Genomic DNA, 72,089 nt, shown 5'->3' with positions numbered 1-72,089 from the left:
GAAAAAGCAAAGGCCCTAGTACTGATCCCTGTGGAACTCCACTAACAACCTCACTCCAGTTAGAAGTGACTCCTCTAATCGACACCCTCTGTTTCCTATACATCAACCAGTTCATAATCCATCTACTTACATTACCCTGAATGCCTACAGCTTCCAATTTAAGGATCAGTCTTTGGTGCGGAACCTTAGCAAAAGCTTATCATGATCTGCCTCGTCTAAACCCATGTTGACTATCTCCAAGAATATGGTTTTCATTAAGATGCTCCTCTATTTTCTGTCTAATCATTTATTCCAACATTTTACAGGTGATGCAGGTGAGACTGATTGGTCTGTAATTTCCTGGCTCAGTTTTGTCCCCTTTCTTGTGGATTGGTATGACATTTTCTGTCTTCCAGTCAGTTGGCACATCCCCTGTTCTAAGTGTCATTTGGAATATTTGGGTTAGCGGCCTATAAATAATTTCCCTCATTTCTTTAAGTACTGCTGGAAATATCCCATCTGGCCAAGGTGTATGTTTTTAATGCTGCTAGTCCCTTTAGTACCTCCTCCTCATTTAACCTGATCTCTCTCAGGGTTTAACTGGACTGATTGTTAACCTGTGGCATGTTATCTGTCTTTTCTTTTGTGAAAACCTCTGTGAAATACTCATTTAGAACATTTGCCACATCTTGTTTGTTTTCCAAGATACTTCCAGTTTCCAGATACTTTACCCATTTCACTTCCTCCTTTATTGACCTCTTGCTGTAATAGTATTGAAAAAAGCTCTTTGCATTAGTTTGTATCTCTTTGTATTTTGTTTTGTCTCTATCTCTTTTGTATGTGCTATGCAACATTTTCTTTCTCTTGATATTTTTTTGCATACTTCTATTAAACCATTTTGGCCAATGTTCTTAGTTCATCAATTTGCTAAGTTTTGGAACAAATTTAGTATATTCTTAAAATATAACCATCCATTTTCAACTGAATCTGTTTCCAGTGTGCTCCAGTCTAACTCTTCTAAGTGCTGCCTCATACCTTCAAGGTTTGCTTTTCTAAAATTGTAGACCATTGTTTACTTGGTCCTTGTTTTTTGAAAGAATGCCTCAAAGCTAACCATATTGTGATCACAGTTTGCCATTGGTTCTCTAACTAGTGTCCCTCTGACTCTATCTTGGTCATTTGAAAATATCAAATCAATGCATGCGTTTTATCTCGTTGGTTCCCAGTTGGCAGGGTAGCAGAACAAAACAGATTAACATTTGATCTTCCCCCATGTATAGTGTACCAGAGAACGTTTCCACTTACCTGACGTCTTTCATTTTTTGATCGCTTTATAAATAAATATCATTAACATACCTGGGTCTATTGTGGTTTTCTGGGGTCCTGGTCCGAGCCTGTGCACGGGGTGCAGTCGCTACACAGAGGTTGATTACTTGGTTGATCAGGTGCTCCAGCTAAACTGGCCACCCTTAGCTGTGACATTATTTGTGTTGATGTGTCTGTAAGTGTATTTGCAGTAAATACTTTGCAGTGACACAGGGATACATATAGGTATGCTAAATGCTAAGATTTATTCATATGCTACGGCGATTTACAGGATAAAGAAAGAGGTACAATTCAATATTATCATTTCCATAGATTTGACTATTATGGAATGAATATTATAAACAAAACAAAACAAAACTAAAGTCCTTCACATTGTAAGACGTAACAACTTTTACCCAAAAACAGTCCTAATGATACAAGAAAAAAATATTTAATTGTGTCTTAACTGCACATATTCTACCAGCCCATGCAAATCAAATATATATAAATAGTATTTACAAGTTGCCACAGAGAGAGACCGGAGAGTACAGGTGAGAGGTATCCATCTTGTTGTTTAGTAGTTTCAGAAGTCTTAGCATTGCTCATTTTGTTTTAAGTTTGCCTTAAATTGACATTAGCATTGTCTGTAGTTTGCTTAAATTGAAGTCAATTCAGTTCAGCTGCTGAGTTGGTGAAAGTAAACAGGTTGTAGAAGGGAGCTTTTGTCTAGGACTAGCAGGAATTCTGTTGCGGGAGGAGCCAGGTGGGGCCAGTTAGGTGTGAATTGGGGGTAGGTAGACAAAAGTTACTTAAAGCAGCTGTTGAGAGAGAGCAGTGCTGTTTCTCGCTGACAAAAGTTAGGCAGTTGACTAGCAGCAGGAACCAAGAGAAGTATAAAGAAAAAAAAAAAAAGTAACATTTAGAAGCATGTGGCCACTACAGTGTCAGGTTTGCAGAATGATTGCCTTCCTGGATGAACTCATCCAAGAAGTCTTCATTTGTGAACGTTGTCGGCAGGTTGAAATCCTAGAGATCAAGGTTTGTGATCTTGAGGCTCAGCTTGTCGATCTGCGCTGTATTAGGGATATAGAAGAATTGGTCAATCAGCCCATGAGAGAGATGGTGTGTACGCCAAAACCTAGGAGAGTTGAGACCTTAGAGCAGGACAGTGTAGAGAACTGCTGGGTTACAGTAGGTCGTAACCGCAGAAAAGGGCATGCACAACCCCTAGAGACACCCCAAGAGCTTGAATTGCCCAACAGGTTCCAACTGCTGGACAACGAGTTGGACAGTGACAGCTCAGAGGGTGATGGCGGGGCAGTTGAGCACCAGAGCACCATGGTACCCACTCCCCCACAGAACAGGGAGGTAGTTATAGTAGGAGACTCAATTCTTAGAGGTGTAGATCACACAGTGTGTTCTAGTGACAAGGAGACCCGCATGGTATCTTACCTGCCTGGTGCTCAGGTTGCAGATCTCCCTAAACTAGTTGACGGGCTACTGGCCAAAGCTGGGTGGAATCCACTGGTCATGGTCCACATTGGAACCAATGACATAGGAAAAGGTAGGACAGAGGTTCTGCAAGACAAATTTAAAGAGTTAGGAACAAAACTAAAGAGCAGAACCTCCACGGTAGTTTTCTCTGAAATACTTCCGGTACCACGTGCCAGGCCAGGGAGACAGGCAGAGATTAGAAAGTTTAACATGTGGTTGAAAGCTTGGTGTAGGGAAGAGGGGTTTAGGTTTATGGAGCATTGGTCTTTCTTCTGGGATAGATGGGACCTGTACAAACCGGACGGTCTACATCTAAACAGAAGGGGGGCTAATGCATTGGGAGAGCCTATGTGCAGTGAAATTGAGAATCATTTAAACTAGGAACCAGGGGGGCAGGGATTATATGTGAAAAATGACATTGAGGCAGAAGAACTTGTATTAGATCCCAGTAACCGAACAGAATCGTTGTGGGTGAAACTTTTGAACAAGAGATCTGGAGGATTAGCTGTAGGAGTGTGTTACAGACCACCAAACTCAGATATTCAGAAAGATGCTGCATTGTACAGTGTAATCAGGACTGCATGTAGCAAGGATGTGGCTGTTATAATGGGGGATTTCATTTTCCCAAACTTAGACTGGAAAGCCCAGTGGGGACTACAGAAGCAGAAATAGAAATGGTTGAGATGGTAAATGACTGCTTTCTAACTCGGTTTGTCAGGGAACCAACCAGAGAGAGCGCATGTATTGATCTTTTCAAATGACCAAGATAGAGTCAGGGGGACAGTAGTTAGAGAACCAATGGCAAATTGTGATCACAATATGGTTAGCTTTGAGGCATTCTTTCAAAAAACAAGCTCCAAGTCTAAAACAATGGTCTACAATTTTAGAAAAGCAAACATGAAGGTATTAGACGGCACTTAGAAGAGGTAGACTGGAGCACACTGGATACAGATTCAGTTGAAAATGGATGGGTATATTTTAAGAATATACTACATGAGGCTCAGGAGCAATTTGTTCCAAAACTTGAGGAACAAAAATCACTGGCCAAAATGGTGTAATAGAGGTATGCAAAAAAATATAAAGAGGAAGAAAATGTTGTATAGCACATACAAAAGGGATGGTGACGAAACAAAATACATAGAATATGTTGAGCTGCAAAGAGATCTTAAGAAAGGGATCAGGAAAGCAAAGAGGGAAATAGAAAGAAACATAGCTCTTGGAGCTAAAACCAATGCAGAGAGCTTTTTTCAATATTACAACAGCAAGCGGTCAATAAAGGAGGAGGTGAAACAGATAAAGGGCAAAAATTGAAGTATCTTGGAAAATGAACAAGATGTGGCAAATGTTCTAAATGAGTATTTCACAGAGGTTTTTACAAAAGGAAAGACAGATAACATGCCACAGGTTAACAACCAGTCCAGTCAAACCCTAAGAGAGATCAGGATAAATGAGGAGGAGGTACTAAAGGGACTAGCAGAATTAAAAACAAACAAATCACCTGGGCCAGATGGGATATTTCCAACAGTACTTAAAGAAATGAGGGAAATTATTTATAGGCCGCTAACTCGATTATTCCAAATGACACTTAGAACAGGGGATGTGCCAACTGACTGGAAGACAGCAAATGTCATACCAATCTACAAGAAAGGGGACAAAACTGAGCCAGGAAATTACAGACCAATCAGTCTCACCTGCATCACCTGTAAAATGTTGGAAAAAATGATTAGACAGAAAATAGAGGAGCATCTCAATGAAAACCATGTTCTTGGAGATAGTCAACATGGGTTTAGACGAGGCAGATCATGTCTTACTAATTTATTACAAAATGTTGAACATGCAACTGCAGCTGTAGATCACGTGAAAGCATATGATATGATATACTTAGATTTCCAAAAAGCTTTTGATAAGGTTCCACACTAAAGACTGATCCTCAGATTGGAAGCTGTAGGCATTCAGGGTAATATAAGTAGATGGATTATGAACTGGTTGATGTATAGGAAACAGAGGATGTCGATTAGAGGAGTCACTTCTAACTGGAGTGAGGTTGTTAGTGGAGTTCCACAGGGATCTGTACTAGGGCCTTTGCTTTTTCTAATCTATATTAATGATCTGGACTCTGGGATAGTTAGCAAACTTGTCAAATTTGCAGATGATACTAAAATAGGTGGCTCAGCAGATACAATCTTGGCAGCACAGGCTATTCAGAGGGACTTAGATAATATTCAGTTGTGGGCCGACACCTGGCAGATGAAATTCAATGTGGACAAGTGCAAGGTAATACATGCAGGTAACAAAAATGTCCACTATAATTACACTATGGGAGGTACAGATCTAGATGAAGTAACGCATGAGAAAGACCTAGGAGTCTATGTGGACTCCTCACTTTCTCCATCCAAGCAAAGTGGGGAAGCAATAAAAAAGGCAAACAGAATGCTAGGGTATATTGTCAAAAGTGTAGAATTTAAAACAAGGGAAGTAATGTTAAGACTGTACAATGCGCTAGTTAGACCTCATCTGGATACTGTGGACAGTTCTGGGCACCACACTTCAAGAAGGATATCGCTGCTTTAGGGGCAGTTCAGAGGAGAGCAACCAGACTTATTCCAGGTCTGAAGGGAAAGTCCTACTCGGAGAGACTGAGGGAACTGAACCTTTTCACCCTGGAACAGAGGAGACTACGTGGGGACTTGATCCAAGTCTTCAAAATCATGAAAGGCATCGACCACATCAAACCAGAGGAGCTTTTCCAGATCAGCAGGGACACACGCACCCGGGTACACAAATGGAAATTTGGCTTGAAGGCATTCAAAACGGAAAACAGGAGACACTTCTTTACACAGAGAGTATAATCAGAATCTGGAATAAACTACCCAGCGATGTGGTTGAAGCTGAAAGTTTGGGAACATTTAAAAATAGTCTGGATAGGATCCTTGGATCACTTAGATATTAATGAACACCAAACGAGCACGATGGGTCGAATGGCCCCCTCTCATTTGTAAACGTTCTTATGTTCTTATGTTCTTAAATGGTCTGTTTCGCCACAGGTGTTGTATATTTGAAAACCTTGTATTTTTAATAAAAACCAGATGAAAAAAAATCTTTCCGCCATAGAATAAATAAGTTAGGAAACGTAAATGAACAAAGTAACACAGAAAGAACACATATAGTATACAGCAGCAGTACCCAGTTGTTATATAAAAGAACCATCATAAATCCACATAAGCAGCAGACTAATTAAGCTTAATGTTTGCAAGTTAAATAAAAATTAAACGACTGAACTCAAAAACTTAATACATGGTTTTTAAATAAGTGTAGCGAGGTCATTCTTTCGTCTTTCATTCATCGTCACTTTCTGGGACTTTTGCGTTCCTTGGAGGATGGGGCGCTGGTGCTGCTGTCCACACATTTGGTCTTCTGGCAGCCGCACTTCTCGATGTAGACGTAGGAGTAGGTGAAGGTGCTTTTATCTGGGCAGATCATCTGCACCTGCTTCTTGCTGGTCGCCATCTCTTGACAGCAGGAGCAGGAGTGCTGCACGGTGTTGGCTTCAGCAGAGTACCTGTGCATGGGAGACGGAGAGAGAGGGGTGAGTGTGCTGGGGAGGGAGCAGTGCCAGTGTATACTGAGGTCAAGGCCAGTGCAGTCCAGTCCTCTGGTGCTAAGATGTGAGGAGGAGTACAACATCATTAAGAAAGAAATAATGAAGAAAAAATAATTAATACTCTAACCAAATTAGAATCAAATTTGCAGATGATACTAAAATAGGTGGCTGAGCAGATACAATCTCAGCAGCACAGGCTATTCAGAGGGACTTAATATTCAGTTGTGGGCCGACACCTGGCAGATGAAATTCAATGTTGACAAGTGCAAGGTAATACATGCAGGTAACAAAAATGTCCACTATAATTACACTATGGGAGGAATAGAACTAGATGAAGTAACACATGAGAAAGACCTAGGAGTCTATGTGGACTCCTCACTTTCTCCATCCAAACAATGTGGGGAAGCAATAAAAAAGGCAAACAGAATGCTAGGGTATATTGTCAAAAGTGTAGAATTTAAAACAAGGGCAGTGATGTTCAGACTGTACAATGCACTAGTTAGAGCTCATCTGGATACTGTGGACAGTTCTGGGCTCCACACTTCAAGAAAGATATCGCTGCTCTAGAGGCAGTTCAGAGGAGAGCAACCAGACTTTTTCCAGGTCTGAAGGGAAGTCTTCAAAATCATGAAGGGCATCGACCACATCAAACCAGAGGAGCTTTTCCAGATCAGCAGGGACACACGCACCCAGGGACACAAATGGAAATTGGGCTTCAAGGCATTCAAGACAGAAAACAGGAGACACTTCTTCACACAGAGAGGCGTCACAATCTGGAACAAACTACTCAGTGATGTGGTTGAACCTGAAAATTTGGGAACATTCAAAAACAGACTGGATAGGATCCTTGGATCACTTATTTATTAATGGACACCAAACGAGCACGATGGGGCGAATGGCCTCCTCTTGATTGGACACTTTCTTATGTTCTTATGTTCTTATAACCAGTGTGCCATTATTGTGCTTCTGAATGCACAGGCTCACTAAGGTTAATGGGGGGGGGGGGGGCAAACATTAAAAAAAGAAATGGACCTGCAACTGAGTAAAGGACACAGAAGAAGCACAGCAATGCTGCACCAGCGCTTCTCAGACTCACATGGAGTAGGTGCCACAGGAGCCCCCGCACAACGTGATCTCCACTGGCACGCTGGAGTGGCAGCCGCTGCTCACGAGCTGGGTGATGTTCCTCTTAATTCTGCAGTCCTTTGGTATCACAACACCTGAACAGAACACAACAAAGATCACTCGACCTGTCACAGGCAACGGGCAGGTCCTGCTGGACAGTGCCTGGAACACAGCTCAACAAACAAGCATCTAAAACACCAAGCATATACTACAGGATTCATAGTCATATAGTTTCTTCTGCATGGCTTTGAGTCACTCACTCAAACTGATGTCTACAGGAAGCCCATATCCCCTCTCCTCCGAGCAGCCTAAGATTCAGCCGCATAGCAGCGAAGCATCCAGAGGCGCAACAATGATGGGTGATTAATATAAGTCAATAATATAAGTTATCATTCACCAGGATCAGAGCTTGTAACGTCCACGGGCAAAACAACTACCTAATTGTTTCCCTAAACAGTAATTTATGATTTCTGTAGTGGTATCAACAGAGAGAAATACTTTTTTTTAGTTTTAAAAGACTCAGCATACTTACAGACAGAGCAGCACCCATCTGGGGCAATTGTCTCAGTCCCCTGCAATAATCAATAGACATAATTTCTCTGCACATTTGTGAGGGGATTGGCATTAAAAATGAATACTTGGTTTTGATAACAGAGGTGTTATGAGTGGTGTTGGTCTACCGATTTCTTGTACAAATGAGCAAGGTAAATACGGGATGTATTACTGAATAGCTCCACTTGAGGGTGTCAGTGTTTTATTAACCCAACTGCAGTACACTCGTCTGGTTTGTCGTAATAATCCACTCATATACTCCTCAGAAATACCCCCACAACACTATTTAAGTCTCAGTTTCTCAGTCCATCATTCATTGTACATCTTATTCTAAATCCAAACTACTATATGCCATTGGGCACTGCTGCATGTCATGATTTTACATTTGCTTTAATTTTGTATACATTTTATGAAGGACAGATTGTACCAAGATCACATGAATTAAATTTGATCAGATTGTAGCTTTTGTTTTTATTAGGAAATGTGAATCTTATTTCTATATTGCTGTGAACCCCTAGTATGGTGTAGAGTTGCACTCTCCTCTGCATACAGGCCTGCACCCCTCAGCCACTTACAGGGACGCAGTCCATGGGGTTGAAAGGTGGGCAGGTGATCTTGGCCTCCACAGGTATGAACTGGTCCTCGATCTGCACACACTCGTAGTGCACACACTTGTCACCGGGGGGTGTCCAGATCTTCCCAGGCTGACGGAGGGAAAGGGGGGTTCATTAGTGCCTGGAGATGAAGGCTAAAGACACAACTTCACTGTGTAGCTGCCGTGCATGAACCCTTTTCAAATGAAGCCGGTTAAAGCAGTGAGTGCCATGGGGACACCTCAGATGCCCAGTGGAACGTGGCCAATAGCCCAGTATTGTGCTGTCTGCCACATTGATGGGTGTTTCCAGTAGTAAGCTACCCCCTGTGGGGAGTGCTGCAGGCTCACCTCAATGATTTGTACTGTGTTGTTGAGCAGACTGATGACACAACTCTCCTGTACACACTGTCCACAGCACTGTCCTGGGGCGTCCTGGTACACATAGCCTTGTGGAGAACATGCAGATCAGGAAAAGTTGCTTCAGACACAGGCAGACAATTAATGGGTGAGTAGCTGTTAATGTTAAAATAAATAAAAATACATATTTTGTGTTATTATTTTTAGTAATATTTTATGTTCGGTTGTAACAATAAAAGATCGTTGTGTGTTGTATGTGACTCTCTCTGAGAAACCGTAACAATGTGTGGCTTTAACTCTTGATGAGATGTTAGTGTGAGAAAAAGGCTGCAGGCTCTAGTTTGTTTTATAATACACTTTCACTTTAACATCCCCATATGAAACTTCAGGGCAGTGAATTTACTCGGTAGTTGCTTTGCCAGTTTCTCTGTGCTTTACAGTGACTTCTCTTTGCTTTTCTACTCTTTGGTGCATTAATTTTCTTTGTTTATTCCGCAATATTTTTTTAAGGAGAAATTAACCAGAGATAGGGGAAGAGAGTTTACTTACTGCCGGGCAGTTTTTGTCGCACTTCGTTGGTGTACAGTCAATGGTGTTCATCTTGGTTTTCGGGTCCACGTTAGAGCTGCACTGGCAGTGGTCACATGAGTTTTCAGGGACTTCGACTCCAGGCTGTATTGGATTATTGGACACAGTCTTAGACTAATGGAGGGTACGGGAGATTTGACTTGTTTTCATTTCACCCTTGCATATCTGGTTGAAACATTTTGGCAGGGAAAATTAGATCTCATAAAAAATGCAGGATAGACAAAACATAGCAAAACAGCAAAGAAAGAGAAGAAACCTCCCACTTAATGAACATCTGCAGGCTTGGTGGTTTAATAACCATCAGTTGTTTCCATTCAGGTTTTACACACCCTTCCTTGCTCCTATCTTGCACAGGCACTGCCCAATAACAACGAGAGTCCTCACCTGATATTCAGTGTTATTGAAGACGCACACACCCTTCAGCACTGAAAAGGAAGAGCACACTTTTAAACCACTGGTATAAAACCCATTTTTTTGTATTAAACTGGTAAGTGTTGTATAAACTGCATTACTCACAGGCAAGAACAGTGAATGCCTAGGTCAATAGCACATGTTTACAGGACTCAGTGTATTCAGTGACACAGTGCTGAGTGCTCGACTCAACAAGCGGTGACACCCAGCAGTGTCAACTCACCACATGTGTACGCAGGGCAGCAGCCCCCCTCGGGGATCTTCATCTCAGGCTGGAATCCTGGGTCACAGGTCAGCGGAGTATTTGGACAGAGGCTTACATCACACTCTGTGAGGCAGAAGAAGCATCGAGGGACACGTTAACAACGCACTGCGTCAGGAGTCACATGCCTTCACTGCACGCCCTCTACAGTACTGGCTGTCTCTGGTAACTGCATTCCTCTCTGATGGAGACAAGCAGGAACAGAACTAGCCCTGAGGACACCCACTGGGGGCCTGTCAGGAACCAGCCGCTGTGTGGAAGAACCTCTCAAGGTGCCACATTATCATCACTGTTACCTTGTTTTATGCTCACAATATCAGCTGATGATCATCCTATATACAAGCTATATACACACAGCATTACATTAAATTATTCTCTCCAGTGTTAGAAGCTCTTAAGAGAGCTGGTCTGCTACCGGCATGGCGCCCTGGCCCTGGGGGTGTGCTCCTCACCCCTCTGGTCACTCACCACATTTGCTCGTGTTGCAACAGTTGACGGTCACCATCTTCTGGCCCGGCTCGTTGCAGGTGATGGGGGGCTGGACTGGACTGGGCAGGGGGCGGCACTGAACGCTCTTTGTGTCTGAGTCACACGTGCATTCATTGCAGTTACTCTGCCACGTCTCACCAAGCTAAAGGCAAACACAATGAGTGAATAACCCATGAGTTTCACAAACTAAACAGAGTGAAAGTACTGTGAGTTTTTGCCCAGCCAGATTTATAGACTAGTTATAGACATGTCTGGGGCGAGATGGAGGCATACAAGTTGTTATTACCTGTTTGGGCATTCCGTCAGGCCCAGTGCAGTCTAGAAAGAAAAGAAACCAGTTCATTATACCAGTGAAAACTGTAAATACTGTACTGCAGTTTGAGCGCCCAGTGGCAGTCTGAGCCCAGATGCAGGATTATCTCTTACACATGTTGCGATACTGCATGCAGTGACCACAGCTCTTACCACAGGAGCGCACACAGGTATCTGAGAAGGAGTTGAAAAGGGTCATTCCCGTGGCACAGAACGTCACTATTGGTCGCTTGCTGTGTCTCACTTTGAATTATGTATTTGTCATTGTACCTGTTTAAAGTTATTAAAAATGATGCAGAGTCAGTGGAGCTTCTGTTCACTCTCAATCAAAAGGAAATAGTTTTTATACGGTAGTAGATCCAATGTAATAATAATACACAGCATTTCATGTTTTAAAATAATGTCCACAAGTTTACTGTCTGTCGGTATATTGTGACGAGTGTGAATGTGCAGAGCTCCTGTCTTTCAGCCCCAGATCAGATATAATGACCAGCCATGGTGGACAATAAAGAGAGTTGAGAACCAACATTTAAAATGTGTGTTTTAACTGTGCCATAGTGTTTCTCCCTGGCACTGCAGGTTGATGTGTGTTTTAACTGTCCTAGTGTTTCTCCCTGGCATTGCAGGTTGATGTGTGTTTTTACTGTGCCCTCGTGTTTTTCCCTTACCTGGCATTGCAGGTTGGCTCAACCGTAGGTCCACATGGCAGGTAAACCTTGTTTTCTGGACAGTTATAGACTGCATGAAGGCAGAGAGTGAGAGAGGGTTAGGGTCTGAGAGACCGTGGACAGGCCATGTCAAATCCACACACACACAACAACAGCCGCTTTCGTCAGATGTCTGTGTGTCAGTGTGCAGCACCTCTCTGTGGTCCCTCCATAGTCGTGTCACAGACGGGGCCTTACCGCACTCTCCGTGGGTGGCGTTTCTCCAGTCAATGCAGATTCCTGCCGATGTGCAGATGGAGGCATACACTTCCAAGCTGGAGCAGCCATTCTTGGTGCCGGGCATGTGGCAGACGTCAGACTTGCAGGCCTGGTAGAACGGCTGTGGGGGGATGACTTTGTGGCACTCTTCAAAGATACTAAAACAAGACAGGCATTTAAATTAGCACTGAGCAGCACAACAAGGTTGAACAAGGCTGAATGTCACCAAAACTTGCAAAGAAAATAAATAAATTAAAATGTACTGATTGCATAAGTATTCAGCCCCCTAAGTCAATTCTTGGTGGGAGCACTTTTGGAAGCCATTGAGTGCTGTGAGTCCTTTTGGATAGGCTTCTACTAGCTTTGAACATTTTCATGATTACAATCTCAGACGGCAACAAAATGTGGAAACTTTGCAGGCGAGTGAATGCTTCTTCAAGGCATTGTCTATAGCAGGGGTGGGGAACGTCCGGCCTCAGGATCCATTTGAAAAAAATAATTTCTGTGACATACACTTAACACTAGAAGCTTATGTAATAAACATCTCTACTGCATTTTAACTGCATAAACACAAAAATAAATAAGTTATAAACATTTACCTAGAATAGCCAAAATTGGGTTATTTTCACCGGCCATTAAAATACATAATAACTCAAATATAACCCATAATCCTGCCTGCCCTTTACAATAGAGTCAGTCTGGCAATCAAGGGGTGATCTCTACCTGTCTACAGTCTTTCATCTGCTTGAAAAACACATGCATTGTACAGCATTAAAGGTGTTTTCTTACAACTGCAGTCAGATTGAGCCGATACAGTGATTACCCCGCAAATAAACATGGATTGGAAACGGAGATAGAGCTCCGTTTTGAACATGCCGTGTGTAAGAACATGACTGATTCAGGGGCATCAGTGATACTGGGAATGACAGATCATCTGTGGGTTTGTGCCAGTGGTGTGAAAACAATGCAAGTGAAACGCCAGGTCCAAATGGCACCGAGTGCTTTTACTCTACTGATCAATATGCGATTGCCACTGCACAGTACAGAGTACAATAGTGCAGGCACATCACATGCAAAATAATGATTCATGGACATTATCAGTGGAGGAGCATTTATTGCGATGCTATATTTTCGTGGAGTAAAAGTGTTCACCTGGAGAGGGCTGTCAAAATGCAGTGTGAGGTACGAGCTCATCCAGGGAAAGTGCAGAAACGTGTCCTGTGTGGACTGTACGAGCTGTCAGGTATGCCGGCTAAATATATAGTAAATAGTTTATTGAAATACACTGATTTTATTCACTGTAGCTTTGTATGTTGAAAACAAAGTTTACACAGTGCTGAAAATGTTTACTTTAGTGTACAATTATGTTTTGATGAATGCAAGTATAAAATATTGCTTTTGAGCATTATTCCAATACTTACATTTACACTTTGTTTAATTATCTTATTGTATGCCATTTTTGAGCTTTTTGCTTATTGTAGGCTATATAGTTATGTATGTTTTGACTGCAGTGTGTGCGTTTAGAAAAAAATGGATTTGTTCTTGCATTAGAATGTAAGTTTCATCTGTATTAATGTTTTGATGTAGGTGTATTAATTAAGGTTGTGGCCTGTGAATACATTTGTGAACATTCGGATGGCCCTTGAGGTTCGCCACCCCTGGTCTATAGTATCACATGTTGTGGAACACAAGCACAGTTCTGCACAAATTATATAATGTATCTCCAGCTTTCGCTTATAGATATTATTGAAAGTGGACCTGCTTACTTGCTGTTGATGATCTCACAGATGGGTGGGTTGCAGGGTGTAGATGCGGTAGTTGGTGGTGGTGGCGGTGTAGTCACAGGGGGTGGTGCAGGGGTCGGCGTCTCACAGTAGGGTTTATTCTTGTCAGTAATCTTCCAGTGGTTGGCCATGTTGGAGCACGAAGGGTCGATGTTTCCGCTGGGCAGCTGGCAGTCATTAATCCATGTGTTGTCACAGGTTCCTTTATGGAAGGGGGAGAGGAAAGGAGGACATTGTGTCATTAGACTGTCAGGCCAGTCAACGGCTGATTGAAACTGATGACACAGTACTTGTTAACAAAGCTTCCAGCATTGGGTAAGAAAGGGGATTTTAGGTAAAACTTCATGTACAGATCTATAGGATGCTCATACCACACTGCCCTTCTGTGTTCTGGTGGAAGAGGGAATAGGGCAGACTGATGGTGAACATCAAGCCATTGAACCAGACTTCAGCATTGATCTCCAGTATTTCCAAAACCACGTTTATGCCAGTGCTTGTGATAACGAGGTCCGCATTCTTATAGGCTGGGGTGATCTGCTTGTTGTTGATGTATATCTGAGGAAGGAGAAATATATAGAAATGACTATTATTATTAAACATAGAGGAAAACGGTATTCTGTTTATGCCTATTTAATGAAAGGTACAATAATATATGTATCATAAAAAATAATGAGTAAACATTACCAGGTCTGTAGTGCCTGATGTTGTTTGCTTCTGGGTCAGAAGAATTTGATAGGACTTGTAATATACAGTCAGGGACCTGGGACAGGAAAGCCCGTCCCTGGCATTGCAGAAGTAGTTATCAATTATAATATGGAAGTTGTCATGCACGGCCTTGATCTCCTTGACCAGCACGTACAGTGGGGGAAAAAAGTATTTGATCCCCTGCTGATTTTGTATGTTTGCCCACTGACAAAGAAATGATCAGTCTATAATTTTAATGGTAGGTGTATTTTAACAGTGAGAGACAGAATAACAACAAAAAATCCAGAAAAATGCATTTCAAAAAAGTTATACATTGATTTGCATGTTAATGAGGGAAATAAGTATTTGACCCCTTCGACTTAGTACTTGGTGGCAAAACCCTTGTTGGCAATCACAGAGGTCAGACGTTTCTTGTAGTTGGCCACCAGGTTTACACACATCTCAGGAGGGATTTTGTCCCACTCCTCTTTGCAGATCCTCTCCAAGTCATTAAGGTTTCGAGGCTGACGTTTGGCAACTCGAACCTTCAGCTCCCTCCACAGATTTTCTATGGGATTAAGGTCTGGAGACTGGCTAGGCCACTCCAGGACCTTAATGTGCTTCTTCTTGAGCCACTCCTTTGTTGCCTTGGCTGTGTGTTTTGGGTCATTGTCATGCTGGAATACCCATCCACGACCCATCTTCAATGCCCTGGCTGAGGGAAGGAGGTTCTCACCCAAGATTTGACGATACATGGCCCCGTCCATCGTCCCTTTGATGCGGTGCAGTTGTCCTGTCCCCGTAGCAGAAAAACACCCCCAAAGCATAATGTTTCCACCTCCATGTTTGATGGTGGGGATGGTGTTCTTGGGGTCATTCCTCCTCCTCTAAACACGGCGAGTTGAGTTGATGCCAAAGAGCTTGATTTTGGTCTCATCTGACCACAACACTTTCACCCAGTTCTCCTCTGAATCATTCAGATGTTGGCAAACTTCAGACAGGCCTGTACATGTGCTTTCTTGAGCAGGGGGGCCTTGCGGTCGCTGCAGGATTTCAGTCCTTCACGGCATAGTGTGTTACCAATTGTTTTCTTGGTGACTATGGTCCCAGCTGCCTTGAGATCATTAACAAGATCCTCCCGTGTAGTTCTGGGCTGATTCCTCATCGTTCTCATGATCATTGAAACTCCACGAGGTGAGATCTTGCATGGAGCCCCAGACCGAGGGAGACTGACAGTTATTTTGTGTTTCTTCCATTTGCGAATAATCGCACCAACTGTTGTCACCTTCTCACCAAGCTGCTTGGCGATGGTCTTGTAGCCCATTCCAGCCTTGTGTAGGTCTACAATCTTGTCCCTGACATCCTTGGACAGCTCTTTGGTCTTGGCCATGGTGGAGAGTTTGGAATCTGATTGATTGATTGCTTCTGTGGACAGGTGTCTTTTATACAGGTAACGAGCTGAGATTAGGAGCGCTGTCATGCTCCTAATCTCAGCTCGTTACCTGTATAAAAGACACCTGGGAGCCAGAAATCTTGCTGATTGATAGAGGATCAAATACTTATTTCCCTCATTAACATGCAAATCAATTTATAACTTTTTTGAAATGCATTTTTCTGGATTTTTTTGCTGTTGTTCTGTCTCTCACTGTTAAAATACACCTACCATTAAAATTATAGACTGATCATTTCTTTGTCAGTGGGCAAACGTACAAAATCAGCAGGGGATCATATACTTTTTTCCCTCACTGTAGGTGCAGTTCCCTTGGAAGTTGTAGTATTCTCCGTCAAAGGTGACGTAATGAGGATCTCCCCATCCAGAGCACACACCTGGGAGGGCACAATGAGGTCCCGTAAAAGGACTGGTCTTTGGCATTGAAACTGACCAGTTCTGTATGTATGGATTTATGTGTGTGTGTGTGTGTATATATATATATATATATATATATATATATATATATATACACACACACACACACATAAATCCATACATATTTTATTAACTCGAAATATGAAATACATGTTTTACTTTTTACTTTATACAACGTGAAGTGCTTTGAAATGGATCTGCCTGTCTATTACAGCTGCGTACATCAATGCAGAAACGCGCTGTTCAACAGGGCTGTGTGTTCATTAGTACCGGCAGTGTCTCACTCCGTGTGCCCGGACAGCTGGCTGAAGCGAGGGGCTCCTCAGTCCTGTATCGATGCTGAAGCCACACCAGCCAGCCTGTCTGTCCTGCACCAACACAAAACTTTCCCATCAGAGGACAGAGACGAGCTAATACCTGCGATTCTTCACTTTATCAAAATGGGCGCATAAAGCCTACATAAAATAATAATACAAAAAACATTTAGCAATAAACTGTGTGTATAAATCGGTATGCACATATCTTAGCAGATGTGTACAATATAACCACAATATAAACATACATAACCAGTTATAAAAATAGCATAACATGAAAGCGCTTTGAAATGGCTCCGTCTTACAGCTGAGTATCAATGCAGAAAACGCGCGCTACAAAATTAGCATTATGATCAGACAGTGACTGATCAAGGCATTGATCCAGAGACGAGATCATTCGATATTCAGGAATATTCAATCTTAGGAGACAGACAGTGTGTAATTTGTAACTGAATATGCATATTGCTGATGAAGTGCATGACGAAAAGATGCGCTCCCGCCATGAAGTGGTATAGGTGAGTGGTATTGGAACATTTCTATGAGTACGAGTACATGAGCACAGTATCGGCCCGATACCCGATACTGGTATCTGTATCGGTGCATCCCTAATTATTATTATTTTTTTATTAAACTTGAATAAAAATGTACAAAACGTTTATATTCGGCATTAGCTGAAGGTGCAAATTCAGGAATCGATAATATAGTTCTGGAAAAGTAGTTTTAGCAGGGCCTTTTTTCAGGAGAAAGAAAGAGCTGAGCAGATACTTGCAGTGGAGCAGAAATCTTTCTAATTTGATAAACTGGTCATGTGTCTATCATCTTGTTAGCTTTAAATTAGAATGCTTTTTAATCCTTTGCTTTATTTTAAATACATCTTACCTAATGTACATTTTGTAGGTGGAAAGTAGTGGCACAGACTGACACCCCTTTAGGCCCCGTTACTGTACCTTCTGTGGGTTTTGCCAGAAGATACACGTTGGTAAGGCACTCCTTTATAAGCACAGATATCAATAATCTGTTGATTTTTACATGTTGTGTTTCTTTCTTTGTGTTTCTTTGTTATTTTTCCCAAAGCAGACTTACATTTGCATTCGTAATGGTAGCAGCATCCAGATTCATCGTAGACCTTGTCTGGGGTTCGGCCGCTCTCACACACGAGTGGCTTCACAGGCGCACAGAGCACGGGCTCCACGGTGATGTTGGAGCCTCCGTGGCACGTTGCAGTCGTGCACATATCAATCTTCCAGGTTTCACCACGCTAACATAACGATAATGAAACTAATGGAAAATAACCTTCATTGTATTATGTGAGTATGTATGAAAACAGAGAGAAAAATATTTTAAAACATGTTAACCCAGGCCCTATTTTTGTATTAACCGCCTGTCTAATATCGTGTGTGTGCTAGTAAACTAATTCAGGTGTACCTGTCTGGGTGGTGTGAGGGAGTCACAGTTTCCAGGTGCGGTGGTTGGGGTGCTGGGGATGGTTGTCTCAGGAGTGGAGGACTGTGTCGATGTCTTTGTGGGGGTCGGCTTCGGCGTGGTGGTCTTCACTCCTGTTGTTGTGCTCACTGGAGGGGAAGTGGTAGTCCTGGTTGAAGGTGGAACAGTGATAGAGCAAGGTCCTGAGGTTTTCTCAACTTCACACGACTGATTGCAGAAAGCAGTGAAGCACCAGCCATCGCCATCATTGGTGTTGTACACTTCTGAACCTGATTGTACAGACAGGACATAAACAGTCAGTAGGGAACACAGGTTTAGCTTCTCAAATTCCAGAGACCTTGATTGACGTTCCTGTTTGTTTCCTACACTTGAAAAGATGCTAAAGAAACTGAAGTGTGTCAACCAGCACCTGTAGCCATTCAGCTCCACCATCAGAACACAAACCCTTACCTTCAACAAATTCCTAAACAAACAGCCAGACTCCCCCTGCCAGCCGACAGGGCTGCTGGTAGACATTTCAAAGAAAATCAGATCTATTTAAGGAATGGTGTAATGAGATACACATATCTGAATGTCAAATAAAAATATGCACAGAATCTCCGCTGAATCTGACCATTTAGCCAATGAATGATCAGACTTTCCACAGATTGTGGTTGCGTTCTTGTAGCGCAGATTTCCGCAGTTCTGCACAGATCTGCGCAGTTCCACGAATGGAATCACTGGAATTCTGCAGATCTGCGGAAATCTGTACAACAAGAATACGAGTACTGTGCAGAATGATTTAATAGTCTTTTTGTCGCACTCCACATAAACAGGGCGTGAAGCTTAACAGCGTAATAGTTTGATTACATTGTAATGAGTAGAGTTATGCTGAAAACAGACTGCACTTGCAATCATTTTTTTCATTTTCTTTACATTATGAGAAATTGAAATTTTCACAATCATTTTTACTTTTACATCAATATGTATATGTTGTGTGTTTTAAAAGTTTTGCCACAGAAGTAAAAAACAACATTTGCACAATAAAATAAAGCTTTTCCACTGCAAACTATGTCCAATGCCTAAAAGCAATTTTTTGTCATTTATATTATTAAAGTTAATACAATTTGCATATTGTGATATTATATAATTATCGTCTGGATGGTGGAAAATACTGTGATATTGATTTAAGTTCATATCGCCCATCCCTAGGGGGAGGGCAAGACAAATGACCCCCCCCCATGAACTCCAATACCTGATTCTCAGTACTGCCAAATGTAGTTACATATACACTCACCTAAAGGATTATTAGGAACACCTGTTCAATTTCTCATATTATTATCTAACCAACCAATCACATGGCAGTTGCTTCAATGCATTTAGGGGTGTGGTCCTGGTCAAGACAATCTCCTGAACTCCAAACTGAATGTCTGAATGGGAAAGAAAGGTGATTTAAGCAATTTTGAGCGTGGCATGGTTGTTGGTGCCAGACAGGCCGGTCTGAGTATTTCACAATCTGCTCAGTTACTGGGATTTTCACGCACAACCATTTCTAGGGTTTACAAAGAATGGTGTGAAAAGGGAAAAACATCCAGTATGCGGCAGTCCTGTGGGCGAAAATGCCTTGTTGATGCTAGAGGTCAGAGGAGAACGGGCCGACTGATTCAAGCTGATAGAAGAGCAACTTTGACTGAAATAACCACTCGTTACAACCGAGGTATGCAGCAAAGCATTTGTGAAGCCACAACACGTACAACCTTGAGGCGGATGGGCTACAACAGCAGAAGACCCCACCGGGTACCACTCATCTCCACTACAAATAGGAAAAAGAGGCTACAATTTGCACAAGCTCACCAAAATTGGACAGTTGAAGACTGGAAAAATGTTGCCTGGTCTGATGAGTCTCGATTTCTGTTGAGACATTCAGATGGTAGAGTCAGAATTTGGCGTAAATCATGCCTTGTTACCACTGTGCAGGCTGGTGGTGGTGGTGTAATGGTGTGGGGGGTGTTTTCTTGGCACACTTTAGGCCCCTTAGTGCAAATTGGGCATCGTTTAAATGCCACGGCCTACCTGAGCATTGTTTCTGACCATGTCCATCCCTTTATGACCACCATGTACCCATCCTCTGATGGCTACTTCCAGCAGGATAATGCACCATGTCACAAAGGTCGAATCATTTCAAATTGGTTTCTTGAACATGACAATGAGTTCACTGTACTAAACTGGCCCCCACAGTCACCAGATCTCAACCCAAAAGAGCATCTTTGGGATGTGGTGGAACGGGAGCTTCGTGCCCTGGATGTGCATCCCACAAATCTCCATCAACTGCAAGATGCTATCCTATCAATATGGGCCAACATTTCTAAAGAATGCTTTCAGCACCTTGTTGAATCAATGCCACGTAGAATTAAGGCAGTTCTGAAGGCGAAAGGGGGTCAAACACAGTATTAGTATGGTGTTCCTAATAATCCTTTAGGTGAGTGTATGTATCTATGAATGAATGTCTGTATAGGTATATCAAAAAGTAATTCAACATACCAGGTGTTAATGACCGTCCATTGTAATGGCATACACAATGAGATGTTGTACTAGGAGGAGCAGACTGTTGAAACTGATGTAGATGGTCGTACTTGCGCTTGTTTCTGAGATGGTGGGTCTTTTAGGAGTTGTGGTAACAGGCGATGTTGAGGATGCTGGAGTAGTAGTGGTTACTTCTGTACTCCCAGTAGTTGTTGAAGGAACAGGAGTTGTGGAGGTTGTAGGGTATGTTGATATTCTTATGATATGTTTCTCCTCTATTTCTGCTATTTTCAGAGGTTTTGGCTTAGGTGTTGAGCCTGTCATTATCACTGGTGTTGTACTGACTATTGTTGAGGTACCAGTTGTGGGTGTTGTGGGTCCTGTTGTGCTCTCAGTTGATGTAGGTGTAGTTGATTCAGTGGATGGTGTGGTCTCTCTTGTAGTGGAATGTCCAGAGGTGGTATGTGTAGTGGTTGAGGTAGCAGTTGTGGGTGTTGTGGGTCCTGTTGTGCTCTCAGTTGATGTAGGTGTAGTTGATTCAGTGGATTGTGTGGTCTGTGTAATAGTGGAAGGTCCAGTTGTTGTCTCTATGGTGGTTGTTGAAGTACCAGTTGTGGGTGTTGTGGGTCCTGTTGTGCTCTCAGTTGATGTAGGTGTAGTTGATTCAGTGGATTCTGTGGTCTCTGTAGTAGTGGAAGATCCAGTTGTGGTCTGTATGGTGGTTGTTGAGGTACCAGTAGTAGGTCCTGTTGTGCTCTCAGTTGATGTAGGTGTAGTTGATTCAGTGGATTGTGTGGTCTGTGTAGTAGTGGAAGGTCCAGTTGTGGTCTGTATAGTGGTTTTTGAGGTACCAGTTAGTAGATAGTAGGGTTTTTTGGGCGCGGCCTATTTTGTTATGACGTATGCCCTAAGCTTATTAATATTCCTACGTCATAATTGGGGGGCGTGATTTTAGGTAGAGTTATTTCCTTAATTATTCCTACGTCATATCCGTCAGAAAGTGTACACCCATAAAACCCTGAACAACAAGGCCTCCCATAACCGGTTGTTCTTGTTGTTCTTGTTGGTCAACTGTAGAGTGTGAATGGGTCGGCTCTTCCTGTAGTGGTTGGGGGTCTTTTTTAAATATACATGTAATGGTCCCAGGTCTTAACAATGCCTGTTTTGAATAGTGCGTTTATCATATTCACACTGTCTCTGTCTCTGTCTGTCTCTCTCTCTCTCTCTCTCTCTCTCTCTCTCTCGCCCAATCATTTTATAAGATCAACAAGTTCTGTTGTCTGTAATGGTCCCAGGTCTTAACAATGCCTGTTTTGAATAGTGCGTTTATCATATTCACACTGTCTCTGTCTCTTTCTGTCTCTCTCTCTCTCTCTCTCTCTCTCTCTCGCCCAAGCATTTTATAAGATCAACAAGTTCTGTTGTCTGTAATGGTCCCAGGTCCTAACAATGCCTGTTTTGCATAGGGTACTTATGTTATCCACACTGTCTCTGTCTCTGTCTGTCTCTCTCTCTCTCTCTCTCTCGCCCAATCATTTTATAAGATCAACAAGTTCTGTTGTCTGTAATGGTCACAGGTCCTAACAATGCCTGTTTTGCATAGGGTACTTATGTTATCCACAATGTATATGGCTCTGTCTCTCCCCTCAAATTTAATTAAAAATAAAATTAAAAAAAGAGGGTGTGTGTGTGTGTGGGTGTTTGGGTGTATAGGTTAATTGTTTTTGTAAAAAAAAAAAAAAAAAAAAAAAGCTGTGGTTATATTTTATCTCACACATAATGTGTTCATTCGTTTTACTTAAATACATTCTAGGGTCTTAAAGCTCATAAGAGTTAGACTTAAGATAAGGATATGTTTTTAAGGTATTTTAGCAGTCTCAATCCCTGATGATAAGGAATCATTTAAAAAATAAAAACAACTGATCACTCAATGCTAAATAGATCACAACACTCAAGGCTAAATCACTCACACCATGGGGGGCGGGGGTGGGCTCAGACAAACGTAGGTATGGCGTGTGGTATCAAAACATTCAGAATACTTTTAAACTATATAATTTATAAGCTTTGTAAAATAAACCCAAATATCTCTTTTGCGGGGATAAACGCTGTTCTGAGTAGTTTGTGACTTGTTTAATACCAAACAAAGCATCGCTATTAAAAAAAAAAAAAAAAAAAAAAAAAATCACTGTAAAAGCGCTAGTTATTTTAGATCTTTATAGTTATTTTCTTGGCTCAGGTTGTTTTTTAGCGCTTATAAAGGCCTGAAATATTTTTAGTGGTTATTGACTATAGGTCTTGATGCTTAAAAATGTTTTTTTGAGAGACCAAAAGGTTCTAATAAAAGTTTAGAGTAGAGAGGAGAGAGATCGTCTCCATCTTGGTTTCTATTTGAAATTTGATGCAGTGTCATTTTATTGGTTGGTTTTGATATGTTAATTGGTAACAGGACGGCACAAAGGCCAGCCCAGAACAATGCCTTACAAGCAGATCCGGCATCTGGCCATCAGTATAAGTATGAAGGTCTGGTCTTCAGCTCGACAGACTCATACTGACCTTTCGATTTAAGCCTAAAGATCAACAATGTCCGGAAACAACATCAACGACTTCGATTTAAACGAGTTTTTAGGTAAGTCTTCAGATTATTTTCATTGACTCATTGATAGCGTGTTGTGGGCATGTATTGTAAATAAGGCTATAACATCTGTTTTAAGTTCTGTAAAATTATTTTTCAGCCAGTCAACAGGAGTTAATTCCCAACGCTGAGGAGATCATCTGGAACAACGACGGTAAGATTTTTGTGTTTGCGCTCATGGGTTCTTATGTATGGGTGTGTGTGTGGTTTTGAAGCGGCTCATTAGAGTTATGAAAACGTTTTAATATATATTAATGCCGGTCTCTTTAATTACACAGAAACTATCGAAAGGCCTGTGATTAATGTCTCCGAGGATCAACCAAGAGAAGTGGTTGTCCCTAGACAGGCTGTCTGCCGACCGGGTAAGAACTAAACCCCTGTTTGTTTGTATAACGTTTCTGTAAGATGTTTGAGGCCAGTTTTGTTAATTTTAAAAAATTATCCTTTCTAACAGTATTAAGAAACGTGGTTCGAGACAACGAAAGGCCTTCCACATCGAGGGCTTGTTTCGTTTTACCTTCGAGAACCGTAACCTTTCAAGAATCTGAAAGGCCGTCAGCCCCTGTATCTGATAGCGGTGAGTATATATCTGCCGCTTGTAAGAGGTTAAAGCTTTTTATAAAGCGGGGTGGTTAAAGGATAAACATGTCTCTTACCTCCACAGAAGTGCAAAAAGCTAAACCAGCCGAAAAACATAAGAAACGATTATTCTTTGGAGGTAAGTAAGATCTTTCAAACTTTAATGTTTTTAAAAGGGCTTTGTTTGCCCGTTGAGGGCTAATATTTAAGCGATGGGTGCCCGTTTCCTGTAGGGCGGGGGGTTCTGGGAAAGATCTTTAGAAGTCCGGACAGGTCTAGGCTTGTTTCTGGGGCACGTGTTTAGAAATGACCGATTGCCCTACCGTCTGGTTAGGAAGTAAAGCCGTCCGAAAGGTTTTAGTAAGTTGTTTGGCTTATCTCCCGCAATTATACTTCTGTTTTAAAGTGGCTGTAGGAAAAGGCTTGAAGGTGTTCATTGTATTTAATATTTAAACAGATCGTGAAAATGTTTGTGAAACAGGAAGTCCCGGGATCAGGAAGCGTTTACACTTGGAAGGTTCGTTTAAAAATGAAATGTTGTGTGTGTGTGTATAAAAAGTGTTTTATTAACAATATTACAGTTTTTAAAGAAACATTTAATAAACCGTTTATTTACAGAGGCTTCTCTGTTTTACATTTATTATCAAGTCCTAATAAATATATTGTCTGTAAATAATAAGGCGTTGTAGTGAATGTCTAAGCCTATTTTCAAAGGTCTAAAAAAGCTAAAGGTTTTGAAGGTCCTGGACATGTTGTTTTAAGTTTGATTTCTGTCGCCGTTTAAAGATGTAAATGTAATGTATATTTTTATTCTTCTCAAGACTCTTGGGATAGTCATTCTGTGGATGAGCTATTGAGGACAATTACCCCGTCTAAGTGGGATCAAACATCTTCCCCGGAGAGATCACCGAGAGGATCCCCCACGGTGGTCTTGGAGACCCCCCAACATCTACTCAGGCCACAGCCTTCTGGGGGTAATTCAACACCCCAGATTCAGCCCGCCGCATTGTCGGGCGGAACAAATACAGGCAACCAACAACCTCAGGGGTCGCCGTCAGTCAGGGTTGACACACCACCCAACGACGGACTGGTTTCAACATCGTCCCCCCAGCCCCGTTTCTTGGCTAAAGAAACGCGGAACAGTACCCCGCGATTGGCCAGGGTGTCACCGCAAAGGCCTTCTTGGTCTCTGTCCGTGAGTATACGCTTGCTCCCTGCCTCCTTCGACCGAGATTTACCGGAGCGACCATCCTTTGAAGCTGAGCCAGGCCACCATCCCCCGGAGCTACTTCCTGAAGGTCGGCATGAGTTGCTACATACTTTGTTACAAAATCAAAGACTTGTGTTAGTGGGGCAAAACCTTGTGATAGAGAGCCAAAACACCCTTATTAATACCCTTACTAATGAATTGTACCGTATTTAATGTTTTAATAGACACAAAATGCCTTACTATTGTGGGTTGTTGGAAAAATAAAAAATAAATAAAAAAATGTCCGGACTTGGTAAAAGAACTCACAAACTAAAGGATTATGAACAAGTTAGGGCCCCAAAAAGACCTTCCAGAGAGAACATCCCCGGCCCTGTTGTGAACTCCTCTGATGTCCCAATGAACCAGGAACTATTACAAATGATAAATGATTTAAATAACCCCCAATCACCACCGATAGAATGTGAATTAACAGACTTACTGGTGAACCCCGACCTGTTACAGATGGTCAATGATCTAAATAACCACCTCCCAACGGTAGCGCTTATAGAGGTTCAACCCCTAGTTCACCCCGATTTGTTTGAAATGGTGGAGGCTTTGGAGACGCTACCCCGACCAAATTCTGCCCCTATTATAAATGATTTGAGACAATTAGAACACAGTATGGCGGCAGAAGCAGCCGTCACTATAGAGGAGGGTCTTGACATTAACCGGTTGGATATCTTTGAAGGACTTTTACAGGCTTTAAATGAGCCTCCTCAAAAAGAGGGTTTTGTAGATGTCAGCAGTGGGGGTGTTCGAAATGTGGAGGGTTCTGAGACTGATAAGGCTGTGGAGGACATGCTCTGTGAGAATGTAGGGGGTGAAGGCTTTGTTTAAAATGATGATGTGTCCAAGAGTACCAGTGATCCCGTGATTATAGATAGACCGGCCTATAACAATTTTGAAATGATTCAGCGTTTTAATTTTGCAGAACTTTTAAATTGTGACAATTATGCAGAAATATTTGTCAACATACACGAGGCCTTGCAAAACATGCTTGAACAGGTTGCTGAAAGGGTCAGACCTCGAGATGTTGTACAGTTAGAACTCAGAGGGGATGATTTGTTTAGCAACCTATCTGTAATGCTGAGTGGAGATAATTTAGATGTTGATGAATTTCTGGCTAAAATCGAAGCGTTATTGCAAAGTAACGCAGCCATCTTAGCTGATGAAAGTCTGTCTCTGGTAATGAATGTGGTTCGTAACCCTGAGGGTGGGGCGCTTAGAAGACTGTCGAAATGCTTGAAGAACGACATAATTAGGAACAAGCTCAGGCAATTAGTGGTGAGTTCCAATGGGGACAATAAGCTCTGTTTTGCTTACAGTTTAATAAAACTACTCACCCCCGACATGCCTGAACCCCAAGCTATGCAAGAGGCTTTAATGCTTCATCAGAGGGCCGGCTTAAACTCTCAACAGATGGTTGCCTTTTCAGACATTACCAGGTTTAAGGAGTTGTTGTCTTTAAAAATTGTTGTGTGGTACCGTTGTGAGGTAAAGGAAGTATTTGTGAAATTTCAGACACATCCTGAAACCCATACACAGACACTGTTTCTCTTCCTAAGTGATAGTCATTACTTTGGAATAAAGAGTTTGACGGCTTTTTTGGGTTGTTCGTATGTTTGTCATTGGTGTTATAAGGCCTTCAATGATAAGCTTAAGCACCGCTGTGACGGTTACTGTAACGTCTGTTTCAATCCGCAATGTCGTAAGGGTTTGGCCCCTACCATCCGATGTAAAGATTGCTTAAGGATTTGTCTCTCCGCGTTCTGTTTTTCCGAACATAAGGTACAGAGGGCCACTGCTGAGGGGGTTAAAAAACGGAGTTATTGTGATCAAACTAAATATTGCCCGCAGTGTTGCCTCCAGTACCGTTTTCATGAGGTTAAACCACACAAATGTCTGGAGCCGAGATGTAGGATCTGTAATGCTGATTTAACCCCGGGGTCTGAACACCAGTGCTTTATTCAGCCGGTTAAAAAGGAGCCGCCGCACAACCGGTATGTCTTTTTTGTTTTTGAATGCCGGCAAGAAAACGGGGTCCATGTTGCTAATTATATACACTGTATTGACATGTTGGATCGTGAGTGGTCAGCTAGCGGTGAGAGTTGTGTCAGGGATTTCTTTACGCGGTATCGCGGTCCAAAATACCTCAATTACACATTTATTGCCCACAATGCTAAGGGTTATGATTCTTACATTTTGATGAAGTATCTGGTGGAAAATGGGGTGACCCCAAAAATAATAGCTCAGGGTAGCAAGATCATGTGTTTCACCGACGAAGCTTTCAACCAACGTTACATAGACTCGTTAAATTTCCTCCCCATGAAATTGAGCGCTTTGCCTAAAGCTCTGGGTTTTGAGGCTCAGAAGAAAGGTTGGTTCTGCCATTTTTTTAATACTAAGGACACTCAAAATTATTGAGGGTCCTACCCGCCCGCCTCTTATTATGGGGTTGATACTATGATGTCTTATGAGAGGGAGGAATTCTTTAAATGGTACAATACGGTTAAGGGAGGTGTTTTTGATTTCCGAGAAGAGATGGCCGCTTATTGTAAAAATGATGTGGTGATCCTTAAAGAAGCCTGTTTGCGTTTCCGCGCCGAGGCTGGGGCCCCCTCGGATTTCATCGAGACCCTGTGTGAAATAGCTTTTAACATCTTACGCGGTAATATACCCCTAACCCCTTCTCAACATTCTAAACTCAAAAAACAAAAAGCGGTTATCAAGATCATCGCTAATAAGAAGTATTCTATTAAAAGAAAAAGAAAGAAGATTTTATAGGACCGCTGTTGAGCATAGCCGTGCCTTTCCTAACTAGTCTTCTAGCTTCCAGAGTGGGTTAATAATGGAATATGCTCAGAAAATGTTTTTGATCCCTCAGGAGCAGCTTGAGAAACTGAGAAAAAATGTTGTCGGGCCAGAGCCCATTAGACAAACGGCCGAAAACAACCTGGACTCTGAAATGAAAGCTATACTGGCCAGGGCCGATTTAAATCAGTATTCCAAAGCCCAGATGTATAGCAACACGTTACAGCGCTACCTCCGTCTGGTTAGACAGGGTGAAAAAGATCAAAACATTTTAACTTTAACCATGGCCTCTCAAGAAAATGGTTCTGGGGCTGATGCGGGGGGTACGGTTGATAAAGATGTTGCGGTGACCGAACCTGTTGAGAGTTCAGAGGGAGATGTTGTAACGGATGTTTTGAGAAACATGCCGGCCAGAAGCAAAAGACATGCAGAATATATTCTGCACAAAATGGTTCAGAAACCGCGGGTAACGACTTGGAATGAACAAAGGTTCACACATATTTGATTTGTTGAAGAGTGTCACTAGCACTAATAAGGTACCCGATAGTCGCCGACCTGTAGGCTGGAATGCTTTCCTACAGGCAATGGCCTGTCTGAACATGCCCCAATCAACAGTCCCTAACCAGGAAACGCGACAAAAAATCCGTCTGTGTAAAGAGGTGGTGACTGATCTGACTCCGATATCTCATTACTCTGACCGTGCTGAGCAACCATCCTCAGGATCTATCCATCGTTGGGAAGCTTATTAATCTCATGTTTTTATTTGTCTCCCCTGTAAATAAGGACCCGACAAACAATTTTTTTATTTTTTTTTTATTTTCAAATGTTGTACATTTATTTATAACATAACCCTGCTTTGTATAAGATTTGTGTTGAATAAAAACAAAACTAATGATTCAAAGGCTGTTTTCATTATTTTTTCACTTTAACACGCATGACATCTTTTAAAATCCTCACAAGAACACCCCATCTGTATACATGGCTGGCTAGGGTCGTAAGTCATTGTGTTATAAGGGGGGGTCCACAGTGTCCTGACAAACTCTGCCACTTTTTTATCATTTTGGCCTAAATCCTCACTGTACAAGGCCATAATATCGGGGTATGACCTTCCTTTAGATCTATGATATAAGAAAAACACACAGTGTTGACCACAAGTGAAGGTCTGAAGACTTTGTACTTGACGACCGCTGTAAATGGTTTCTTGACAGTTGTTGAGCAGAAAGTTATTGATCTTCCGAGGGAAAGGTCTGAAATCCGGGGGGTTTCCATAGGAATAAAAAAATTCACCACGGCGGTCCTCCCTTAGATAAATAGCCAATGTTCTCCGGGCATATTTTTAGGGTGTTTGTTGATTATGTACATTGCAGGTAAATTCTTGATCTTAAATTTAGGCAGCTGGTCGCAGGCGTAGACTCCTTGAAACAGTTTCCGTGAGCCGGCCATGGCATTCATGATGTGGTTGAGCTCTCTGGTGTTCATTTTAATAATAATCATACAGAACGTTTCTCCTCTGATTCACCTCAATAATGTTGTCAAACACAGCATACACGACCATATTTACAGTGCGTGGTAGAGGCTGCTTGAAACGCATCTCCAAACGCATATTGCCCGTCTTCATCAGTGAAAAATGTTGTCCACACTCTTCGTCAGGGGTCAGGTTGAAACCGTACAGGGTGTAACCGCTGCAGTATTCCCGGCGATCGATCAGCAGAGGTTGATCCTTGAGATGGCGACCCGTAGCCAGTACTAGACTGTAATATTCACGAACTGTGTTGCCGTTTTCAAAGTCAGGTTGAAAAGGTCTGGATGGAACCTGCACACCATCGACGTACAGCGCTATAAATTCCGCGTTATAATGTTTAAAGTTAAAGGGGTTCTTGTTGTAAACCCCGGTAAATGCATCATTATCCACGAGACCTATAATAACCTGTTTTGGGAGCTGTCCTAGAAACAGATTTTCCTGGTTCATCACCCGTGTCCCTGCGGGGATACTGTGGACTTTCATATAGACTCTTTCGATCGGGTACTTGGCGTTTGCCGTCATTAAAGCCTGCGCATGTCCTAGTTTAACCGCCGGGGAGACGGATACTTTTTTCACAAACAATGAGGCCGATAATATGGTCAGTTTATATTTTTCAGTATCAGGGGTCATCAGACAAAAAGCACTTTTACTACGGATCATTTTAATTTTAATGTCTACCCCGTTGAGCATGAGTTTTTCTTGGAAAAATATGCATGGATATGTCCCATTAGCTCAAAGGTCCTCCCTTCTGTTGAAAAGGCCGTTCTTTTTTGCAAACCCTTATTGAGTCCCTCTGGATCCTTGTCGTCCATAGCATCCGGGGTGTCTTTGAAGAAAAGGCCGGGGCTGAACTGTTTGCTTAGGGTCTCCTCACTATAATTAAGGATACACTCCATCATGGCCCTATAGGGGTAAGTATTGCTGCTTTGACTAATGAGCCGATCTCCCAGGGTCACATCCACCTGTGAAAACATGGTGGCCACCGGGTAATTGATGACCCCAGCGTTGGCCGTCTTCTCGATTGCATCGCCATCCTCATCAGTCACTTTACAGTTCATTAAAATAAATGTGTTATTCAAATCAATATAATCCTCGCCATTGCCAGCTATAAAAAACTCCAGAGGGGCCGTGTCTGAAATTGCGGAAAGAGGGGGTATCTCTACATATATGCTCTTATCTATACTCGATTGAGTGTATGGAACTGTAAACAGATCCAGTTCTGATTTGACGCATTCTTCCGATAGACTGTGGACAAAAGACATGTTTAAAAGATGTATCCTGAGGCTCTATTTGTCTTTCTTTGAGACTTTCTTTTTGCAGGTTTTTTCTTGTGCTGCTTCCTTCTCCGAGTGTTTCCACGATATGTTGGAGAATGAAAGATTCTTCGTTTTTTGTTAGCCACGGATCTTCGTCGCCCTGGTGGACACATGCTGTTTCTTCTTTTACCCCCCCTCCTCGCCATTACCATGAGACCCGAACCCTCCTGCTGCTCATGGCTAGCTGCCCGGTTCATAACATTGGTGAACACGTCACTAACAATATTTTTAGCCGCTGATTTCAAGTGGGGTCTGGCTATAGCAAAGCCTCTCTTAAGCAGGGGTACGGCCATTCTAAAGAGACCACGAAAGAGTCCTCCTAGACCGGCGCCATACATTGTGGGGGTTCCTACAAAACCGGGCAAGCCGTTCCCGGCTTGCATCTTGTAATAATCCACATAGGCGCTAGGATCTACATAACCCCTCGAGGTAGCCATTTTAATAATGTACACACTGTTTCAGGGGTCGAAAATGTAGTTTGATAATAACTTTACCGAAGCGGAAGGGTACGTTGATATTCTGATCCGATTTTACTTCGATCGTGATGTTGTCAAAGTGGGTCTTTGAGACTGGTACGTAGTGTGGCTTGTCATAAGTAATTGTGACCATGTCACTGCTTTTACCTTTAATAAGTACATTTCTCAAAAGGGGGACATAACTATCCCCGACCCTCTGGTGGGTTATGATATCCGTATACACATAAAGAGTGTAAAAGCCGCCCCTGATGTCAGCCGGGAAGGGGGCCACCACTTCTGAGAACCTGCTCTCTGTGTCAGAATAGAACCCTAATATACGCCCCAGTTGGCCGCTGGTTTGAATGCTAATACCAGGTTTTGACACCTTGTACACTCTGTTTTTAATAGGGTTGTAATATAGCTTGATGTTGGGGGTGCCTTCTGAGAACTGTTTATGCATCTCATCTAATATTTTATCCACATTGTCATAATAACCTCCTTGTATCGTGAATGTCCATTGACTCTTTTTAACATCATCAAAAATGGCGAAGGTGGCATCCTTATGTTGTAAAACAGCCCAAGTGTAAGGATACTGTATTTCCGCCAACCCCACTTCCCACGACCCCCTTAGATCTATAGATTTTCCAAATTGTACCGTGTAACTGGATATTTCATTTTTAGGGTATATATCGAGAGAGGCGTTACTGGGTAGAGTCACGTAGAAGCCTCCTGATTCCATCTTGAGTATCGAAAGTAATGCCCCCAACACACCCGTGGGCATGTTGTTATAAGGCTTGAATATCACAAACCTGTTGTTCCGGGACCCAACTATTGAACTTTTCAGGTCATCCAAGCCATTTCACCAACACATATTTTTTCCGGTTCTGGGTTTTTTCAGCTAATATCTTTTCAACTCTGTATACACTGTCTTTACCCACAATAATTTTTTGTAACTCGGCTTCGTAAAACGTTCCTTCTATATCCTCCCCGTCATAGTCTTTTAACCGGTACACGGGGGGGTCTCTAGCCAACTGTTCGGTAACTGTAAAATATTCATCAGAAAATATTTGTTCATAACCTTTGGCAAAAGTACTCCTTAGCTTTGAAATGCGAACCACATCACCGATGTTGAACTTATAAGTAGTTTTTCCCTTCTTAATAAATGGGCCGTATAATTTTTTATAGACCTTAAAAGAATTACTTTGATCAACATCTATAGGCTTCATTTTAATACTGGTGTGATACCCTTGGTTGTAAGCATCGATAAAATCCTGAACTTTATCAAAATACTTGAACGTGTTGACCGCTGTAAAATATCTCCACATTTTGGTCTTTATGGTGCGGTTAAACCTCTCCACCACCGATGCCTTAAGCTCATTACCGGTGGTGAAATTATGTATTTTGTGTCTCTTCAGTAGATTCTGAAATTCTCTGTTGAGAAACTCTTTTCCTTTATCAGTCCGCAGTTTTTTAGGACATCGTCCCTGGGACAATATATCCTCAAAGGCCCTTGTCACCGCCCGACCTGTTTTATTATGTAGAATGCGAGCCCAGGCATATTTTGATAACACATCGATACACATCAACATAAATTTGTGACCATTGTTATGTTTTGATAAATTTGACATATCGACTAGATCCATTTGCCATTGTGAGTCTATGTCAGTTGCATATACGCGGTTTCTTTTAAAGTTAATCCTGAGAGGTTTATGTAAGGTATAGGCGTCTTGTTCCCGTAACCATTCTGAAACAACCACATCATTAACCTTCACACCGGCCTCAGCGAGTCCTCTTTGAAAACCCTTCTTACCTGCCAAACCCCCAATCTTGGCTGGGTTGTAGTATAGTTCATGCATTTGGGGAGCTTGCCGAGTCATTCTGTCAAATAAACACACAGACCCACACTATGCGCAAAGTTTTTATACAAGGTTTTTTATTCAACTTCAGGAGAGCAGATACCCCTTTTTAGACATTTGAGAAAAGTATAACATACACAACAATTTTTTCTACGGTCCAGACAAAAAGAAATCAGATGATTGGTTACTTGATCTATATCAACAAATACCTGTTTCTTTATCTTGTAGGCACACACCTCAGTTACATATGTAAATAAAACAACAATATGACCTATTTTAAAAGTAAACAGAGGGGTATTAAACATGCTCAGTAAAAGGTCATACAGATGTTGATGAAATGGCCTAATATCATTCTTGGCCCCCTTGAGCGCTTCATCCCAGTGTTCGTACCCCCGGTCTTTGTTACAGCAACCATTAACTTTTCCAGGTTTGAAAGTTGATCCTCATCGATGGTTAAATCTGTAGAGAAAAGGCTCGCGTTGGCTACTTTTCTGTCAAGCACATGGTGTAATAGCGCTCTCAGGTTAGCTGCAGAGTGTTGATGACAGAACCAGTTGCAGAAGCAGTCCAGAACATTCCCCATGTTCAAAGTCCCTTAGTTCAGGTCAGAGTCTGAATCAGTGGCGTAGATGTCGAATTCTTCGTCGCTGCCCCCAGCTTTAACTTCTTTACGGAAGAAATAAGCTTTTAGCTTGCCAGCGGTTTTTCTACTCGGCTCATCCAGGTCATTGAGCAGCTGCCCAAGTTTCTCTATTATAAACGGCTCCTTTTTCAGCTCCAGCAAAATCTCATCTATGATTTTCTGGACTTGTCCCGCAGTGACATGTATGTGGGAGTAAGACAGCGCCTTGATTAGTGCCGGTTTCAGCCACGGTTTGTTCAGTCTTCTGTAAAACACGTTGAAATAGAACAGGAAATAGTAACGGTCTGGTTCAAACAAACAACTGTGTCTCAACTGACTGGGGTGATTCACTTCACACCCCCAACAGACTTCTTTCAGAGCTCGGTCGATGAGAGCACTCAGAATATACACCAGGGTGCTTTTAACCACTCTGCTTACTTGGTCACATACCCCGGGCATAAATCCTGCGTCTTCATCACGCCCCCGGGACAGTCCGATGCTCATTGGGTCGCCTGGTGGTTTGTGGGGTGTTTCTACATCCATTGGACTGACCCCCTCCTGAGACGCCCAGACGGTAGACAGTTCGGCAAAATCGAGGCCCTCCATGAGCTCCAGAGGCTGGGGATCCCCGAGACTCATTTGGACATCCATCGCAATGCATGTTGTTTCGTCCTGAGGGACCGGGGTCTGAGGTCTTGGAGGGTAACCGCAGTCAGAGGGTTCCGGAGTGTATACAAAATCTGGGGAATAGAACCAGGGGTGATCCCGGGTTTGAAGAGGCCTGTAGAGCCTGTCGACGTCCGCAGCTTTCGGGTAAGACATTCTCTTTAATTTTAAACCATGAATGAATTGTTGTGCCTTTTATCCTATCTCTTCACTACGTCACGACACACCGCCCTCTTAGAAGAGAGTAGCCCCTGAGCCGTCAGAACCCCCTCCAAAACCCCACACGTCGTCTGTTTTATCATCGTCGTCGTCATTCAAGGGGGGTATATAATCCATAATCCAGCATATTCTCCTTCTAACCGAATCCAGTTGCGAACATTTGGTCAAGATGTCAAAACCATCATTTATACAGTTTATGACCTCTTTCAAGAAAGGCCAGTCCACGGCGTCAAACATAATTCCAGTAACCTGTTTTTCTGGATCGACCCCCCCAGAACAACACCCAGGAGCGTTCAATCTTCAAATTGGTGAGTACAGGAACCCCTGCCCGGGATTGTTTCTTGCGGGGTTTCATGTTGATGTCGCTGGACATGTTGAAGAAGCGGGATGTTTCAGATGCTGAGAATTAAAGAGGTATTGCCTAAAAGCAGCGCGGGTTCTTAAATAGAGAGGAGAGTTTCGGGGCGTTGCCTTCACAGGGGTGAGGGTCTTTATGGGTGGCCTTGTTGTTCAGGGTTTTATGGGTGTACACTTTCTGACGGATATGACGTAGGAATAATTAAGGAAATAACTCTACCTAAAATCACGCCCCCCAATTATGACGTAGGAATATTAATAAGCTTAGGGCATACGTCATAACAAAATAGGCCGTGCCCAAAAAACCCTACTATCTACTCCAGTTAAAGTTCCTGTTGTGTTCTCAGTTGATGTAGGTGTAGTTGATTCAGTGGATTGTGTGGTATGTGTAGTAGTGGATGGTCTGATTGTGGTCTCTATTGTGGTTGTTGAGGTACCAGTTGTAGGTCCTGTTGTGCTCTCAGTTGATGTAGGTGCAGTTAATTCAGTGGATTGTGTGGTCAGTAGTGGAAGGTCCAGTTGCGGTCTGTATGGTGGTTGTTGAGGTACCAGTAGTAGGTCCTGTTGTGCTCTCAGTTGTTGTAGGTGCAGTTGATTCAGTGGATTGTGTGGTATGTGTAGTAATGGATGGTCCAGTTGTTTTCTCTATGGTCGTTGTTGATGTTCCAGTTGTGGGTGTTGTAGGTCCTGTTGTGCTCTCAGTTGATGTAGGTACAGTTGATTCAGTGGATTGTGTGCTCTGTGTAGTAGTGGAAGGTCCAGTTGTGGTCTGTATAGTGGTTGTTGAGGTACCAGTTGTTGGTGTTCTAGGGCTTGTTGTACTCTCTGTCGATGTAGGTGTAGTTGATTCAGTGGATTGTGTGATATGTGTAGTAGTGGATGGTCCAAATGTGGTCTCTAGAGGGGTGTCTGGGTAATCCTGGGCCCTGCATTGCACTTGAAGAGGGTGAGCGCACACTGTGTGTCCTTTAGCTCTGATGTTATCATAGGTTTCATAATCCCCTTCATTGTCTACAGTTGGTACGCTGATGTCATACCAGTATGACCACTGGCACACTTCCTCCACACAGCTGGTGGTTCCCGATGATTGAGTTTCCTCAGCTGTAGTAGGAGACAGAAAGAAGGATATATGTATATGCAAGCACTGTGGTCACAATGGTGCTTAAACAGCATAATCTGGTGTACATTTAAGAGGGAGCAAAAGTTTAATGAACAGTTCATATATTGATTGATTGATTTATATATTTTTATTTTATGTTTTATTTTTCAATGTATTATTATAAGTAGTAGTTGAAGCAGAAGTAGTAGATTTTTTTTCAGATGTGTAAACAATTCCGAGAACTAATTATTGAATTTTAAATTAAAGTTTTTGAATGCTCTTATTACGTGGTACAGGTATGGGTAGGCTGATAATAATGAGGTCCTCTATTATAAAAATAACAGCTCCCCTGGTAGTGCCATTGGTGGAATTTTTTCCTGCCGGCTCTGAACTACAGCTGGTAATGCTATAGTTGAATTGGAAAGCAGCTGACCCTGCCTAGAGAACACACCCTGCACTCCAACCTAGTACTGGTAAAGGATGCACCTCTCTGAAGGTTACATACTTGTACCATAAATACTGATACAATTAAAGTAGTGCTGTCAGTATGGTGTACTTTGTATGTTCTGATGTAGTGGCCTTTCATGACAAGGTCTGAATCCTATTTTTATCATGACCCTGTAGCTGCCTTCCTGTCATATGTGTCACATGTATTTGTTTCAAAGAGGGACAGGGAGAGAGAGAGAGAAAAATATTTAAAAGCAATTACTTGTTGTGGGAGTTGGAGTGAACGGTGTGGAACTTGGAGTGGACGGTGTGGTGAAGTTGAACACTGTAGTGGGTGGCTGCGGCATGGTAGTGCTTTGTGTAGTTGTACTTCTGGAGGTTGTGGTTGATTATGGGGTGGTGGGGGTGGTGCTGTGTGGGCAATTGTACACATCCCTCTGAACTGTCCCATTTTCACCACACACAGCTGTAAGGCAGCTCCCGATCCCATCCGTGGTGTTGTAGATGGTCGCACCGTACGGATACTTGTTCCCATTATATGTGCAATAGCATGCTGCAGAGGAGAGGTTAACATTATTATTTGTTCACATTCAATGAAGCCTAATGTAATTGTAAATATAAAATACACAATTACATTTAAATGATGTATATGGCAAATATGCTTACCAAGATCATTGTAGCTGCAGAGCACTTCTAAGGACTTACAGAGGCTAGAAAATAAATGTAATGTTTAGTTCTCTACATCTTGGTGATCTGACAGCCATAGTGTTTAAGAAGAACTCTCTTTGTATGTTTAATTTTCATTAACTTCATTGCAAGTTATTTAAACACAAAATATACCATGTTTCACAGTTCTCAGTGGGAGGAACGTTCTCTCCATCGTTGTAATGGTTTCTGTCTCCATCATAGCAGCCACACTGTTCTCTCTTCACACATGTCATTGAGTCCTCATCAAAATATGTCTGGGTCGGAGGGCAATTTGGATAGCAGCCTAAAGAATATTAGACCATATATATCCATAAATGTTTATATCTGTCTTGTGTTGTATCTATGTAAATTATGTATACACATATATACAGCTCTGGAAAATATTAAGAGACCACTTCAAAATGATCAGTTTTTCCAGAGCTGTATATATATATATATATATATATATATATATATACACATACAAAATAATTACATAATTTTCATAATTATATACAGACTGGTGACAAAGGAAAAACCTGAATAAATGAGTGGAGGAACATAATTGAAATTCAGTTTGGACAAGTGCAAGGTATTACATGCAGGTAACAAAAATGTCCAATATAATTACACTATGGGAGGAATAGAACTAGATGAAGTAATGCATGAGAAAGACCTAGGAGTCTATGTGGACTCCTCACTTTCTCCATCCAAACAATGTGGGGAAGCAATAAAAAAGGCAAACAGGATGTTAGGGTATATTGTCAAAAGTGTAGAATTTAAAATAAGGGCAGTAATGTTTTGACTGTACAATGCACTAGTTAGAGCTCATCTGGATACTGTGTACAGCTCTGGGCTCCACACTTCAAGAAAGATATCACTGCTTTTCCAGATCAGCAGGGACACACGCACCCGGGGACACAAATGGAAATTGGGCTTCAAGGCATTCAAGACAGAAAACAGGAGACACTTCTTTACATAGAGAGTAGTCACAATCTGGAACAAACTCCCCAGCGTTGTGGTTGAAGCTGAACATTTGGGAACATTTAAAATCATACTAGATTGGAGCCATGGATAACTCAGTTATTAATGGACACCAAATGAGCAGGATGGGTCGAATGGCCTCCTCTCGATTGGACACTTTCTTATGTTCTTCTTATGTTCTTATAACAAATTCAGATGCCTCCAAACAGGTGTACTACATGATACAATTAAGCAATGAACATCGTATCGTGCTCTGTGGCATTTTTAAAAATGCTGAGCAGGCCCAGTTGACCCCGATTTTGGATCAAGTTGGCAAGAGGAATGGATCAAAGTGACTTTGAAAGAGGGGTCATTATTGGGGCATGAATGGCAGGAGCTTCAGTCACACAGACTGCTCAACTGGCTAGTGTTTCAATAGGAACAGTGACTAAAGTTACATCTGCATTTAGATCTATGGGAAGGACATCAGTCAATAGGGTTGGACATTGTGGTGGAAAGCACACATTTAATAACGATGATGCACGTGCATTACTGAGATATGTAAGGAAAAACAGAAGAGCAACTCTTTCTCAGGTGACTGAGAATGTCAATGCAGGACGTAATCAGACTGTGTCAGCAAGAACAGTCCATTGAGAACTACACAGAGAGGGATTTTATAGTAGGGCTGCAGTGCATAAACCCCTCATTACAAAGACAAATGCACATCTGAGAGTTCATTGGTGCAAAAACCATAGGCATTGGTCTACAGAGATGTGGAAATAAGTTATATGGTCAGATGAGTCATCTTTCACCATATTCTGGGCAAGTGGGCGAGTGCATGTGTGGCGTCACCAAGAGAACGGTACAGGCCTGACTACTGGACCCCTACAGTGAGGGGGTCTGGAGGCTCTGTTATGCTGTTGGGGGCATTTTCCTGGCATGGTTTGGGTCCACTTCTGAGTGATCTCCTTTATCCTCTGGTAACATATTTCTATCCTGATGGGAGTGGTCTCTCTCAGGATGACAATGACCCCATCCACAGGGCATGAGGGCTAACTGAATGGTTTGATGAGTATGAAAATGATGTGACTCATATGCTATGGACTTCCCAGTCACCAGATCTCAACTCAATTGAACACCTATGGGAGATTTTGGGTAGACGTGTTAGACAGCGCTCTCCACCACCATCATCAAAACATCAAATGAGGGCATATCTTTTGGAAGAATGGTGTTCCATTCCTCCAGTAGAGTTCCAGAGACTCGTATAATCTATGCCAAGAGCACTGAAGCTGTTCTGGCAGCTTGTGGTAATGATTTGATACATTTTTATGTATGGATTTCACACATCAGTTAACATATGAAGCCTAATTTATGTTGAACAACATCTGTAACAAGGTTCTGAAACCAAACTCCTACCTTCCAGCCCTGGGATCTGATTGGAGCATTTCCCTGTGGGGTTCCGGCAGGTCTTCATGCAGGGAGATCCGCAGGGCTGGTAGTGCCACTCACACTCACCAGGGGGGTTGTAGAAATCACAGAACAGTGCTGCAGGGAAGGAAGAAAAGCAAACAATGATTTGCCTTTTACCTCCTATGAGGTTGGCTTCCTGTCTCTAGTTAGCAGAGTGGAGGGGTGAGTGGATGTTTCTTCAGGCTGTGACTTACGGCAGATCTCTGGGCTTCTCCAGGCCACACAAACACCAGCTTAATTGCAGGCTGCAGCATAGGAGGCCACAGCTGTACAGAAACACTTGCAGTCTCCTCCACTGTCACAGGCACAGGAGTCTGTCACACAGGCATCGTAGTACGGAGTGGGGTCCACCTGCAGAGCAGACAAAGCGGCAATGACTCTACTAGTCCTACTTTTTGTGGTTTATTTAATAGATTTTTGCTCTTGTCAGCTCAGAAAAATACATCAAAGCACAACAGGCAAGGCTGTGAGATGTACTAGTAAACCTGCCAATGGCATAGCTGTGGCTGCAGCCTGATCTGATTACCTGGGAGTGGCAGGCTGTGAACACTTGGCTCTTGATGATGCTGTACTGCCTCTGAGCCCAAGACTGTCTGTAGGGGTTGGAGACACAGGGGTCCTTTGTGACCACAGCATTGGGGCAACTGGGAGACACTTTCCAGCTGTTTCCAAATTCCAGCACATCTACAACCACTGCTTGGCTCCTGGTGGTGAAGTCGTTGTTTCTGTTGCCATCGTAGTCTCCACACAGACCACAGACATGGCCCTGTGGCAGGAAGATAGTGGTCAGCAGAAGAAGCAGCTTTAATTCTAATGTGAATACCTCTTACATAAGGATCGTTTCCGTATGATGTAATCGAGGGCACACTGTGGTCTCTTCCAGTTGTCCTTAGTGTAGTCATCAGCACTCACCTGGAATTCAGGACTCAGTTTGATGAACATGCTGGTCTTCTTGTCCCATATAAGGATCAGTCCATTGTTGGTTTCAATCACCAGGTAGATCCCCATGTAGCGGATCTGGTAGGGAACTTCTATGCCCGTGTCTCTCTGGACCACCTGGTAGTTTTCTTCTGACAGTTTCAGCTCATTGTTCTGAAGATAAATATATATATATATATATATATATATATATATATACAGTGGGGGAAAAAAGTATTTGATCCCCTGCTGATTTTGTACGTTTGCCCACTGACAAAGAAATGATCAGTCTATAATTTTAATGGTAGGTGTATTTTAACAGTGAGAGACAGAATAACAACAAAAAAATCCAGAAAAACGCATTTCAAAAAAGTTATAAGTTGATTTGCATGTTAATGAGGGAAATAAGTATTTGACCCCTTCGACTTAGTACTTGGTGGCAAAACCCTTGTTGGCAATCACAGAGGTCAGACGTTCCTTGTAGTTGGCCACCAGGTTTGCACACATCTCAGGAGGGATTTTGTCCCACTCCTCTTCGCAGATCCTCTCCAAGTCATTAAGGTTTCGAGGCTGACATTTGGCAACTCGAACCTTCAGCTCCCTCCACAGATTTTCTATGGGATTAAGGTCTGGAGACTGGCTAGGCCACTCCAGGACCTTAATGTGCTTCTTCTTGAGCCACTCCTTTGTTGCCTTGGCTGTGTGTTTTGGGTCATTGTCATGCTGGAATACCCATCCACGACCCATTTTCAATGCCCTGGCTGAGGGAAGGAGGTTCTCACCCAAGATTTGACGGTACATGGCCCCGTCCATCGTCCCTTTGATGCGGTGCAGTTGTCCTGTCCCCTTAGCAGAAAATCACCCCCAAAGCAGAATGTTTCCACCTCCATGTTTGATGGTGGGGATGGTGTTCTTGGGGTCATTCCTCCTCCTCCAAACACGGCGAGTTGAGTTGATACCAAAGAGCTCGATTTTGGTCTCATCTGACCACAACACTTTCACCCAGTTCTCCTCTGAATCATTCAGATGTTCATTGGCAAACTTCAGACGGGCCTGTACATGTGCTTTCTTGAGCAGGGGGACCTTGCGGGCGCTGCAGGATTTCAGTGCTTCACGGCGTAGTGTGTTACCAATTGTTTTCTTGGTGACTATGGTCCCAGCTGCCTTGAGATCATTAACAAGATCCTCCCGTGTAGTTCTGGGCTGATTCCTCACCGTTCTCATGATCATTGAAACTCCACAAGGTGAGATCTTGCATGGAGCCCCAGACCAAGGGAGACTGACAGTAATTTTGTGTTTCTTCCATTTGCGAATAATCGCACCAACTGTTGTCACCTTCTCACCAAGCTGCTTGGCGATGGCCTTGTAGCCCATTCCAGCCTTGTGTAGGTCTTCAATCTTGTCCCTGACATCCTTGGACAGCTCTTTGGTCTTGGCCATGGTGGAGAGTTTGGAATCTGATTGATTGATTGCTTCTGTGGACAAGTGTCTTTTATACAGGTAACGAGCTGAGATTAGGAGCACTCCCTTTAAGAGAGTCTCAGCTCGTTACCTGTATAAAAGACACCTGGGAGCCAGAAATCTTGCTGATTGATAGGGGATCAAATACTTATTTCCCTCATTAACATGCAAATCAATTTAAAACTTTTTTGAAATGCGTTTTTCTGGATTTTTTTGTTGTTATTCTGTCTCTCACTGTTAAAATACACCTACCATTAAAATTATAGACTGATAATTTCTTTGTCAGTGGGCAAACGTACAAAAACAGCAGGGGATCAAATACTTTTTTCCCCCACTGTATATATATATATATATATATATATTGGTTCCATACAGGCTATGAAATGGAAAACATGGGAAATTGTTGAATATCTCCATTCCTACTTAGCTATGTGCGACTTCCTGTCTGCTGTGGAATATTCTCAGAGATCAATAGTCAGTGGCTGATCAGCACTGGGAGTTCAAGGATGTAGGGAATGCAGATGTTCAAACAGCAGGGAGGTTATGAGCTTGAAGGTCACCTGACCTTTCTAGAATGTACCTGGGGATCAATTGGTAAAACAATACTTATGTTACACTTATACTTGTGTTACAAATACATGATTTCATCCTTTAAACTACTGATTTGAGAATTGTAAAGTTGAGTTAGTAAATATTTTTTTTTATTTAATTTAGGTAAATCATCATTTCTATATAATGAGAGATTAAGTATGAAGTGGGACCACAGATATTCATGTACCACACACAATATTTATCCCCACATTGCATATTCATTAGCATGTTTTGCCCACTGAAAAAGTAAATACACTAAGTTAATAGTGGTGTCTGGCCGCATTTGGTGTTTTTCACAAGGGTAATATAACGTTTTGAGAACCAAGTGTCTATCTGCTACAGTATTCTCCAGACACAGACAGAAAGGCAGATACACACAGGCCCTGCATGAGGTAAAATTAATTAAAGGTGGGGTAACATCATTTATTTATTTTTTACATTAAAAGTTGTAGCTATATTTTCTAAATATGTCCTGAAAATTTATATCACATCCGTTACTTATAAGATGGAAAAAAGCTATGTTTTTGTTAGACCATTTTTAAAAAACCTTTCACTCCTGTACCCGGAAGAGTGAAAGTGTGTGACGTCACACCAGGTATATCACTGATTTAAACCACTGGAGTTCAATGGCAGATGACAGTGAAAAAGATGTTACTGGGTCGGATGTTTTGTGTGGAAGTGTTGATGTGGAGGACAATTCACCCCCACAGTCCCCGACATCAGATACAGGAGAGCAAGATAACATATATACTTTTCATTTTATATGCGGTGAGGCGCTGTTGTATCCCAGCGCACTTTTGAGACAGACTCTAAACTGAGAGAAATTAACCTGATAATTAGCTCCTACACCTTCACTCAAATGAATAATAGTGCTTAATTATAATGCACGACAAAGAATGGAATAATTGGAATAATTATAATAAATGATAATGTATATATTTAAGAAACATAAGAAAGTTTACAAATGAGAGGGTGCCATTCGACCCATCATTTGGTGTCCATTAATAACTGAGTTATTGTTTTCTATCTTGAATGCCTTGAAGCCCAATTTCCATTTGTGTCCCCGGGTGTGTGTGTCCCTGCTGATCTGGAAAAGCTCCTCTGGTTTGATGTGTTCGATGTCTTTCATGATTTTGAAGACTTGAATCAAGTCCCCACGTAATCTCCTCTGTTCCAGGGTGAAAAGGTTCAGGTCCCTCAGTCTCTCAGTAGGACATTCCCTTCAGACCTGGAATAGGTCTGGTTAATCTCCTGCCTCTAGAGCAGCGATATCTTTCTTGAAGTGTGGAGCCCAGAACTGTCCACAGTATCCAGATGAGCTCTAACTAGTGCATTGTACAGTCTGAACATCACTGCCCTTGTTCTCAATTCTACACTTTTGACAATATATCCTAGCATTCTGTTTGCCTTTTTTATTGCTTCCCCACATTGTTTGGATGGAGAAAGTGAGGAGTCCACGTATGCTCCGAGGTCTTTCTCATGCGTTACTTCATCTAGTTCTATTCCTCCCATGATGTAATTATAGTGGACATTTTTGTTACCCACATGTAATACCTTGCACTTGTCCACATTGAATTTCATCTGCCAGGTGTCAGCACACACCTGAATATTATGGAAGTCCCTTTGAATAGCCTGTGCTGCTGAGATTGTTTCTGCTGAGCCACCTATTTTAGTATCATCTGCAAATTTGACAAGTTTGCTAACTATCCCAGAGTCCAGCTCATTAATATAGATTAGAAAAAGCACAGGCCCTAGTACTGATCCCTGTGGAACTCCACTAACAACCTCACTCCAGTTAGAAGCAACTCCTCTAATCGACACCCTCTGTTTCCTATACATCAACCAGTTCATAATCCATCTACTTACATTACCCTGAATGCCTGCAGCTTCCAATTTGAGGATCAGTCTTTGGTGTGGAACCTTTTCAACAGCTTTTAAGCAATCTAAGTATATGATATCATATGCTTTCACGTGATCTACAGCTGCAGTTCTGTGTTCAAAAAATTTGAATAAATTAGTAAGACATGATCTGCTTCATCTAAACCCATATTGACTATCTCCAAGAATATGGTTTTAATTTCTGTCTAATACATTTTTCCAACATTTTACAGGTGATGCAGGTGAGACTGATTGTTCTGTAATTTCCTGGCTCAGTTTTGTCCTCTTTCTTGTGGATTGGTATGACATTTGCTGTCATCCAGTCAGTTGGCACATCCCCTGTTCTAAGTGTCATTTGGAATATTTGAGATAGTGTCCTAAAATAATTCTCATTTCTTTAAGTACTGTTGGAAATATACCATCTGGCCCAGGTGATTTGTTTGTTTTTAATGCTGCTAGTCCCTTTAGTACCTCCTCCTCATTTATCCTGATCTCTCTTAGGGTTTGACTGGACTGGTTGTTAACCTGTGGCATGTTATCTGTTTTTTCTTTTGTAAAAACCTCTGTGAAATACTCATTTAGAACATTTGCCACATCTTGTTCGTTATCCAAGATATTTCCATTATTGGCCTTTATCTGTTTCACTTCCTCCTTTATTGACCGTTTGCCGTTGTAAAATTGAAAAACGCTCTTTGCATTAGTTTTAGCTCCAAGAGCTAGGTTTCTTTCTATTTCCCTCTTTGCTTTCCTGATCCCTTTCTTAAGATCTCTTTGCAGCTCAACATATTCTTTGTATTTTGTTTCGTCTCCATCCCTTTTGTATGCGCTATACAACATTTTCTCCTGAGCCTCAAGTAGTATATTCTTAAAATATAACCATCCATTTTCAACTGAATCTGTATCCAGTGTGCTCCAGTCTACCTCGTCTAAGTGCCACCTCATACATTCAAGGTTTGCTTTTCTAAAATTGTAGACCATTGTTTTACTTGGTCCTTGTTTTTTGAAAGAATGCCTCAAAGCTAACCATATTGTGATCACAGTTTGCCATTGGTTCTCTAACTAGTGTCGCTCTGACTCTATCTTGGTCATTTGAAAATATCAAGTCAATGCATGCACTCTCCCTGATTGGTTCCCTGACACATTGAGTTAGACAGCAGTCATTTACCATCTCAACCATTTCTATTTCTGCTTCTGTAGTCCTGACTGGGCTTTCCCAGTCTATGGTTGGGAAATTGAGGTCCCCCATTATAACAGCCACATCTTGTCTACATGCAGTCCTGATTGCATTGTACAATGCAACTTCTTTCTGAATAGCTTATACCTTTGTGATTTGGAGCTACAGTACTGATAAGGGAAAGGGTCTCACCTGTGGATAGAGGCAGCTGAGAAAAGATTCCGTTCACAAAGACACTTCCACAAGGCAGGAGGCTGATCACCTGGGAATTACAAATGCAGTGTCAATACACAGAGATCCTGGTAGCTTTTACTTCTGATACATGTTCTACCGCTTACTTGTTGTTCCAGGGCAGACTTGAAGAAAGACATGTCCTGGCACGGATGGGTCATTTCCAACCTCAGTGAGCAAAATGCAGTCAAGGAGATGCTTCTTCTCAAAGCTGGTGCAATTCCCAGCCTGCACACCAGTGCTGAGCAACAAGGTGCTTCACACACCTCAGCAGAGGTGATGTTTGTCTGTATTCATGTCAGTGGCTGATTAAGAAAGTTCTTTAAGATGACTTACAGTTGTTCCTCCTGAGATAGCCAGGGTCACAGCCTTCAAGCAGGTCTCAGTCTCTGTCAGTCCACACTTGACAAGGTCTCCCATGACTGTGAATGCACTGCTGTTGCATTGCTACAGCAGAAACAGGAACAGCACAAGACAAGAAAACAAGGAAGTGTGCAGTGAAAAACAATTGACATGGTTATTAATCAGGAAGTAGGATTGGAGATCAGTATGCAATCAGAGAAAGATGTATGCATTCACAGCAGCAGGACCTTCAATAAAATGTGAACCCATACAGCTGACTAATTGCTCCAGATACTTTCAAAACACACAGAAATCCAAACCAATGGTAAGTGGTATCGCTCACCTTGGAGAGGACGTAAGAGCAGTCTCCATGGAAAGTGAAGGAGCTCCAATGGCCTCCATTGCAGGTGCTGCTCCGACAGTTACAGAGCTGATGTATACATTTGCTGGAGGCACGTGTTGCGTTGCATCAAAACCTTTTTTCAGTCAAAGTATTTGCAGAGTAGCTCAGATGCTCTATCAGATGTATTATTGTTATTTATTAATGTATTCATACTTATAGGTTGGTGAAAACATACTCTTCTCTTCAATACTGTTTCAGTTAGCCAGATACATGTCTTGTCTCCCTTGATGATGTTGTCTGATTATGCATGTTGGCCTGCGCCCTGTGACAGAGGACAGAAAGTGGGCCCCTGCTCACCAGTGGCTGCAGTGGCTGGAGTAGGACTCTCCAGGTTTGTATGTGTCTCCATTGTGGCTGCAGGAGCACTGCTGCACTGGGACACAGACAGTCTGGTTGATGTCATCGAAGATAGTGCCTTAGGAAGACAATCACAGTCAGTCAGGAAAAGCCCTATCAGAGTGTATGAAGCCAGGAAGACCTAGAACTTGACTTTGCTCTAGTATAATAACATACAGTAATCCAGGCTAGTACAGCTGTAATCATACAAAACACACAAGCTCGCCAATCGCTGCACAGTCACGTCACAACAGGGCGACAAGCAGTGTGAGGCTGAAGAGCAGTGCAGAGCAGAGAGAGGAGCTCCAGCCAGTGGAGCAGCAGGTACCTGGGGGGCAGAAGCAGCCGTCAGTGCAGTGGTCCTCGCACAGCTGGCCTCTCTCTGGGTTGGAGCAGGTATCAGCACAGGGGATCCCACACTCCTGGTGCTCCATGTTGAAAGGGCATTTCTTAGCTGCAGAACACAGGAGGTTTCAGTCAGGTTTAATGGATTGTCTAGTTTTATATGCAGCTGCACCGTGACTTTCTTCATTTTCATGACAGCTCTACATGAAGCCTAATGCTTCCTTCAGTAAAATAACACAAGAAGACAGTAGCAGAAGATTGGGGGGAGACATACAGCAGAACTCTGTGGTCCTCCACTGCTGCGGCTGTCCGCCGCTGTGCACACACTGCCGGGAGTATTCAGACAGTGTGTTGCACAGGCAGAAAGTGCTGCTGCCACAGTGGCACATGTATTTGACACAGGACTGGATGAAGGAGTCAATGGAGACCAAGCTCATACAGCTGCTGAAGGCCGGGCTGGACAGGAGCTGCTCACACACTGATGTCTGTGACAAGGAAAGAGCAACAAGGACAGGGATTTATTGCACCTGTAATGACACTGTAATGCAGTAAACCACACAGTGACTTAATTTACCACAGGCAAACACACTGTTTAAGAGACTTGAATTTGCATTGTGCTGTTGAGGTGATAATGGCTACTGTGTTGTTACTGTGGTTAAGTAACTGAGCCAGTGACTTTAACATTCAGGCATTTATCTTGGAATTGATCGTGACATTGAGAAGGCATATCTGAACAATATCTGTTCATTTTCTTTCGTGAGCTTTGGAGCAAGAGAGGAATTAAGACATTTACCAGCCCTGAGCAGTTCTTATCAGACACAGGTGTGGGTTCCTCACAGGTTTCTGTGGGGCTGTCCATCTTCCAGAAGTGTCCAAAGTCAAGGGGAGATATTTTCATGCCTTTAAAAGTGAGTTTGAGAATTTGAATTTTGTATCAGAGATATCTTGATATTCCATTTAATGCAATGTGATATAACACTGACAGCTGAAGCTGACATACTGTTCTACAGTCACTCAGTGTCCTTCTGTCGCAGGTAGAGGTGGCTTACCATCTTTAATGAACTCATCATAGAGCTGGACCCCATTGAAGTCCTCACAGAGCCCACAGGTCTGGTTCCTGTATTTTTCGTTCATCTCCAGCTGCACAACACAAGGCACAGAGTGACTTTCACATGGTATGAAATCTAGAAAAGCTCTTCTGGAAATGTTTTTTCATAATGTGTAGTATTGTAAAATAAAATCATATTCCATCCATTTTTGAAACCACTTATCCTGGCAAGGGTTGTGGGGAAGCTAGAGCTGATCCCAGCAGGCATAGGCTGCAAGTCAGGAATACACCCAGGATAGGATGCCAGTCCATTGCTGGGCAACACACACATACCTACAGGGCAATTAACCTAACTGGCATGTTTTTGGATGGTGGGAGGAAACCAGAGTGCCTGGAGAAAACCCACACAGACACAGGGAGAACATACAAACTCCACACAGACAGGCCCCGAACAGACTTGAACGCAGGACCCTAACACTGTGAGGCAGCAACACCAACGACTGCACCACCATGCCGCCCAATAAAGTTATATTAACAAAGAGATACATTGGTACAAGTTTAGCAAATATAGTATATATTTCACTGCTGGTTTTGAGAGAATTTAATATTTTCAATCATATTTCTAATTTCATGTAACTTGGCATGAAGCATTATGAATATGTTTTTATCCATATCAAATAGGAACAGATTGTTGGAATCAATATGATAAGTATGTATGCATATAGTATATATGAAGCGAGTGACGTGTTACTACTCCTGGGTGGGGTAGTGCTGTTGTACCCTTGAGCAAGGTACTTCACTTAGATTGGTGTCGTTCCAATGATACCACCTCTACATCACCAAACATAATAGAAGAGATTGCTCATACACTTGCTGTGAGAGACCCACTGTGTGTTTGGAGATTGTTGATGGCGGGACATACAGGAGGGATGAGCTAACATAATTATTGTTATGAAACCTACATTTAAAGCCTGTATGCTTAAAGTCAGTAGAAATAGGAAGTGGACATTTGGCAGAGTGCGCTGTGGCCTGACAACCTGCCAAAGTTTGTATAATGAGTGTGTGTATTGAGTGTGTGTGTATTGCTAGAATGTAGGTCGTAGGTAGATTTATACCAGGAAGGCATCGTCTCCATTCCACATGGCAACCAGACCCAGCGTGGCAGTGATCTTGATGTTGGAGTTGGTCTTCTCAATGAGAACTCCAGATTGGCTGAACGGCAGGGTCACCCTGGAAGGAATGAAAGTGGTATTCTGGTTAGAGGTAAATAAGCGGTGAGTAACTATAAGGAGTGACAGAAAGATCCTCTCGTTGTCACAAAATGAGTGTACTGTTGAGTGACGATCAAGGCTGAAGACAAATCTTATGTCTCATGCCCAGATATAACCATTTCATTTTCAACACGATACATAGAAACAATTAGACGGTGTTCATAGTTCTGCATTCACATGGTGCGGCTGCATCCTGCAGGGTCACCCCAGCTTTATGACTGACCGGAGGTACTCAAAGTACTCACCCTTTCCCGTTGACGGCGATGGAGTCGCTGCCGAGCTCCAGGACTGTGCCGTCCAGCTTCATGGTGATCTTGGTGATGGTGGGCAGCTCGTTCACCACCTGGCGCCGCAGCTGGATGTTGAAGTCCTTTTAGCTGCTCTTGCACTGGGAGCTCAGGACGTAGTTACAGGAGGACGGCAGCTGGAAAATGTCTCCGTCGAATGTCTTGAAGTGGTAGTTACCCCACGTGCTGCACACCTGGCCATTGTGCATCAGGCTCACTCCTGGGGGAGAGGTGGGGCAGAGACATCAATGAGCTGGATGCTGTTAACATAGGTAATTCCCCTTTTGCAGGTTGATTGCAGTTTAACCCGTATTTTTGTATACCATAATTAACCCATGCACATTATATCATATTTATTTATTTTATTTTATTGTATTTATGTATTTTATTTTGCTGTACATTTGTTGTATGTTTACCAGTCTGTAAAGCACTCTGTGGCTAACCTGCGAAGGGCGCTCTACAAATAAAAATGTATTGATTGATTTGATATGTATTTTTTGTTTGGTTTGGCTAATGTTTGATTTTTGTTATCTCACAGTCCTCGAAAAGATTTTCTTAGAGAATTTAGGAAGAAATGTGTCCCAGATTAGACCACAGGTAAACACAGTGTTTAAGAAGCTTGAATTTGTATTGTACTGTTGTGTTGATACTGGCTACATACACTGTTGTTGACAGCTGTTGTGGTTAACTTAGCAAGCCAGTAACTTTAGCAGTCAGGGATATTGTCTTGGATTTGATAACGATATTTCAATAGAAAGCTTATGTGAGCAACCTCAAACAGATAATGAAGGAGGAGCATGTACCCCCAATCAGATTGTAAGTGGCCTTTAGTAATGCCAGTGAATGCACTCCATATTGAACTTACCTGGCATTACTGATGTCTGGGTCATTGCATTGGGATGATTGTAACTCTTTGGCCAGGAGTCACCGGGTTGTCTGACCAATGAACAGAAATGAGAAAAATGAAGAGTGAAGCTGGGTGTCTTAGTGTACATTCTCGTATTTAGTGTCCACAGTCTATAGACAGTTATGCTTGCAGAAAGCCACAATAGTTGCTTTGTTTATGCTAAGGAGGGTTCGAAATATCAAGCAGACAATCAAATGCATCAGTAGCATTTCATCCTGGCAGTGTAAACACTCGACTGGCGCAAGTCCCAGCATGCACTGCGGTGGCGTGTGTTTTAGAGATGGGGGCAGACACACAGCCTTCACATCAGTGGAGCAGATAGGTGACACTTGCCTACTGCCCATATTATAAATAAAATACTGTTAAAACTAACACTAAATGGCTTGTTATTTTATGTTAGCAAAAATATATAACTATTTTCATTTTCAATGCCTCGGTTGTGAAACAATATTCAAGTGTGTTGGTGTTACTTGTTATAATAATTTGTAACGAGATAAAGACAGAAGTTGGATATATACAGACGTTTGGACTGACGTGTTAATGTGCGGCAGTGTTTTAAAGACAGGCGGCAGACAGGCGGCAGACATGCATCAGTGGGGCAGATAAGAGACGTTTAAATATTGGTAAAAGTAACACTAAGTAGCGCCTCGGCATTCAAAACGGAAAACAGGAGACGCTTCATCACACAGAGAGGCGTCACAATCTGAACAAACTCAATTAAAATCAATTAAAATAAACAGTTTACAATGTTTTAAAATACACAAAACACAAACACGAATAACCGATTCTAAAACTATAGCCTGCCTTCCTTTGCCCGCTCTATCTCCCCACTGCTCACTGCTCACTGCTCACTGCTCACTGCTCCGGCCGTCCTCTCACCCGCACTGTCCTGGGAGTGACCACCCCGTAACTGGTGACACAGGGGCTTTAAATACTCCATGAAATTATTCAATTAAACATCTCACTGGAGGGTGAGAACACTAGTTACTTTGTATTTCACTTTTGTTGTAAGTCATCCTGGATAAGGGTGTCTGCCAAGAAATATTAAAAAAAAATAATAATAATAATGAAAACTTGCAAATGTGGTGTATTTAATCAAAGTAATCAAAGTGCAAAAGGTGCAGTGAACATAAGAACATAAGAACATAAGAAAGTTTACAAACGAGAGGAGGCCATTCGACCCATCGTGCTCGTTTGGTGTCCATTAATATCTAAGTGATCCATGGATCCTATCCAGTCTATTTTTAAATGTTCCCAAAACTTTCAGCTTCTACCACATCGCTGGGGAGTTTGTTCAGATTGTGACGCCTCTCTGTGTGAAGAAGTGTCTCCTGTTCTCTGTCTTGAATGCCTTGAAGCCCAATTTCCATTTGAGTCCCCGGGTGCGTGTGTCCCTGCTGACACAGTGGGCTGAGAACGCATTTTACAACACAAATCAGCACAATCGTAGCATAAAGGACAGAGACCACTGTGAAGTGAATAAAATATAATGTTTAATATCTCAAAAACCATGTTGGTACAAACAATTATTTTTGCTGCACAAACCAGCACAAACATGGCACAAATCCACTTTGGATGGATTTGGAGTTTGATGGGGTGCTAGGTGACGTCATCGTTGATAATTAAAAAATGAATATCTATAACTGCACTGATGAAAACAAATACAGCACAAACTGGCACAAACGTAGCACAAACAAAGAGACTATTCTGGTGCAATTTGGATGTTGATGGGGTGCTGAGTGATGTCACCGTTGTGACATTTAATCCATAATTGCTGATATCAAGAATTCAATTTTTGATATCAGAAATTGAATTCTTTATATCAAAAATGCATACTAAATAGCATCCGGTTCTATTTTTGATATCAAAAATGCATAGTAATTAACATCCCATTCTATTTTTGATATCAAAAATGCATACTAATTAGCTTCTGGTTTTATGTTTGATATTAAAAATGCATATCAAATAGCATCCAGTTCTATTTTTGATATACAAAATGCATACTAATTAGCTTTTGGTTTTATGTTTTGATATCAAAAATGCATACCAAATAGCATCCGGTTCTATTTTTGATATCAAAAATGCATACTAATTAACTCAGTTGACGTGTAACTTAACCCTTTACACTCCACCCCATTATTTTCAGATGATTATAATAAAATAAAATAAAATATAGAAACTAGAGACCAGGAACTTTCAAACAATATCTGATTCGCGTATGTAAGCTTTTCCTTGAGATACAGGCTTGCGAAATCGGCCATTTCTCATAGTGTACAGGACTAATTTGCATTTTCTCGAGTTTTTGTTTGTACTCTGTCATCCGATTAGCTTTATAATATGAAAGGCAACAACTTGTTCTTTCATTTGATATACGATAAATGCATATGGTACAAAGTATCCAGGAGAAACACACAAATAAAAAGGAAAAATGCCAGTAGAGAATGTCAATACCGCTCACGCTGCTCAACAGTGAACAGGGCAGTGTCAGACATTAACAATGAGAGGATGCCAGTCTGAGAGCGGAGTTATTCACATCTACTGAGGGACTCTTCCGAAGAATGGAGTGACTAAAACACGGAAAGCAGCTAATTATTATGCATTTTTGATATCAAAAATAGAACTGGATGCTATTTAGTATGCATTTTTGATATCAAGAATTCAATTTCTGATATCAGCAATTGTATTCTTGATATCAAAAATGCATACTAATTAACATCTGGTTGAGGATTAAATGTCACAACGGCATACCATGAATTGCTGATATCAGCAATTGTATTCTTGATATCAGCAATTATGGATTAAATGTCACAACGGCTTGCCATACACATTTTAACGGCACAAACCAGCACGAACGTCGCACAAATGAACGAGACTATTTTGGCACGATTTGGACGTTGATATAAAATATAATCTTTAATATATTGGGAACCATACCGGCACAAACAATGATTTTTGCGGCACAAAGCAGCACAAATGCAGCACAAACTAATGCGTATATATTTATTAATATTCTGAACACATGGGGTGCCAACTTCATTGAGGTAGGAGGCAGACCTGCATCAGTGGCGCAGATAAGAGACCCTTTCCAACTTCCCATATTATAAATAACATTTATAACAGTTTTTGATATAGCCGTGTTATAAAGGAATCATTTAATAAATGCATATAATGAAGTTTGGACTTGCTTGCTAGTGCGCATGCAAGGACCCCTGCGGCGGCTGAAAGTTGATCTTGATCAAATAGTAGTGTAAACGCAACACCACTGATCCTGATCAAATGTTCTGATGCATTTGATCCGGATCAGAAAAGGCAGTGTAAAAGTGCCTATTGTCTGTAGTCTGCTTGGTTTGTTACTGTTGTTCTAGAACTTTTTTTTAAAGAAAAATCTGGACAATTTTTTAATCCACTGTTACACCTGTGGTTGTGAGGCAGTTGTTGTTCACTATTTTGATATTTAACTTCTGGGTTTGCTTCAATCATATCAGAGTTGCCTTTGTTCTTATGATTCATTATTCAATTACCGAGCCTCAATAAGCAATGACTGCCTCCTTCAGGCTTATAAATCATGAATCTGCATACGATAGATAGGGATTTCATATCTACTCAGATATTACAATGGGTTCTGATCATGGGTGGACTGGGATCAATAAACGGCCCTGGACTTTTACCCAGGGTGGCGATGGCTGGTGAAGTCTGGGTCCCAATAAAATGCGGTCCAGGAGGGAATGCCAAAGTGCAATTCTGGGTGCCGATGAAATGCGACCATGGGGATAGACAGACAGAATAGACACGGTCACACCCGGGCCTTCTAGCCTAGCCTTGCGCATCGACAGGGAGCTGATTCGAGAGTGGGCGCTCATGCTCATGAGCCCAGGCTCTGTGAAAAGTCAGATGACAAAGACCCTCTAATGTACAGATTGGGTCCAGAGCTCAGAGCATTGTCATTTATCCAAATGCTAATGATACATCTCTGGCTAAAAGCCCCTTTAACTACCAGCTCTGTAGAAGAGCTCTAGGCAGAATTTGATGCACTGTGCAGAGAAGAGCACCATGCGCAGAAGTGGACCTCTCCTTTGAAGTCCGTCTCCCTGCTGCCTTAATGAGATCCTTTCCATTTTTTTAATATATTGACACTCGGCATAAACACTGAACATTCTTCCTTGATGCCACTTGCTCTTGATATCAGAGGAGGAAGCAGAATGAGAGACACAGTCCATCCAGGAACTGTATCCTGGTCATATTCAGGTGTTTTGTGTACCGCTGGATAGTTCTGGAGATTACAACTACGGAACTCCTGACCCACTATTCCCTTGGAAATATCTAGCCTTAAAGCTTGATTTTGAGATCTTGAGTCCACCACTGATCTTAATATTCTCAAGAACCAGAGATGTATGCTTCGAATATTGTTTCAAATATTAGTAGAAGCATATTTCAATTATTTTGTGTTTTACATCTTAATGAGACACGGAACCCATGCAAAACTTCCTGGCTAGCAATCCGATTCTGAAATTGTAATTCGCTCACACACTTGCTCAGTCAATATCTACAGAAAACATTTAATTTCTTCATTAAAAGCTTTTTTATTTACTTTTCAGTAACAATGCACTTCAATTATGTGGTATACAGTAATCTTCATGACGAGAATAAACACTAAACAAAACCATGGATACTCCAATGCGGCATAGCTTTCAAAAATGTTCTATTGAAGGGTTTTATAAAACACATTTTTATTGGTTTATAAGCCCTATGTTTGTCTATTTTCTAATTTGTCCTGTGGTCAGTGCAGTCAATGGCGCGGTTCTGAATGAGAACCACTGTCGACTCGGGAGCTGACGGCGGATGGATTTTTGTCTGAAGTCTAACAGGATTTTATGGTAATTTGAACTTAATTAGCCTAATTTTCACTGTCTAATTAATAATTTTGTTATCGTACGTATTTGAATGAAATTAGAATGGGCCGTCTAGAAAGGGTTAATTGTACTGTTTTCACAACTTAACATTTCCAACGATAAGTAGCCATACAGATCATATGCAGGATATTCATGCTAAGTAACTAGCTAGCTAGCTGTATTGAAACCATCTGAACATCTATTAAGCCTAATTACCGTGGTTAACAGTAAGTTATTGCTGCTATGGCTCATAAACATCTATATTAGTATGGAAAAAAAAAACATAATTAACATGCAATAAAAGTGGCAGTAAGGATGCTATAGCTCACTGCCTCTGCTTGCCTTATCCATTATTTCATCGTCTACTTCTCTCTGAGACATGGAGATCAGTCCAAAACGCTGTAACAATCACAGATCCGTTTCCACTATGTGGTGTTGTTTTATGGTAGATAAGATTTCAATGAGTTTATGATACATCTATTTGGCATTACATGCTGAATAGATGTGACAGAGTAACACAAGATGAAGATGAAGGGGATATATTAAGTTTCTTTATTAAACAATATATTAAGTTTCTGTGTATTTCCTCAAACATCAAAAAATAGTTGCAAAATTAACTGACAAACAACACTAGAACTTCATTATCATAGGCCTAATAGTGTTTTAGTTGATTAAGCTTAATTCTGGAATTTATTTAGCTAGCTTGCTACTATTCTTACCTGTCCAAGATGTTTATTTACCATTTTCCCATTGGTTTATCGTTCTCAAATGATCTGATTTCAGAGCAGGCTATGACATTTGAACCTTTTCAATTCAAGTTAATATGCAAATTAATTATTTATTTTCAATAAAGTTTGTGTCTTGGATAAATACAATTGAATGCATTTTCTGAATCTCAAATTAGAGGGCTGTATCTAGCTGAATCATATTGTTTAGATTTATTTATCGTTGTTTGTGTTCATACATACACTGAGTTAACTAAATCGAATTTCCAGTGAATGTTCAAATTATTTAATCCTTTACCCAACCAGTTGGTCGTGCCACCCCTTATTTTCCTTTTGCCCCCCCATGTATGAAATCCTGGACATGCCACAGGGGAGGCTATAATGCTATATATAATATAATACAACTTAAACATCTCTCAAAAGCTATATATATATATAATATCTCAGTGGTTATTTTGTGTATATATATTAATCATCCTTGAATGACTGGGCAATAACATTTACACTAAAACATGAAAAAATAGCCTGATATGTCAATACGCTTAGTGACTTGTTAATTACATTGACATCAAGCTGTTTCAGTTCATCTGAGATGATAGAGACAGGATGTGCTCTGAAGTGTCTTGTTCTGGCCGAGCCGAAAGACAGATGTGAAGCAGCCAAACCACAGACAAGTCCTATCTAAACACCAGGATAGAACTTCAAAGTTGAGCATAATCCAATTCTGATCACACCTTGCCGAGCACTATATGTTTTTCCACTGTGCCAAAACACCACAGGATTGCAATTATTTACCAATTTCGATACTGCAGGAATGCATGTTTGATTGGCACAGGTGTGCACATGAATCATGGTCAATTAGCTCTGCAAACAGAGAGATCTAAAGATAGATATAGATGTATCTTTCAGGTGGAAAATAAATACAGGATGCAGAAAGAGACAAAAAAAAAACACCCTCAGTGTAACTAAAATGTGTTTGTTTCATTGACATGACCTGTGGATTGTAGTCAGACTACACAGTAGATGTATGGAAAACCATCCATCCATCTATCTTCGAAACCAATTATACTGGAGAGGGTCGCGGGGAAGCCAGAGCTGATCCCAGCGGGTATAGGGCAAAAGGCAGGAATACAGCCAGGTCAGGACACCAGTCCATCATTGGGCAACACACACAGCCATTTAGAAAGGCCAATTCACCTAACTTGCATGTCTGTGGACAGTGGGAGGAAACCAGAGTGCCCAGAGAAAACCCACACAGACACAGGGAGAACATGCAAACTCCACACAGACAGGACCCCCGAGCCAGGACTAAAACCCAGGACCCCCAGAGCTGTGAGGCAGCAGTGCTTACCACCACACCACCTTGCCACCCATGGAAAATTATATTAATATTATTTGTTGTATATTTGTTCCTGCCTGTGGGCAGTCAAACAGTGGTGTGCATGTTTATCCAGGATGGAGAACCTGTATGAACAGTCACTGCCTTTCCAAAAGGTGAAAGTAATTTTTTGTTGGTGGGGATTCTGAAAACATCTTGCAGTGGAAGAGCACTTTGTTCATGGCATATTTGCATCCTTCAGTACGAGGCTTTGCAGCCAGGCCAGAGCTGAGGAACTAGATAGGAGTAAGTGCCGACAACTGCCACAATTCCCAGTATAGCTTGTGACCTGTGGTTACTGTTCTCAGAAGGAAAGTCTGCTTAGTGTGTTGCGGAAGATGATTATCAGGCCTTTATTTGTTTCGGCCCATTGAGTCACTGGGATAAAGAGGACTCTGAGAGGTATCATTTGAAACCAGAAAACCAGCTCACAGATACAATAACATGGACCTCAATAACAATTCACCCCCGAAGTAGGGTGAATTGAATATGAAATCATAGAAAATAAAGAGTATGGGTAGGCCTACATAAAAATAAGTTGTTTCCATAAAGGTATGCCACATCACAGTAACAAAATAGTAATTAATAGGCTACTACTCACAGTACTACAACCATGGGAAGTATGCTAAATAAAAAGGCACAGGACTTATCCTCATTATAGGCTGATCAAAACATTAGGCTTGTCTTGGGGAACTGACCCACTGGTGTCAAAACTAATTTGAGCAGTGAAGCTGTGACTTAGTGCCAAGTCTGTTATAGTCAGGTGAAACGTTGTTTGTTGTCACTTGCAAAATGTCACATAGGTGGAAGTCAGTCAAGCTGGTTTTCAGGCAGCTTTTGTTCAGAGTCACAAGAGTGTGTCTGTTCACAAAGAACTGATCATGCTCTTTGCGTGGGGTCTTCAATGAGGGAACCTGGTCTGGTCCAGGATGCGCTGTTGGTGATTGCAATCTATCATCTGTAAGCATGGTAACTATTTTCGTACGTATTTTTTAATAATATTCATATGCAAGATTATATTCAAATGCAAAATATATTATTATTATTATTATTATTATTATTATTATTATTATTATTATTATTATTATTAAGTTATATAGGTAGGTATGTGTAATAGCACATATACACCTGAACATATTTAACCTTTATTTAATCAGGAAAATAACTCACTGAGATTAAAAATCTCTTTTACAGGAGTGTCCTGGCCAAAACGTACATCAACAAACAAAAACAACATACATATTATATGTAATTCAAATTTACATTGGAATAACGAAAACACAATGCAAATGCAATATGTATGGATGTTAGTGCCACTATTTATTCAATGCAAAATGTAAATCAATAAAACTACTGTATATTTTACTGATATTCCACTGTTTCACAATGACAATCTTACAGCTGACTGTCTGCTTGCATAACATGTCCGAACTCCAATATTATATTTCCTGATTTCTTGTTTAAAATCATTCTAACCTGTCACAAGCTCTCTGACGTCTATATATGATGCACCTGATTGGGTAATTTAGTTGGAATTCCAGCTTTCAGAGCCATCACTGTGCTTAGTCCCATGTTGTAAAGAAGTAAATTACCCAATCAGGCGTGTCATATATGACCTGCCTCCTAAAGGCAAGTACCTAATTGGACATCAGAAAACAGCAATGCCTAAATGTTAGCCTGTTGAAGTTTCTCTAGTGAGACCAAGTTGTGCAGCGACACTAGTCTGTTGTAGGCTGTAGCCTAACTTTTCCGCTTTATGGAGGACAATTCTCATACAGGCCACATTTAACTTTAATTTACAGACCATGATGTGGGCCTTTTATAAATTATTAACGGGACATATTTGGCCCGAGGGTGTTAGTTTGGACACCCCTGATCTAAAGGGAGGTTCAGAAAAAGTGAGTTTTCTGGTTGCTGGAGGGTGGTTTTGTTGGCGCAGGGAGATCAGCCAGGAGAGAGCTGCATGAGCCCAGTGTAGGGAGAGTGAGGGCCAGGGTCAGGGCTCAAGAGAAAATACATTGGAATAATAATATATGGCAGGACAAGTGACGTGCTTCAGGTAGGAGAGGGAGGAGCTGAAGCATAACGTTAGGGTTCAGAGCCAAGGAGGAGAGGGAGAGAGGGGGTAGAGCGAGAGGGAGGAAGGGAGATACAGACAGAGGGGGAGAGAGAGAGAAGGGGAGAGACGGGGTGAGAAAGGGAAAGAGACACACAAGAAGGAGAGAGTGCTGGTGGTCGATGTTTCAGGTGATGTTGTTGGGGTTGGTGTAGTTGTTGAGGTGCTTGTGGTTGTTGGGGTGGTTGTAGATGTGGTTGTCGTTGTTGTGGTGGGTGTGGTTGTTGAGGTGGGTATAGGTGTGGTTGTTAGTGTTGGTGTAGGTGTAGTTGTGGTTGTTGTGGTGAGTATAGGTGTTGTTGTGGTTGTTGGAGTTGTTGTAGGTGTGGTTGTGGTTGTTGGGGTGCTTGTAGGTGTGGTTGTGGTTTCTGTTGTGGAGATGGTAGTTTTTGTACTCTCAGTTGCTGATATTGTGGTTATGGGAGTGGTGAGGCATCTGTTTCTGCAGCACTTCACTTTTATCTTGTAATTGAAGCACATCGGTGGAATGCCTTGATCTTTGTTTATGCAAATCAGCCCAACCAATGGATTGCACTCTATTTTTTGTCCCAAATCTGAGATCCGAATACCTGGATAGTTGACAGCTCTGCTCTGCACTTCCTCTGGTTTTTCACAGATATCAATGCCAGACTCCCTGATCTTTGAGATGGTGTCGCTGTCTCCACCGTCAGGATCACCAGTAGGATAGCTCACATCAATCCACTGTGACCATTCACACACATGGCAGCTAGGGAGTGGGAGTTCTGGTGGGTGTGATTGTAGGTGTAGTTGTGTTTTCTGTTGTTGTCAGTGTGGTAGGTGTTGTTGTTGTTGGTGTACCAATAATGGTTGTAGGTGTGGTTGTTTGTGTAGTGGTAGGTAATTGTGTTTCAGTAGTGGCAGGTGTTGGTGTAGTAGTAGGTATTGTTGTTGTTTGTGTACCAAAAGGTGTTGGTGTTGTTTGTGTAATGGTAGGTGTTGGTGTAGTGATAGGTATTGTTGCTTGTGTAGTGGTAGGTGTTGGTATAGTTGTAGGTGTTGTTATCTGTGTAGTGGTAGGGGTTGGTGTTGGTGTGGTGGTAGTGGTAGGTATTTGTGTAGTGGTAGGGTTGGTGTTGGTGTACTAGTAGGTGTTGTTGTTGGTGTAGTTGTTGTACTGACTAATATTGTAGTTGTTGATTTTGGAGATGTGGTACTGACAGTTGTAGGAGAAGAGGTTGTGGAATTGGGTGGCATAGTCTCTATAGAAGAGGAAGGCCCAGTTGTGGTCTCTGTGGTGGTTGGTGTTTCAGGGACTGGTGTTGTGAGAACCAGAACCATCTGGTAGTTATAGCACAGAGGGAAGGGACCTGATTGGTCTTCATTTTTACATACAAGTCCCTCAGCAAGTGTACACTGCACAACCTGACCCGCATCTTGGATGTCCTTCACTGGATACTTCTCTGCCCTACGTTGACTTTGGCTCAGATTGTGACTTATATCATAGTCTTCCTCTCTGAGCTTAAGATAGGTTTCACTGTCTCTTCCTAGTGTGTCAAGTGTAAGGAAAGTCATATCTTACCAATCGCTCCATTGGCACTGATGCCTGCAGGGGATGAGGTGGAGACGTGTGGTGGTGTTGCTGTGTTCATTGGAGCTTGTGGTTGAAGATGAAGATGTTGGAGAGCTTGTGGTTGTCTTTTTGGGTGTTGTTGGAGGAACTGTGGTTGTGGTAGAGGATGAACAACATGGCATAGTTACACAGCAGAATGTTCTGATGGCGTAGTTCAGACAGATGGTTGGATTTTCCTTGGTGTTGTACTTAAGCCCATATGATTTGTCACAGTGCACTGTTTGCTCCAGGTTTCCTAGGGGAGTGTGTGGGTAATCCTGGGCCCTGCATTGCACTTGAAGAGGGTGAGCACACACTGTATGTCCTTTGGCTCTGATGTTATCATAGGTTTCATGATCCCCTTCATTGTCTGCAGTTGGTATGCTAATGTCATACCAGACTGACCACTGGCACACTTCCTCCATGCAGCTGGTTGGTCCTGATGATGTTGGAGAGCCTGTGGTTGGTGAAGATGTTGTTGATGCCTTTGTTGTTGATGGTGAGCATGTGGTTGAAAATATTTTAATTGTTGTTGTATGTTAAAGGTACTGTGAAACAGTACGGGGTGTCAACCGCTTACTTGTGGGGGTCTGGGTTGTAGGTCGCAGCAGGGGAGTGGGAAGATGCAGGGAAACCTGAAACAATGCTTTAAAACAAAAGAAAATCCTAGCCCGGGTTAGGGTGCTTACTACCACTGTGATGGTGTCCCTAACTACTCTCAGACCACTACTCGGTTTCCCAGTTACAAAACAACCGGTCCAGGTTGGGTTTGTTATTCGGGGGCTCACACAGGCAGTCAAAATCCGGGTAATCAATTCGCTTCTCTCCTCATCTCTTTGATCGCACACCAAACACCCTCCTCGCGTTTCCACTCAGGTACTTTTCTTCATCTAAACGGAAGTGAGGTCCTTTTATAGTCTGCCGGTGTGTGTATTTGGCAGCTGTTCCTGACTTCTGCTCTGCAGCTTGTCATGGTTGCGCAGCCGCTGCGTTCAGTTGAAAAAGGGGTATCCATCGGGTCCTTATATACCTCCTGTTCTGCAACATGCCCTGCACAGCATCACAATACTTCAGCTGTACATCAGTCATTGTTTCTGTTGCCTTCGTAGTCTCCACACAGACATATTATGTATGAGATGGAAAAGCAGCACCGCCCTGCTTGATTAATATGCGGGCATCTCCGCAAGGGCTGCAGGGAAGTGGTTCCAAATACTGTGTAAATTAATTATGTGTTAATAGTTCTCATTCACCCCATTCTGTATTGTTGTGATTTTGTGTTGTTTATTCTCCCCTTTTTCTGTATGCCTGTTTTATGTTTGCTTATTCCCACCCTGTATTTAGAAATCCAGGCTCCAAATAGCCCCTGCCTTTATGTTGTATTAAGTTTAGTTATTTTCCCCTGCTATTGCTGCCCTTGTAAAGGTGGAATGTTCATGTGAAGCAATACAGAACATGTTTGCCTCTAAATGGTGTCTGACTCCATCTTTTGGACCCAGAAGGGTTTTAGCAGTACCAAAACTGTTAAAATATTAAAAGCCCATAATTATCAGGTGTTTCTTAGGAAGGTTAATTTGATGGTTTTCCTAGAATTCTTCTTGGTTTTGTTTTGTCCAGATATCCATTCTGTGAATAATCCTGGAGGAGAGTTGCTGTTGAGCGTGCAGCCACTGGAGGGAAGAGTTTGATTTCCTTGGAACAGGTGGTGCCAGTGGTGCCACAGGGGATGTTCTCAGTGATCACTCTGAAGGTGCCATTTTCACTTTTCTTGCTGCAGTAAAGGAGATAGAGCAGTGGGTTTAAAAAGGACCCTTAATTGTATCATACAGCCAGGAATAAATTGGACATCTGTTTTTCTCTTCATTCATCTAGTGGAAGGAAATGTGGTTCTAATGTGGTTGAAGGAAGCTTGGTCCTGCTCTTGTCTCTTTGATTCATAAGTAGAATGGGCACGCTGAAGTTTATTCTGCAGGGCTTTGAGATGTACCTGAGTGAGAGTGTATTCACAGTCTCCACTGAAGCTGAATCTCTTCCCATCAAACGTGGTGTAATGCCCATCTCCATAGATGGCACAGGTGCCCTAACACTGATTAGTGGTACACTGCCATTTCCTGTCTTTGCAAGTACTGAAAGGAAAATGACACGTGTGAACAAATACAGAACAGAGCACACTCAATTATTTTCTATGTGGCTTTATAAGTTTCTATGCTGCTTTCTGTATTGCATATTTAAACAAATAAGATGCCCTCTGAGAGATGAGAGTACCAGATGTTGCAGTCCACTTTGATCTGTTGCCCTGGTTGGAATGAAGCTCCATTGTGGATGCAAGGACAGAGTTCTTCCTGTACATAGTCTCCTTTCCCATCAGAAACCAGCCCCTCGGGACACACACAGCCCAAGATACACCCAGTGCTGATCTGTAAGGAGAGGTGAGGTAATATTCCATCTGGATTTAGCATGAATCTGGTCTATAGCAAAGCTTGAGCAATTGTAGACGGTGCCCCATGAGAATCCTTCCCCATCAGTTTGTGCTCTAGTTTGTGTCGTGTACCATGCTTCTCTGGTGGGGAGTGCAGTGGTTTACACCCTACACATGTAGACTGTGTTCATGTGAAATATTGTCAAGAAGCACACAACTCAGGCCAGTGTTCAATACGAATTAGTGTGAAGAGTCTGTCCCACTTACACACTCCATGTCCAGTGTCTGGCAGCCCTTCTGGCACTCAGATCCCTTGGCTCCTGCCCCAGCCTCAGAGCAGTTGAAAAACACCATTGGTTTCTTACAGGCTACAAACGAAAGAAACAAAAGGCAATCATGATATATCCCCATATCTTTCTGGTGTTCCCAAGTCCTGACATAAATTAATGTGTCCCAATATTCACCAACAAGTTTTACTAAGTACAGAAGAAACATGGTGTCAGATCACCATTTGTTTAACAATGAAATTCTCCCTTCAGGTGTAGACTGATGTAAGCTCAGACTCACTTATGCTGGATGCTGGGCATCCAATGCAGTTCAGTTTCTCCTGTTTGCAAGTGCTGTAAAGAGAATGAGAAGAGTAATAAAGATAATACACAGCTGTGCTTTAATTGTGTGCAGCAACAGAAGACATAAACAGCATGAGTCAGTGGCTTCTGTGTTAAAAGTGGTAAACCTGTTGGATCAGTTAGTGCTCAGTGACAATAATCAACTATGCCTCTTACCACATGGCTCCATCCTTGCTGATGATCTCCCCTGCCGGCCCTACTGAACCCTTGTTGTAGCATGAGCAATCGGTGGGTTGGACGAATTTGCCATCTCGTCCATGTAGGTCCCCTCCGCACAACCACAGCCGTCCACAGGCATGAACTGGACCTGGCAGGTGTAGTCCGGCTAGCTGAGGGAGCAGCAGGTGCACTGTCAGCTGGTCATGCTGTACCCATAGACCAGGGTCTTGGGGCAGCTGCTGGAGTATTTGGCTGATGGGGGGAGAAGCAGGGTTTCAGTCTCAGCACAAACACCTTGTTACGTGACTATTGCGGTGACCACTATCCCCCGGTGGCGCTGTGGTGCATAAATGGTGCCAGGTGAGGATGTGGTGGACTCTCTTTACGGATGACCTAATTTATGGAACGGATATGAAAAGAGAAAGGGAAGGGATGAAGCACAACAAGAAGGACGAGGCGGTGTGGTGGTAAAACCCTTCAACCATGGATTGATTTGCACATAAGACTGCTGAATGAATCTTTTGCTTACTTTGGAAGCTTTGACCTTGATGGACATGTTATACTCAACACTTCCATGATTTAATCTGCACCTCTGCATCAGTTGCGATTATGAACTGGTAAAGGACTGGGGGAACTTCACTTTAGACTTTCTGTGATGCTGTAGTTGGTAATAGTGTCTGATTTGTTATGACTTTTGTTGTCCTTCCTTTTTCATGATCTTTTTACTCATTTTAAATGTGCTGTAATTTATTCCAAATACATCTCATTGTGCCAAGATACACAAATTTGGTTTATATAGTTGTTTTCTGTCATGTTTTACATTGTGTGCATGTCGGGAGGGGCTGTTAATTCCACCTGAACTGTTACATAAAGTGGGGGCTTGTCCGGGAGCGTTTTAATTGGAATTGGGTTTTGTTTGTCATGGTAGATTTTTTTTTTTTAATTTGTGTTATATGTATGTTGAGTGACACCAGGAAGCTTCTTTTATAATGACACAGCAATTTAGTGTTGAGCAGTTTGTAACTGCGTTTGCAGCTAAACCAGTGTTTGATGATTTGGCTAAACTAAGGAAGTCAGACGTGTTAGCGGTAGGCAAACATTTGAGCTTGATGTTAGGATTGCCATGCGTAAGGCTGAAATTCTGAAAGTTCTTGCTGAACACTATGTTGAAGAAGAGATGTTATCTACAGCAGTGTTACATGAAATGCCTTTTATTGAGGAATCTAAAATTGGATGAGAGAGAGAAGTTAGAGTTGGAGAGAGAAAAGTTAGCGTTAGACAGTAGAAAATATGAAAATTAATTTGATATAGAAAGACAGAGACTGACTTTAGTACGGAAGAGCATTAGGGTCACTTAAGATAGAGAAAAAATATATATATTTTGAGAAAACAATTCAAAACTTTTGAGAAAAAAAGGCAAAAGTTTTGAGATATAAAGTCAAAATAAACTTTTGAGAAAAAAAGTCAAAAGTTTTGAGATTTAAAGTCGAAATAAACTTTTGAGAAAAAAAGTCAAAAGTTTTGAGATTTGAAGGCGAAATAAACTTTTGAGAAAAAAAGTTGAAAGTTCAGGTTCAAACACCAACAGCGTCGATATAGCGTCGATAGGGGACTGGGTAAAACCTGAAACCCCGGAACAATGGAAAGATGTTTACAAAGACGTCTACAACAGAAAAATACTTATTCTGAGCTTTCAGAAATGTGTGTTTTAATTGCAAATATTGTATTACATAATGTAAATAATATTAATAATGAACTTTAATACTAATAATAACAATAACAACACCAATACAATTATTATTATTATTATTATTATTATTATATATACACATTTTCTACAATTTGTTAAACTGAACAGAATTTGTAAAAGTAATAGTGGCATTAAGGTGCAATAGTGCTACAACAGTTTCATGCTGGGGAGCCATTTGTCGGACTGGGAAGAGACAACCAAATAAGTGTCCCCAATGCCACAAGTTTGTGTCTTAGATTGGGTTGTTAGCTTTCCAAGGGTTGCTTTCTAATATTGAAAAGACAACTCCCCAAAATCATCATAGTCCTTTTTAAGGTAGAATAGTTTTTTGCTGGGGAGTTATTTTTGGAACTGGAAACATACACCCAAAATAGTTTACAATATTGCTCTATTCGAGCGATTAAGCGATTTAGCAGATGCTCTTATCCAAGGCAACTTACATTTGTACCCATTTATACAGCTGGGCATTTTACTGGAGCAATTGTGAAGTACCTGCTCAAGGGTACAAGAGCACTGCCCCACTCAGGATTTGAACCCACAACTTAGACATCAATAATTCTCTTTTATACCTACATTTCAGTTCAATACAGCTCTACACAGTCTTTTTAACTTCACGATAACCTTCTCCTCATTTAGAACCCATTTCGGGTTTTACCCAGTCCCCTTATAACACCATATCGATGCTGTTGTGTTTGAACCTGAACTTTCAACTTTTTTTCTCAAAAGTTTATTTCGCATTTAAATCTCAAAATTTTCAACTTTTTTTCTCAAAAGTTTATTTCGACTTTAAATCTCAAAACTTTTGACTTTTTTTCTCAAAAGTTTGTTTTGACTTTAAATCTCAAAACATTTGACTTTTTTTCTCAAAAGTTTATTTCGACTTAAAATCTCAAAACTTTTGCCTTTTTTTCTCAAAAGTTTTGAATTTTTTTCTCAAAATATATATATTTTTTCTCTCTCTTAAGTGGCCCTAATGCTCTTCCATACTTTAGAGAGAGAGAAACTGAGTATACAAAAGGATTTGGAAATGGAGAGAATTAAACTAAAGGATACATAAGCACGGAGGTTTGATGTTACACAACATGCAAAATTAGTACCACCATTTCAAGAAAAAGACTGATCAATATTTTCAGTGTTTTGAAAACGTTGCAGAGAATTTTGAGTGGCCTAAACACAAGTGGCCTGTGTTATTGCAGTGTGTGTTAGTAGGTAAAGCACAGAAAGCTTATGCTTCATTGCCAGTGGATAAGGCCAATGTTTATGATGAACTTAAGTTAAAGTAGCAATTCTGAAGGCTTATGAATTAGTTCCAAAAGCTTATAGGCAGAAGTTCAGAAATTGGAAAAAGAATGATAAACAGACCTATGTTGAATTCTCCAAAGAACAAGAGTCCTGGTTTGACAAATGGTGTAATGCAATTGAAATTAATGAGGATCATGGTAAACTGAGACAGATGGTTCTTATAGAGCAATTCAAAACCTGTATGCATGACAGTGTTAAGACTTACTTGGATGAGCAAAAGGTTCGAGTCCTGTATGAAGCAGCAGTGTGTGCTGATGAAGTTTTTAAAAGCACCTCTGTCACCTAGCAGTAAGAGAATGTGTGGTGAAAAAGGTTTTATAGACCAGAGAGTAACAGATAAAAAGTTGGAAAATAGGTCTGTGTTTTTCCAGCAACCTAAATTCTAGGTCTGCGCTTGTGTGTTTCTATTGTAAGATCCCAGGTCATCTCATATCTGATATTTCTATGTTGAAACGAAAGCGTGAAGCTGAGGTAAAGTCCATTGCTTCGACCGCTCATTGTGTGAGAGATGTAATAGTTAAAAGTGTCAGCACAGGGGGTAGTTGTGGTGCTTCAGTAGCTGATGCTTGTAAAAACAAAAGCATTGTAGATGACACACTAAGGTTTCTGGCAATAGTGCTCATAGTTGTGACAATGCTGTTTTCTTTTGTGGCCACGCAGGTTGAGGATATTTTTTATCCTTTCACTGCAGAGGGATTTGTTTCGGTGCATGGGGACGATATCCAATGGTCCATTCTAATCTTGTGAGATACTGCTAGTGCTCAGTCATTGTTGTTAGAGGGTGTTGTCCCCGTTTTGAAGCACTCTTTTGCGCTGGTTCGAGTACCCATTGTGGGTGTTGGTGGTGCTGATTCAGTCCCTTTACATAGGGTTTATTTGACTTCAGATTTGTTGTCTGGTCCGCTCACAGGTGGCGCTGCCTCACAGTTACCTGTTCGTGGTGTGACTTTTTTGTTAGGTAATGACCTAATGGGGAATAAAGTCACTGTCCATCCTGAGATGGTCAGTGACCCTGTGGTTGCAGATTGCCCTGATTTGTTACAGGAGAAGTATCCTAATCTTTTTCCCGCATGTGCAGTTACCAGGCAAAGCCTCTGTAGATACAGTTGGATGATGTCGATTCGTCTCAGACAGGACCTGTTCCTGTTTTTCTGAAGAAAGCCTCTAACCAAGGGGTAAATAGTAGTGGCATTGATTCGTCACAGTTTAAAGGTGTTTCTAAGGGTGAGGAGCCGGACATTGATTTGTCCGAAACATTTTTTGTTCAATATGTGAACAATAGTTATGGACAGAGTGATGGCTCTGGTGATATATTGTCTCGTTCCACTTTGATATCACATCAAAAAGATGATATTGATTTGCTGTCTATTTATTCTCAGGCATTGAATAAGATTGAAGCTGGTAAGGTGCCGGTTTGTTATTATCTGAAAGAAAATGTGCTGATGCGTAGGTGGAAGCTTTCCGATACATCTGCATCAGATGTTGTGCATCAGATTGTGTAACCAATGCTTTGTCTGGCCCATGAAGGCCCACTGGCTGGTCATTTTGGAATTAATAAAATGATTGACCGCATTATGAAACACTTCTATTGGCCTGGTGTGAAGGATGATGTGAGGCAGTTTTGTTGCATGTGCCATGAATGTCAAGAGGCAGGTAAGCCTAATCAGAAGATTCCAAAGGCTCCCCTACAACCTATTCCTGCTTTTGGGGAACCATTTAGCCATGTTATTGTTGATTGTGTAGGGCCATTGCCCAAGACAAGAGCAGGCAACCAATATCTGTTAACCATCATGTGCAGTGCCACTAGGTTTCATCGTGAAGGACACAATATTTAAGTCACGATGTTGATGTAGAGAATTCTTCTCCTGTAAAACGACATCCTTATAGGTTAAGTCCTCAAAAGTTAGCCCTTATGAGATCGGAGGTTGACTATATATAGCCAAGCCAAATTGAGTTCTCCCTGTATTCTTGTACCTAAGCCAGATAATTCTGTCAGTTTTGTGACTGATTATAGGTGGGTGAATCTTGTCAGTAAGGATGACACCTATCCTATCCCAAGAACTGATGACTGTATAGATCAGGTAGGCCATGCTAAATATGTAAGCAAGTTTCACTTGTTGAAAGGTTATTGGCAAGTGCCATTAACTGAACATGCTAAGCAAATCTCTTTGTCTGTGACTCCTGATAGTTTGTGGCAATATCAAGTTATGCCTTTTGGCATGAAAAATGCCTCTGCTACTTTCATCTGAACTGTTACACACCTTCAGTTAATTGTCCCTGAAACCCCAAATGCTTCTGACACCTGAAGACACCTACTGCAGATACTGGATCTCCAGTCGTCCAGCGCGATGCCCTTCGCAGCGCAGGCATGGACATAGGAGGAGATGGCACGTACTGCTTTGAAGGTATCTGGGTTGATGACAGAGTGGCAGGGAGCAAACACTCCATTAGTGTCTGACAGCATGGAGCACCAGTGCTTGGCATACTTCTCTGTGAAATGCGGAGAGAAATCTCAGGATAAGTTATGCAAGTATTTCCTTATGATGCGTGAGCCCAGTTTCCCAGACCCCTGAACAGTACAGAGCCCCAGTCAGCAGGGGGGTTGGGGGACTGGTGTCCCAGAATGTCGTACCGTTCTCCACACTCAGGCTGCAGGGGTTTTCATAGCTGTTTGTCACATCCAGGCAGCTGGCTCTGGTCTTCCAGGTGTTGGCAAATGCTGCAGCTGATCCCAACACTACCCCAATGTTGGTTTTGAAATCGTCAGCTTGGACATTGTTGAAATATCCACAGAAACCTGGAGAGGAGAGGAGTAATTTATCAGTTACAGCCACCCTCTGATTTATATACTCAGCAAAAAAAGAAACATCCTTTTTTCAGGACACTGTATTTTAAAGATAGTTTTGTATAAATCCAAATAACTTTACAGATCTTTATTGTAAAAGGTTTAAACAATGTTTTCCATGCTTGTTCAATGAACCATAAACAATGAATTAACATGCTGTCCTGTGGAACGGTCATTAAGACGCTAACAGCTTACAGATGGTAGGCAATTAAGGTCATAGTTATAAAAACTTAGGACACTAAAGAGATCTTTCTACTGACTCTGAAAAACACCAAAAGAAAGATGCCGAGGGTCCCTGCTCATCTGCGTGAACGTGCCTTAGGCATGCTGCAAGGAGGCATGAGGACTGCAGATGTGGCCAAGGCAATAAACTGCAATGTCTGTACTGTGAGACGCCTAAGACAGCACTACAGGGAGACAGGAAGGACAGATGATCGTCCTCACAGTGGCAGACCACGTGTAACAACACCTGCACAGGATCGGGTTCTCAATTCTACACTTTTGACAATAACCTCAATATCCTGTGGGTATTGCTTCCCCACATTGTTTGGATGGAGAAAGTGATGAATTATAGTGATGTAATTATAGTGGACATATTCATTACGTGCATATAATACCTTGCTCTTGTCCACATTGAATTTGACAGGTGTCGGCCCACAACTGAATATTATCTAAGTCCATTTAGTGCCTCCTCCTCATTTATCCTGATCTCTCTTAGGATTTGACTGGACTGATTGTTAACCTATGATACGTTATCAATTTTTTCTTTTGTAAAACCTCTGTGAAATACTCATTTAGAACATTTGCCACTTCTTGTTTGTTTTCCAAGATACTTCCAGTTTTAACCTTTACCCATTTCACTATCTGCTTTATTGACCTCTTGCTGTAATAGAATTGAAAAAAGCTCTTTGCATTAGTTTGTATTTCTTCGTCTCTATCCCTTTTGTATGCGCTATACAACATTATCTTTCTCTTGATATTTTTTTGTATAATTCTATTAAATAATTTTGGCCAATGTTTTTTGTTCCTCAATTTGCTAAGTTTTGGTACAAATTTCTCCCAATACTCAAATAGAATATTCTTGAAATATAACGATCCATTTTCATCTGAATGCAGTGTGCCTCAGTCTAACTCTTCTAAGTGCCACCTCATACATTCAAGGTTTGCTTTTCTAAAATTGTAGACCATTGTTTTAGACTTAGGGCTGGATGAAATCAAAACTTTGACCCACCCGCTTATAGCAAACTACAAACCTGTACATCATAGGAGTTACATTTATGATTAGAAGAAAGTGTCATCTTACTGAAAATTAAGCTACAGTACAGTACAGTTCCGTAGATTTCTTTTAGCGGGTGGGTCAAAGTTTTGATTTAATCCAGCCCTTGGTCCTTGTTTTTTGAAAGTATGCCTCAAAGCTAACCATATTGTGATCGCAGTTTACCATTGGTCATTTGAAAATATCAAATCAATGCATGCACTTTATCTGGTTGGTTCCCAGTCGGCAGGGTAGCTGGAAACCTGCAAAGCAGAACAAAAAAGATTAACATTTGATCTTTCCCCATGTATAACTTACGTTTC

The 72,089-nt window shown here is 41.8% G+C and overlaps 4 protein-coding genes, 1 long non-coding RNA gene and 1 pseudogene across 5 annotated transcripts; all 6 read right to left on the bottom strand.

Annotated features, from left to right (window-relative positions):
- Positions 1-5,817: 5,817 nt before the first annotated feature.
- LOC136747530 (intestinal mucin-like protein) lies at positions 5,818-10,041 on the bottom strand. Its single transcript, XM_066700410.1, has 7 exons — positions 9,981-10,041; positions 9,559-9,680; positions 9,000-9,099; positions 8,632-8,760; positions 8,037-8,076; positions 7,476-7,599; positions 5,818-6,337 (listed from the first exon to the last, which is right to left on the bottom strand). Exons 2-7 carry the CDS (start codon positions 9,606-9,608, stop codon positions 6,124-6,126), a joined length of 657 nt encoding a protein of 218 aa, XP_066556507.1. The 5' UTR covers positions 9,609-9,680; positions 9,981-10,041; the 3' UTR covers positions 5,818-6,123.
- Positions 10,042-10,195: 154 nt separating this feature from the next.
- Positions 10,196-11,308, bottom strand: LOC136748930 (intestinal mucin-like protein). The gene is made up of 4 exons (XM_066702939.1): positions 11,224-11,308; positions 11,045-11,076; positions 10,738-10,900; positions 10,196-10,335 (listed from the first exon to the last, which is right to left on the bottom strand). The coding sequence occupies exons 1-4, from the start codon at positions 11,267-11,269 to the stop codon at positions 10,196-10,198; spliced, it is 381 nt and encodes a 126-aa protein (XP_066559036.1). The 5' UTR covers positions 11,270-11,308.
- Positions 11,309-11,699: 391 nt separating this feature from the next.
- Positions 11,700-14,644, bottom strand: LOC136748929 (intestinal mucin-like protein; the record flags this gene model as incomplete). The annotated part of the gene is made up of 5 exons (XM_066702938.1): positions 11,700-11,808; positions 11,976-12,154; positions 13,763-13,982; positions 14,152-14,335; positions 14,465-14,644. Coding segments are annotated over 5 exons (837 nt in total), but the record flags the coding sequence as incomplete, so codon positions are not given.
- Positions 14,645-16,211: 1,567 nt separating this feature from the next.
- Positions 16,212-18,364, bottom strand: LOC136747531 (uncharacterized). Its single transcript, XR_010816527.1, has 3 exons — positions 18,071-18,364; positions 17,729-17,903; positions 16,212-16,291 (listed from the first exon to the last, which is right to left on the bottom strand). It is a non-coding gene; the product is annotated as an uncharacterized LOC136747531 (long non-coding RNA).
- A 15,431-nt stretch (positions 18,365-33,795) lies between these two features.
- On the bottom strand, positions 33,796-71,367 carry LOC136748928 (mucin-5B-like; annotated as a pseudogene).
- LOC136748845 (mucin-2) lies at positions 49,377-50,697 on the bottom strand. The gene is given in 3 exon segments (XM_077248929.1): positions 49,377-49,497; positions 49,784-50,045; positions 50,691-50,697. Coding segments are annotated over 3 exon segments (390 nt in total).
- Positions 71,368-72,089: the final 722 nt, after the last annotated feature.

This window comes from Amia ocellicauda, chromosome 4 (assembly GCF_036373705.1).
Source record: "Amia ocellicauda isolate fAmiCal2 chromosome 4, fAmiCal2.hap1, whole genome shotgun sequence".
Lineage (NCBI taxonomy): Eukaryota > Metazoa > Chordata > Actinopteri > Amiiformes > Amiidae > Amia > Amia ocellicauda.
The sequence above is the reverse complement of the archived record's forward strand: the minus strand, read 5'-3'. Positions and strand labels throughout refer to the sequence as shown.

Coding starts and splice junctions, on each gene's coding strand:
- LOC136747530 (XM_066700410.1), bottom strand. CDS start 9,608: ATGAACACCATTGACTGTACACCAACGAAGTGCGACAAAAACTGCCCG. Junction 8,077..8,631: donor ACCCCATGGACTGCGTCCCT/GTAAGTGGCTGA, acceptor TGATTATTGCAG/GGGACTGAGACAATTGCCCC. Junction 6,338..7,475: donor TCCTGTGGCACCTACTCCAT/GTGAGTCTGAGA, acceptor TCCCATGCACAG/GTACTCTGCTGAAGCCAACA.
- LOC136748930 (XM_066702939.1), bottom strand. CDS start 11,269: ATGACCCTTTTCAACTCCTTCTCAGATACCTGTGTGCGCTCCTGTG. Junction 10,901..11,044: donor CTGACGGAATGCCCAAACAG/GTAATAACAACT, acceptor GTTTGCCTTTAG/CTTGGTGAGACGTGGCAGAG. Junction 10,336..10,737: donor TTGCAACACGAGCAAATGTG/GTGAGTGACCAG, acceptor TCTGCCTCACAG/AGTGTGATGTAAGCCTCTGT.